General features: G+C 44.9%; 4 protein-coding genes across 5 annotated transcripts in view; 2 read left to right on the top strand and 2 right to left on the bottom strand.

Annotated features, from left to right (window-relative positions):
- Positions 1–3,879, bottom strand: part of LOC134448209 (serum amyloid P-component-like) — a 5,270-nt gene extending 1,391 nt beyond the window's left edge. Inside the window, exons 1-4 of the mRNA XM_063197921.1 lie at positions 3,775–3,879; positions 1,839–1,905; positions 1,411–1,522; positions 1–483 (exon numbers count right to left, since the gene is read on the bottom strand). The exon at positions 1–483 is cut by the window's left edge and continues 1,391 nt beyond it. Coding sequence (XP_063053991.1) covers positions 1–483; positions 1,411–1,522; positions 1,839–1,893 — 650 coding nt within the window. The 5' untranslated portion in view covers positions 1,894–1,905; positions 3,775–3,879. The remainder of the gene's footprint in view (positions 484–1,410; positions 1,523–1,838; positions 1,906–3,774) is intronic.
- Positions 3,880–14,634: 10,755 nt separating this feature from the next.
- On the top strand, positions 14,635–20,172 carry LOC134450915 (C-reactive protein-like). 2 transcript variants are annotated; one of them, XM_063201083.1, is made up of 4 exons: positions 14,635–14,692; positions 16,585–16,654; positions 18,019–18,292; positions 19,346–20,172. In XM_063201083.1, the coding sequence occupies exons 2-4, from the start codon at positions 16,597–16,599 to the stop codon at positions 19,746–19,748; spliced, it is 735 nt and encodes a 244-aa protein (XP_063057153.1). In that variant the 5' UTR covers positions 14,635–14,692; positions 16,585–16,596; the 3' UTR covers positions 19,749–20,172. The 2 variants fall into 2 exon arrangements, with proteins under 2 accessions (XP_063057153.1, XP_063057076.1); XM_063201006.1 differs by lacking the exon at positions 14,635–14,692 and adding an exon at positions 14,843–15,686.
- A 1,832-nt stretch (positions 20,173–22,004) lies between these two features.
- On the bottom strand, positions 22,005–27,870 carry LOC134451041 (uncharacterized). The gene is made up of 5 exons (XM_063201215.1): positions 27,766–27,870; positions 27,245–27,310; positions 26,800–26,933; positions 25,042–25,220; positions 22,005–22,562 (listed from the first exon to the last, which is right to left on the bottom strand). The coding sequence occupies exons 2-5, from the start codon at positions 27,300–27,302 to the stop codon at positions 22,217–22,219; spliced, it is 717 nt and encodes a 238-aa protein (XP_063057285.1). The 5' UTR covers positions 27,303–27,310; positions 27,766–27,870; the 3' UTR covers positions 22,005–22,216.
- A 6,231-nt stretch (positions 27,871–34,101) lies between these two features.
- On the top strand, positions 34,102–46,883 carry LOC134451116 (uncharacterized). The gene is made up of 7 exons (XM_063201340.1): positions 34,102–34,274; positions 36,914–37,152; positions 38,367–38,471; positions 39,929–40,253; positions 44,508–44,637; positions 44,996–45,212; positions 46,221–46,883. The coding sequence occupies exons 1-7, from the start codon at positions 34,211–34,213 to the stop codon at positions 46,566–46,568; spliced, it is 1,428 nt and encodes a 475-aa protein (XP_063057410.1). The 5' UTR covers positions 34,102–34,210; the 3' UTR covers positions 46,569–46,883.
- Positions 46,884–71,611: the final 24,728 nt, after the last annotated feature.

The following is a 71,611-nucleotide window of genomic DNA, read 5'->3' on the forward strand; positions in this document are numbered from 1 at the left end:
GTCGCACTCCCTGTCTTATCGTCGATATACTTCTGGATCTCAGCGGAGGACAAGACAGAGTCCCAAACGTGCACGTCTTTGAGCTCTACATCAAAGTCATCGTCCCGCCACAAAGCGTTCTCCGCGTCGTAACGTCTGCCCAACGTGACCCTCGGCGAAGCTCCATCGCCGGGAGGACCTGACAGCGGCTCGGCCGGCGTTTCCTTCAGGGACCCTTTCTCAACGCCGTTCAGGTACAGTGCGGCGCTGCCCTTCTGCGCATCCCACGATACACACAGCGAGTTCCACTCTGTGCGTTTCTCCTGCGGCCCTGGGAAGGAGAATCTGGCCTGGCTGGTGCCGTTCACGAAGAGCTGGAAGACCGCCAGCTCTCGCTCGCGCTCATCCTCGTCGTAGCTTTTCTCCAGGTACACGCCGGAGTGGGAGGGGTCCGAGTGGGAGATGGAGAACATCAACGACTCCCTTATGCGGTCCATGAGGTACCTTGAAAGGTCAAAGTTCAATTTTCAAAGTCAAAGTCAGCTTTATTGGGAATTTTTAGACAAACGAATCAAAATTATAAATATTATCAGCCCTACCAAGGTTTAGTTGGGGTTAATTGTCTCGTGTCCAGGGAGGGGGGGGGGTATTGGGGGCAGAATTGGGATCTTATTACATTGTAGCCTATCTTTGAGAAGGGGTCTCTTTCAAATTGTTTTTGTCCTGAAAAAATGGTCAAAGTTGTCAGCAGCCCTGCGTGTTATAAAGAATAAAACCAAAGTCTGTTTTAAATACATCGTCCAACGATAATTGTATGGCTGCCTTCAATATAAGCATAAAGTGCAGTACAGGGGAAAGTCCTGGTTTGGGTTCATAGCAGGGCCCTTGGAGGACTTGCACAGGCCTGGAAGGAATTTTAAGTGGCCCCTCGAATGAAAAAAGTTCCCCACTCCTGGTTTCAGAGATTGGTCTCTCAGGGTAAAATCTTCATGATGGTTTTTGCACAAGCATTAACTTTGACACTCTTGGCCCTGGGAATGTTAAAATGGGTGTGGTCATCTCCACAAGTCAGTCATTCATTTATTCAATCAATCCACCAATCAATCAATCAATCAATCAATCAAATCGATTAATTCAGTGTTTCTCAACTGGTGGGTCGTTGAGCCTTGGTGTAAAAAAAACGTAATTCTAAAAAAAGAAACAAATCCAACTTTTCCTGCAACAATCATCTGTTGTCTTAGATACAATCTGAATGTTTATGCGAGTTAGATAGCGTGCAACCAGTCATTCGAGTCTTGGTTACATTTTGAGAATTGCATTGAAATGACTTGAACGCTAAAAAAATTGGGTCGCGACCGAACGAGAGTGGAAAATGGTGGGTCCCAAGACTGTTCCAGTTGAGAACCACTGGATTAATTAACCAATCGCTACCTCAGGCACAGTGTGGCAGAATCGACCCTCTTGGCCATGGGAAGGATGACGTGGGTGTGGTCATCCTCAGCTCTGTTGAGATCCAAGAAGGTCATGGACTTCCCAGAAAGATCTGAAAGTGGATGAAATACAGTAAATCTCACATTGTAGGCCGGCTCGAAAATCTACTCAACAGCATGCACGCACACACACACACACACACACACACACACACACACACACACACACACACACACACACACACACACACACACACACACACACACACACACACACACACACACACAGGGAAGCTGGTGGGGGTGTGCCCATTACATTATATGTATAGTGGTGGGTTTTTTTTTTGTACGACCAATGCTGTCAGGGGCCTTGTATACGCACACACACGCACACACACACACACGCACACGCACACACACAACACACACCTTCTGGCTTGGCACTGGTGCTGCAGAGCAGGCACAACAAAATCAGGCTCCGCATGGCTCTGGTAGCCTATAAAAGCAACATGTAGAGGACAAAAACAGGAAACATATGGCATGATAAATTATATTGTTTAAAGGTACACTGTGCAGGAAATGGTCAAAAAAGGTACTGCAACTATGCTGCTCATTGAAACTGGGCTGCCAATTGCCAAATTTGATCTTTACATGAAAGTTTACTAAGTAATAGACAATTATTTTCTAGTATGGTCCAAGTAGAGTCCTTTTTGCAGCTAAAAATAGCTATTTTTGGAAATTCAAAATGGCGGACCATGGAGTAGATCCCGCTTTTCATGTATGAAAAGTGTGATTTTTCCAGTCATAGTGAATACTTAGAATTTGATGGTGGTCGTAAGTATTCATGAAAAAGGTAACATCGTACATCGACATAGTCGGGCAATTCAAGTGAATAGGCAGCGTGAAAATTAATCTATTATTTTCGTGAAGACTTTACGAAAGGCAGGCAATAACGTGAATGCACCACGAAAATTAATCTATTTTTTTCGTGAATAATTCACGAAATGAGTGAGATACGGTTGCCCTTTAACACATAGTATCACTACTGTGGCCTAACGGTAGGGCAATGGTCTACTATTTTGATTTTTGATTTGAACCTTTATTTTCCTTCTCGGAAATACATTGAGGGTGGCCCTCTTTTTCGATGCAGCCGAGAATTTACAAGTATAAATGAATTAAATAATTAAGTTATCCAGGCATTAACGACATATAAGTTGCATTTAAAAGTATAAAAACACATTAAAAGAATATATGAATAAAAAAAGAATAAAGAAAATAAAATAAATACTCGGACATCACAAATATCACAACACAAACATAGACAGAAAGAGTGTATATAAACATAAAAGAAAATGTTATAGACATAAATAAGCATACTATGCGGCTGACCCGGGTCCTTTGCTGGCCCTTCCCTTTCTCTCTCTCCCAGCTCGCTTCCTGTCACCATCTTCACTATACTATAATAAATAAAGTCAGAAAGACCAAATATATATTTATATACATGCAGAGTATCATTTATTAATCCCAGGAGGAAATTAAGGTGTCAAGTAGCATTTCAGCAGAGCCTCTATTACAAGCTTGTTGTTGGCAAAGTGGTAATAATATATGAAATGATTGTCAGCATGGCCGTAACTACCATTGAGGACACAGAGGTCATGACCACTGCATTTTTTTTTCAATAATGTAAAATGTATCCATGATGAAAATCGATCTATGATCAACAATGATAAATTCAGTCTGTATACAGTACGCCACCCCCATTTATCCTCAAGGCAGTGATTCATGAAAACAAACTTAAGAGTGTGACTGAAGTGTTTGAAGCATTCTAAATGTAGAGTATGCTAAATTGAATGCAGTATTTGACCCCGGTGTTTGAAAATGTCTGGTTATGGCCCTGATTGTCATCATCAATGGTATGATTTAGTGGTAGCTTGGACAGAGAACTGCGTAAACTGCTTAAGCACAAGCAGTTGAGGGTTGGGTCAACCAGTGCCAAGTACAGCGTAGCTTAACAAAACGGACTAATACTGCAGAGTGTATTGGACAGAATGCCACGTTTTCTCATGTTTGTTTTTATTTATATTTTTGCAAACACATGTAAAATTAGAAATTAACTGTGGACAATCAGATTGAACAATCTGCCCCATACAAGATGACATGAGTAATAGATCATATAACATATGTAACATATACATGTTGCTTGCAATGCAAACTGCGATGAACTGATTGAAAGTATTAACTGGCAATTGTCCTTGTAATTAATTGATCATAGTTAATACAATTGTTATCCTATTACATGATATACATACATAATAACATAATATAACATAACATAGTATGTTGTGCGCAACATGTTGGTGCTTACCTCAAAGAGAGCAAGAATTAGCCCACTGCAAACTCATGAGTGTGAAAATGAAAACCTTTGAGTCAGACACATGTGAAGTGGAAAAAAAATCAGCACTGGCAGTGGAACCCCTGAGAGTCGGATTGGAGATGAATCCTGGCCAATAGAGACTGACCCAAATAAACTAGCCAATGAAAACTGGCTCTGCCTCCATCAGTGACAGTGCCAGGGGCAGTGTTGCCAGATTGGGCGGTTACCCGCCCAATTGGGCTGCTTGGGATGGCCGTCTGTGGGTAAAAACGGGAAAAATCTGCCATTTGGCGTTTTTTTTCCCCCTGCAGTTTTATGCCCATAGAGATCAATGCAATTTGTTGAAATTGGGCGGAATTTAGCGCTTCTTGGCAGTTTCTGAGCACCTTTTGGGCGGGATTTGATCAGGCACATCTGGCAACACTGGCCAGGGGTACAAATCATTCTTGCGTCCTCTGTCCTCCAGCCTTCTGCCTACTTGCCTACTTGGCAAGTCAAATCAGTCAGGTTTTTATTGGACAATAATTTAACATTAGAAATACAAATGTGACATATGTCTTATTGTTAAATAATTTTCGGAACATTAATAAATGTCCCATGTCATGTGCCACAAGGACTGTTCTTTCTACAGCAGATATAGGCCTACAGTTTCTTTTCTCGGACAAGGGGCCTCATGTACGAAGCTCACTTACGGACAAAAAAGTTACTTAAGTTGTTTTCCACGGCCACGGTCAGATGTACTAAAACAGACTAGACGTGGAAAACTGCGGATCTCCACGCGAATTTCAGGGCTGCTGTGGAAGTTTCCGTAAGCGTGGAAGTTGCCGTAAGTGGTGCATTGCGTCTTTTTGGCGGCACACAGAGGCATGCAGCGCAACTACATGTGCTGTAGCCTACGCGGTCGGAAATATTGCAGAGATGCAGCCAGTTAAACGTGGATTTTAATGTTGAGGCGCGTGATTTAAAAAAGATGAAGAAAACCACCTCAACCATATTATTGTTGAGGCAGCTGGTTAAAATGAAGCGGACTCATGAAACTATCCTGGAATTACAACGAAATTGGATGCCCATCAACAGTATTATTTGACAACTATTAAACATTGAATAGCCTATTTCCTGGATCTGCGATGCGTCTTCTCGCATTTGTTGGGAACGTCCTCACCGCAGTGATTGTCTTTCTCTTTAAGGCAACTGTAAAATTAGTCAATTGACAGGTGATTTTTATTGGCTAACTGAGTTGGCTGTAAGTTATTCATACATGTGGCGTAGCCTATGTGTACATGTGTCATCTTTCAGAGGTATAACTGACATAAATGTTTATTTCTCGGAAGCCTTGGCGACTGCCTCATCGCAATGTGTTTTGATGTAATGCCTTTTAAATATCAATTGTTGGGAAACCTGCATTGTGGGCCTACTGCAGTATAACATGACAGTTTGTTTTTTTCTGCAGTCCTCACATTAAGTATTACCAATGCCTGATTTTATACACGCCAAAGTAATTTTGTTAGGCTATTGCGCGCAACCTTTTTCCTTTTAAATTGGCCACCTCCGAAACAGCGCCTTCACCTCGCATCATGATTTCCCGCGTTCCCCTTCCCGCGTTCCCCTTCCAGTTCTTCCAACCAATGAATGCACATGAGTGGGTCTGTTCATACTAATTAGAATATTCATATGGAATATTTAAGGGAGGAGGCAAGGCGGAGACTTGGGCCCGCTTGTGCTCGTGCATGTGCGCAAGATTTCACGGCAAAACCTGGTTACGCACTTATTGATACATCCGGATATTTTTGTCCGTAAGTAACTTTCAAGATTTTTGCGCCCGCACTTTCTTGGTAGGAAATCCACGCACTTCTTTGTACATGAGGCCCCAGGAAATGATCGGTTTGAGGATATCTCACCCCAGCTCTATTATAACTCTAGGGTCTAAACACCACTAAGTTCAGCCATTAAGACTCAGAGAGAGGAATTCGTATTTAACGATTTAATGTTAACGTAGTTGACAATGGAATTGGCATGAGTAGACAGAGAGAGGAATTTGTTATTTAACGATTTAATGTTAACGTAGTTGACAATAGAATTGGCATAAGTAGACAGTATTTGGCGGAGGTCCAATCATCAGCCCGGGTCTTGCGCTGGCGGATCCAGTAGAGCCTGCCGTAGCCGTGCAGCAGGAACTGGACCTTTAACCCCCCGGACAGGAAGACTGGACCCAACTGGTGGCGGTGGGGATGGAGGAGGAGATTTCGGACCGGCCATGCCTAAAGCCAGCAAGAAGGGAGAGTTAGACACGTCGCTATAAAGGGGATGGCAGCCGCTGATTGGCTCTGCGAAATGCACAGGTGATCTGAGTCTTCCTGGCAGAACTAACGCAGGCTACATTTCAGCCATTAAGACTCAGAGAGAGGAATTCGTATTTAACGATTTAATGTTAACGTAGTTGACAATGGAATTGGCATAAGTAGACAGAGAGAGGAATTCGTATTTAACGATTTAATGTTAACGTAGTTGACAATGGAATTGGCATAAGTAGACAGTATTTGGCGGAGGTCCAATCATCAGCCCGGGTCTTGCGCTGGCGGATCCAGTAGAGCCTGCCGTAGCCGTGCAGCAGGAACTGGACCTTTAACCCCCAAAACTAAAGAGGGCATGCCGGATTTCAATACTGCCGATGGAGATTGAAATCCTGAGAAAATAACGCAACTTACCCCCAAAAGAGAGAACAAGGAGAAGAGGAGACGCATGACCCACCGTAGGCGACGACTGGAACCCACCTACAGCATATGAGGAGGACAAATAAATGAGACAAACATGAAACACTGCAAAACCATGGGCAGGAACAGGCAGGACCCTGCGGCCACGTGAAGAAGTGGACATGGAGATCCCCGACACCACCACCAGTGGTTGCAGCTTGGGCACTTATGCAGGGCACTTATGCACTTTTATAGGGCGCCCTCACGGAGGGCAGTACATGAGACGCGAAGCAAGAGCCCTCACAGAGAGTGGCACGCTTGTAATAACCAATAGCATGGGCCATTCGATTAGAATTTGCATGGGCCACATTTCGAAACCGTGAAGTAAGATAACTGATGGCCGTAACTAATGTGTGGTAAAGACCGCTTGAGTACTTGTGAGTTGTAAAGCAGCACCCGATTGCAGTGTATAATGCTACAGCTGGGGCCACTTGAGCATGAGTGGGTAACGCACCAGCGAGGCGCGGGCTCCATTATGAGGAGCAATTACACGAATGCGCCACGCGGGGGCAGGGAAAGACTAAACGCACAGACGAACGGAGCAGTTTGTTTGTTTGTATACATTTATGGCCAAATATGCAACTGTGCCGAACGGAGCAGAGAGAAATTGACGGACAAGGCAGACAGACGCTCTCACAAAGAGCAGTGCGTGATACTCTTAATCAGCCCAGCGTGCGCGTGCCTACGAAGGAAGCAGTGATTGTGCCTCGCGGGAGCAGTGAAATAGTAGGTAAACATACGTACGAAACAGAAGGAAAATAATGGACAAAGGGAGACAGACGTTCTCGCGGAGAGCTGTGCGTGATGAGCGCTAATCGGCGCAGCGTGCGCGTGCCTAGGAATGAGCAGTGACTGTGCCTCACGTGGGCAGTGAAATAGTAGGTAAACATGCATACGAAACAGAAGGAAAATAACGGACGAAGGCGGACAGACGCCCTCGCGGAGAGCAGAGCGTGATGAGCACTAATCGGCGCAGCGTGCGCTTGCCTACGAAGGAAGCAGTGATTGCGCCTCACGGGGGCAGGACGAGGCAGACAGACGTTCTCATGGAGAGCAGTGTGTGACGAGCACTAATCGGCGCAGCGTGCGCGTGTGAATGGTTACCGGGATGAGAGCCAACACCAACGCGTGTGAGGGAGGTTACCTTATCGACTGACCTAGCATATGCATCACGAGCGCCCTCTCGCAGAAGGTGACGGAATTGCACAGAGGCCCTCCCGGGGGCAGCCAACGAGGCAGAGAGCAGCACGATAGCAGTGAGAGAGCTGCACGATAGCAATGAGCGCGAGATATTATAAATTATAATATAAAACGGTTAACAGATAAGAACCAACAGGCAGACGGAACAGACTAGTGATGGGCAAGTGAAGCCTTGTTGAAGCTCCGAACCATTTAGGCACATTGCTTCAAAATTGGGTTAGTACTTAAAGCTTGAGTAACAGGGCCCCCTCCTGGTGAAAAGCCATGTTTGCAAATAAACGGCTCAAGTCGATAAGTTGAGATGTTGTGCCCTCATCATCTGCGACATGACCCCCATTATTGGACTGAGCTCATACTTTTGCATGCTAACTTTCAGACGTTTGACATTTAGGCTACTGATGAGGCAGTTGAGGTAGACGACGTTGCAAAGGCTACGATGCCTCATTTATTTATTTATTCATTTAATTAGGCTATTTTGGACGATCAGAATAAAGCGTTGCTGAACATAAATGTCTTCTTGTTGTGTTCATAACTTATGATGATGATGTCAAGGCCTACTTGTCTTATCGAGTGGGACTTACAGGCCTAATGACAGTCATTAAAATATCTATTCTCTCCACTGCAACCTGGCAGACGGCTCTGCAACAGGCCAAACACTTTTGTGCGCCTGCTGGTTCGTGTGGCAGCGCGAAACGCTGCGGCTGCTTTCGGAAAACTGAACCAGTTTACTGATTCATACGAAATATATCGCGTGGTTTTTCTGTACTGAAGCAAACTTCGTAACAGTGGATTAATGGTTTTCGCTGTTGATGGTTTGAAACGCGTTCCGGCGCGCTTGAGCTGGACTGCCATCACTAGGACAGACGGACGGACGGACAGACAGACAGATAAACAAGAGGAGACGGACAGACATGAGCAAGCAGACGCTCACACGGGGAGCAGTACGAGAGAGGCGTGAAATGACGAAACGTGCGAGTGAACAGTTAACGGGGTGGGGACCAATGCCAATGTTTACGTGTGAGGAAGATTACCTTATTGACCGTCACGGAGTGAAGCTTAAGCTTTGGGACATCAGCAGGGTGAAAACGGGCCACCGCAGAGCGTTACGATGAGCGTGTGCAAGATGTCGAGGGTGATTCGTGAGGGTATCGTGAGTCAGGAGCGTTGGGCATGGATTTGGCTATGTCTTTTAAGATGAGTTGAATGGAGGTGCAGAGACCAAACTATGGGAGACCTTGATCCCAGCCGCGTGCATGAAATTGAAAGCCAAACGTCGTACGAATTGGAGGCGTATTGAAATTTCAGGTCTTGGAGTTAAATACCGGAAACATGCACCTGCCGATGGGTGGTGAGGACTGAGAAGTGTTGGGTCGAGGAGAAAGGTAGTGCAGTATAAAGCATGAGGGCCGAAAGAGGCGTAGTGATGTGCAATAGTAACCATGACGCCAGTCCCGAGAGTATCGGACTTAGATGTTCGAGAAATGTACGGAGAGGCCTAGTAGGGAGGGCCATTCAGAATAGCCAGACGAAGAAGGGAATTCACTGAAGTGCAGGAACTGTAAAGTGCTAAAAGGAAGACGAGTTCGAAGAGAAAGCCGAGAGAACAATGGATAAACGGGACGCCTGGGTATGGACTTCGCAGTAGGTGTTCCCTATGGGAGGAGAATAGAGATGAGTGAAAATTAGTTAGGGTAACCAGGGTCACTGTGCATGAAACCGGATCCCAAATGACGTCCTGTAGGCCTTCTGAGGACATATTAAGGGAGCACCAGGCCTTTGAACCTGTGATAAATAAAGGAAATACATGACGGTAGGAAACGCACATGGGCAGCTATGGGCCCCGACGTGTGGACAGCATGACCATCTGAGCACCTGGGACGGAAAGATAGAGTTTACGGTCAGCAACAATGACAGTTTGCCATAGCTAGGCAAGCATTCTTTTTCCTTGCCACGGCTAGGCAGGCGTTGTGGTTTGCTAACAGAACTGGCATGCAGCATATACACGGAAAGGAGAACGAGACAGCCATGAGATAACGAAGAACGGGTGAAATTAGCAGTGAGAACAAATTGCAACGGTTGATTCATGGTGCGGTAGAGGGCCTGGCGTGCCTACGAGAGCAGAGAGGTTAACGGGAACTTGTGCATGGTTTGAGGGTTGGATACTCGTATCGAAGTTCGTCAATTTGTAGCGAGGCCTCCTACTTCAGCGAGTAGTAACGGTCCTGCTTTGCACGTGAAAGAAAAAGCGATCATAAGTTATGCAATTGTAGTAATTTGAAATGAAATGCACTTAGATAGGTGCGCCCTTAAAATGTAGACGAGCGTGTAGCTAGTTAAAACTTTGTACAGCATCTTGATCCCCCCAAAAGAATCCCGGGTCAATTTGCGTGACAACAACTAAAAGTGAGACACGGAAAACCATGCACGGAGCAGTGAAAAGCCGAGTCACACAGGTCTCCAGGCAGCGGCACAGTGTTGATTGAAGTAACCTATGAGACGGCGGAAAGAGAGGGACAAATACTATACTATGCATCGGAGGTGGAAAGGGCTCCAGCTGCGAACGTGGATGCGATAATCCCGACAGCCGTGTACTCGGAACATGCAGCGTGCATTCGCCAGTTAACCTAGAACGAAAGAACATGGCAATTATCAACGCATCGTTTTGATGTGTGGTTATTCACACTGAGTCCCGGCAATGGACAAAGCTAATTAGCATGCCAAACAGAGTGAGAGAAACGTTGGTGCTAGCATGCTGAAACACGGCACAAAGTCTCTGAATCATGAGCGAAAAGCAGTGCGTGCTACATTCACGACTACGAATATTTTAAGTCATTTACCTAGAAGCCAGAATACCCACATCAATAACCGCATAAATCTAGACCTCAATTTATGCAGAAGTATTTTCGAGCATGAAACAACGAAGGCAGTTGACCAAGGCGGCAACGGCAAGGCCTAAATAGAAGGACTGAGGGTCATGTAGGCCTAACAACCGCGGTACAAAAGCAACAGTTAACACGAAAGCACAAAATTAATATGAAATACGGTATAGCCAAACTAAAAGGTCAATAAATCAAAGTCAAGACAATAAATAGCCTAGAAATAACAAAGATATAGCCGGTTGGTTCACATCATCAATCAGGTAGGCTTAAAGCCACTGCGCCAGCGAAGAACTCCACCAGCACTACTCCAAAAAACCCTGCACGTACGCGAGTGCAAAGCCAAATAAACGGATTGTGCAAAATGTAGCAGGTCGACAATTGAGCCACTCCCATAGAGATGACTAACCGATCCTTAGGAACGAGAACCTCGTGGGTGAATTGCATGACTAAAGTAGAGGCGAGAGCCGACTGTAGTAGGCTACACATAACACGCCGTAACGCACAACACATTGCCACCACGCCACGAAGGCTACAGACCAATGCACGAACGATCAGTCAATGGACAACCAAATGAACCAGTTAGGAATATTTTAAGTCGGCAAGGGTCGCAACGCGACCAGTAACTCATTACGGGGAGCACTCCACAAGTTAAACTAAGCGGTCAGAGAGGAGATAAAACAGCGACAACGGGAAACGAGACATGAGAAGAAAGTAAACTGCATGACGAAGTTATAAACTGAGAACCTATAGCAGCCTAGGTTGATGAAAGCAATACATTTTAAGCGACGATGAGAGGCAAGCCTCGCTGACTTACGGCACATGAGATCACAAAAAGCACTGCCAACCTTACTGTCCCTGCGGGCGTCCGAATTAGATGTCGAGGTGATAGTATGACTAGAGCACACGGTGAAAGAGAGAAAAACGTAGCACCAGAGAAACCCCGAAATGTAATGAAGACGCCGAAGCCAGCTTCCCAGACATGGCGAGATCCTAAAACTGACTTGAAATTAAAAAAAAAATAGCCTCGAGGACAAGCGAAACGGCACGACAGCCTTCGATTAATAGCGTGAATGGCGTGATGAGAGATAATAATCATTGATGCTCCTGAAACGACGATAAAGGAAACATTTAACTGCAATAAACAACGTTTTGGCGCGCGCAGATTTCGGACCGGCCATGCCTAAAGCCAGCAAGAAGGGAGAGTTAGACACGTCGCTATAAAGGGGATGGCAGCCGCTGATTGGCTCTGCGAAATGCACAGGTGATCTGAGTCTTCCTGGCAGAACTAACGCAGGCTACATATCTCCAAGGCTGGACTTGTCATCTGGCACACATGGCATTTTCCAGGTTGGCTGACAGTCCTTGGGGGGCCTATGCTGTTGTTTTTTGTTTTGTTTTGTTTTGGTTTTTGTCTCCTCTTAGAGACCTGCCCACCGTTTAGACATGGATTCCCATTGGTCCATCTTTACCATAGACCATGGACTGAGTCAGTCATAATAATGTAGAAAAACAGAGGGGGCTGTCTTAGGGGCTGGTACTGTGTATGCTGAAAATGCCCAGGCTCATTTTTGATCACAGAACAGTCCCGAAGGTCACGAAACGATATGGCACAGACCTACATTTTGTTTGAGCAGATTTTGCATTTGTCATGTTTGTTTTCTTTTTTGTTATCTAGGTGTTTGTGTAACCTCCGCTGTTTGCTGGCCAAGGAATAGTATTTTGAGGACATGTCACCAGCAGGCAAAATCAAGTTGGCAATAGGGAGACAGATAACCCTCGAGTTCAGCGCTCCTCTTGGAGCTGCTGAGAATTTCTCTGTACTGTATTTCATTTCATTGACAATTTCTGTTAATGTCTTCTGAACCTGAACGTATTTGTTTGTGTTTTGGATATGACGAGTATTGGACTTAAGATTAGATTAGATTCGCTACATTTTATTGGTACCCAAGGGTAGATTTGGCTGTTTAAAAATATATACAGTATATGCAAGCTGTCATTTGGTGAAATCAAGAGAGTTCAGGGTTCCAAAACATATCACACAGATGGATATTTTTTGTGTGTGTTCACCTTGCTTTTGCCCTGTTATCTACCTTTGTTGTTTGCAGGCCCGGGGACTGTTTTTTTTTTACATGTCAGGGTGACGGGGTCAGCAGAGGTCAACATGTGCAGCCCTCAATCAGTGGCGGACTTAGCAATTTGGGGGCCTAAGGCGAAGTTAGCTAGGGGGCCCATCGGCCCACCGGCCCACCGGCCCACCCAAGTGTGTACCCCCCCCTTGAAAAATAATAATAATAGCCTAATAGGCTTGCTTAGAGATGCTTAGCTCACAGCATCTTCTGTATCACAGATACACAATTCAAAAACTAAGCTCTCTACAACAGTCAGAAGACCTCCTGAACATAATGTGCTTGGGCCAAGTTTTGCTTTAGACATTTAGACAGCATTCAATGTTGACATATTCAACATTGCAATCTTCACATGCACATCAATCAATTACACATGGGCATCAAAGGCTTATCTCTCTCTCTCTCTCTCTCTCTCTCTCTCTCTCTCTCTCTCTCTCTCTCTCTCTCTCTCTACCCAGACCATTGCAGTGGCAAACACAGATCAAAGTTCAACGACACAAATAAAAAATAGACAGTAAGATTGTAGTGTATCATTTTGCCCAAATGCCACCACCGCCACACCACCAACTGCGTGTGCACATGAGGTATTGGACGGCGAGCAGCAAGCATCTCAAACTGAATTGGCTACAAAACAAAACATCACGGCGGGTGAATTCCAAACCAACCAACCGAGGCATAGTAGTAGCAATAGTTCCAATTGCCATCACACACACAAGCGCGCGCGCGCACACACACAATCAATGTGACTTACTATGAGTAGAGTGCCCTGTCTTTTGTCAATCACGTCGGCGTTTCTCCAGGCTGAACTTCCACATCACCTCCTGTTAGCATCCAGAACTAACCAGCAATATCGCCACGTAACGCAGTTCATTATTAAAAACTCCAGCATATCTACTGGAGCTATGGCTGACATGTCAGCTAATTCTGTGATGTTCTAAATCTCGCCACATCGCATCAAGTTACAGAATGTTCCTTGAAAGCTGCATGCTTGTTTAAGCCTTTCAAAATTTCGACAGCATGTTTCTGAAATCATTTCAGAGAGATTGAGAAGGTTGTCTGATGATACAGTAACCGATGCACCGTCTGCAAGCACTTAAAGGCTGCGTCCTTTTCAATGGAATAACTTACTCGAGCCAATTCCAGTTCAGATCTAGAGGAATAGTAACGCCTTTTTGAAACAAAATATCTCACGAGGTATTCATTCAACAAAACTTGGGGTTATCAGTGCCGCGGCCATTCACAGATCCATCAGTGGGGATAGCCACAGTAGTTGACCTGCTAGTGCTACAGTGTAGGGCACCGTTTCCTTGTCGCTGTCCGATCCACGGAGATAGTCCAGGCTTCTAACATGTCATGTCGTGGGTTATCCAAAGTTACCGATGTTGGAGTTGGATGTCTGTTCACCACCTAGAAATGTCAGTCACCTCGTTTGAGTCGCTTCCGTCTTCAGCACGTTCGCGGAGGGACCCGCTGCGCATATATGGGCAGCAATGCGCACTCACAGTGAGTTCCGAATGCGCCGTAATTACGCATTGTGCGCATTTGAGCGGTGCAGATATGCGCAGGCATGTTGTGTGGGAACGTAGCGAATGTTTTGGAACTCGTCTCGCGCACATGGCATGCATGGATGGAATATTCCATTTTAACACGAAAGAGAGGGGTGTGCACGGGATCTGTATTTGTTTGTAATGTATTGTGTTGCTCTTATTTCCAATTTAAACATACAAAATTCATTATTTATGAAAATTACCATTTATTTGTGAATTACTGTCCAAAGGGGCCCCAATTACTATGTGAAATGTTCCGCTCCCAGTCAGAGGGGCCCCTAAATTTGGGGGGCTAAGGCGGGGCCTAAGGCGGTTGCCTAGCAACGCCTATATGCAAGAACCGCGCCTGCCCTCAATGTCAATACTCCTTCTGCAGGAACCGCTCTCATTACACAGTGGAATCACGGGTAACACTTAAGAATAGTGGAAAGAGTAGAAGTCCGCAGACACTGTATCTCCGCTTTGAAAATGTATTCAGGTCATACAACGTTGTTGGGTTGAAACATTTTATGACCTGAATATATTTTCAAAGCGGAGCTACAGTGTGCAGACTTCTACTCTTTCCACTACCAGACGCGCCTTTGTCCTGCACCTGGCCTCTTACTTTTATGAAGATAACACTTTAGAATAGTCAGTCCCGTATTCACGTTGTAACTTTAGAATAGGATACACATGTTAGCCACTTTGTGTTGTATTGTAGATATGACTCGAACATTAGAGTTTTTTATGGAAGACATAAACATGCCAGGCACTGTGGGCCGCTGACAGTTTTGATGAGGCCTAGAACGAAGTCTTATGGAAGAGCCCTCCACCCAATACATGCAATGTACCGTAATAAGGGCCCAAATCTGCCCGTCTTACCCGATAACCCAGTGGTTCCAAAACTTTTTCTGCTTGGACACCCTTTTAGACTTTTTTTTTTTAGATTGTTTTTTTTGTTGGTCTTTTTCGACTTTATTTGATAGGACAGTGTGAGAAATGGACAGGAAGTGAATTGGGTGAAAAACGGGAGAGGTCTGCAAAGAACCCGGGTCGAGAATCGAACCCCGGTCAGCCGCATGGCAGGCGAGTGCCCTACGGGTTGGCCACAGCAGGACCCTTCAGGATTCATTTTTAGCATATTTGTTTTTGCGGTTCAACGTATAATCTACTTTTGCTTACAAACAGTATGAGTAGGCAATATCTGTTTGCCCTCACAAGGCAAGTAGGCCAATGACCCCTAAACTCTAGAGGTCATTCCAAAGGACGCCTTTTGCAATACGATGTATCGATGTGTGTAACTAAGTCAACCTGCCAAAAAAAAAACCTGGCCCACCGTTCATGCTTTCCGTTAGCAGGCAAAACCGCACAACTTTGAATAGACACACCGTACCATTGTCCTTTCAGCACAAAGCAGAGCAAGGTAGGAAACTAGTTTCTCACCTAAACATACCGTATTATTTGTTAGAGGGTTATGTGTTTTACCATCTTAAATGTTATGCCTTGAATAGTCTTCTGGACTAAAAAACTTGTGTATGTGTGCATCACAGATCTGCTGTACCACTTCAGAGTGTCTCAACAGAGAAAGTTAGGACAGTAATGCTTTGTCATATAAATATACTATATGAGGGCCTTGAATTAATTTTAAATCAAAGTGAGCAAGATTTATTTTTTTGCATAATTATGTCCAAACAGATAACTTGTTGTAAATGCTTTGGTTTAATCTAGATGTGTTTGCAGGTAGATGCAGATGTTTGGCTATGTTAAATAATATTATAAATAATAATAATAATAATAATAATAATAATAATAATAATAATAATAGAGTAGTGTAGAGTAGAGAGAGTGGCATTTATTGATCCCAGGGTGAAATTAAGGTGTCCAGTTGCATACATACCAACATAAATACAGAAGACATTACACACAAGTCATCAACAGATCCTTACATATTATAATAATAGGCCTATAATAATGATAATAGCTCCTTTTTTCATCAATTATTATTTGAACTGTATTCTGTATGTTTGATCGGTCTAGACACAGTTGCATGCAATATGTTTAGTCTGTCATGTGTGTATTATATGTAATGCGTGTGTGTGTGTCTTTGTGTGTGTGTGTGTGTGTGTGTGTGTGTGTGTGTGTGTGTGTGTGTGTGTGTGTGTGTGTGTGTGTGTGTGTGTGTGTCTCTTTCTCTCTCTCTCTCTCTCTCTCTCTCTCTCTGTGTGTGTGTGTGTGTGTGTGTGTGTGTGTGTGTGTGTGTGTGTGTGTGTGTGTGTGTGTGTGTGTGTGTGTGTGTGTGTGTGTGCGCGCGCGCGCGAAGGCCTAACAGGACATGATGAGATTCCTTCTCGTGTTCCTGTTTATGCAGTGCAGTCATGCCACACCTAGAGGTAATGTAGGCTACTCTATGCATGTCTACACTCTGTACAGTAATAGGCACTAACACTTAAAGGGACACTGTGTGAGATTTTTAGTTGTTTATTTCTAGAATTCATGCTGCCCATTCACTAATGTTACCTTTTTCATGAATACTTACCACCAGCATCAAATTCTAAGTATTCATTATGACTGGAAAAATTGCACTTTTCATACATGAAAAGGGGGATCTTCTCCATGGTCCGCCATTTTGAATTTCCAAAAATAGCCATTTTTAGCTGCAAAAATGACTCTACTTGGACCATACTAGAAAATATTTGTTTATTAATTAGTAAACTTTCATGTAAAGATCAAATTTGGCAATAGGCAGCCCAGTTTCAATGAGCAGCATAGTTGCAGTACCTTTTTTGACCATTTCCTGCACAGTGTCCCTTAAAGTTTTTCTTAAACATCAGAAAGTTTTTCATCTTTTACCTGACATGTTTCGACGGTATAGCTTTCGTCTTCATCAGAGGGTAAAAGATGAAAAACTTAACTTATGAACAACTTAAGTGTTACTGTAACAGTTAGACATAATGAGTGTTATACAGGCAATGTACCTATTGCTCAAAAAAGGACAAATTTGCACACCTCTGTAGTTGGACAGGTGCGTAGGATATTAACCCAGTGATGTGTCATTCAAGTGTAAGAAAGCTCTGGCACACTCCCGCCCACACGCCCCCGTCCATTCCAACGCTAAGAGAATTTGAATTCAACATTAAAGGGGTATGCCACTGTTTTGGGGCTTAATACAGTTAAAATCGTTGGTCGGGGTTTATAAAGGTGGTTAAGTGTCTTATTTTTCATGTTGAGCGTTGTCTTGCTTTAAGACACGTTGAAAGAGGGAGTCTGTCTCTAAGCTAGTGAAAGTCAATGGATCCGTGTAGCATGTAGCATGCTACACGGATCCATTGACTTTCACTAGCTTAGCGACATGCTCCCTCTTTTAACTTGTCTTAAAGCAAGACAACGGCATACCCCTTTAACTTTACCTGAAAAAGCTCAGATGACTGAAACGTTGTATGAAAGCTAACTTGCTGGTGGAGCGGACAGTGTGTTGGAGCCTTCTTACACTTGGCTGTATCTACTGTGAAAAGAAAAACTATCCATGAAGAAGCTCCGGTATGGGGGAGTGCAGTGACTCAGTAAGCTAAGATGAAAGCTTATGCTAAGATAGCTAAGATAACGTTAGCTATAGCTAAGATAACGTTATGCCAGCGACCCGGATTCGATTCCGACCCGAGGTCCAGTGGTGTGTAGAGACATTTTGAGGGGCAGGGGGGCATGTAGAACTTCCAGCTGCCAATGTATTTTATTCTATTCTATTGTATGTGTACAGATCTGACAGGCCATCTGATGGAATTCCCCATGTGGGCTGCATCGGATCCGTACGTCGACGTTCACATGCCGCGAAGCGTGGACTCGGCCACCGTGTGCCAGCGTTACTTCAGCAGTGTGGAGTCCTTCGAGATCACCCTCTTCTCCTTGGCGACCCTGGAAGTTTCCGAGGCCGTGCTGCTGTCTCAGACGAGGAACAACATCTTCAACCTTTACATCGGGGGCGGCCGTCCCGTCCAATTCCGTCCACCCTCAGGGATTCGCAGCACACCCAGGTCTTTGTCTTTTTATTACTGTGCTTTTTATTATTATGTTTTTCTCATATTATATTATATTATATTATATTATATTATATTATATTATATTATATTATATTATATTATATTATATTATATTATATTATATTATATTATATTATATTATATTTGTTTTGTTATATTAGTAGGTTTCCTGTTTTTTTTAAATACTGAGTAATTAACTTATATTTACTGGTTCGACCACAGTAAATATAGTTAGTACAGTTAGTTTTGCGGCGAAAAGATGTCTCTGAATGGGCCGGATAAATGCTGGAAATTATCTGCTAAAGAAATGACATACTCCACTTTTAACTTACATTTTGTTTTATTTATTATACTATACATAGGCTACTTATACATTACATAGCCTAGCAGGGCACTAATTGTACGTTTTTGATCACCAGTCAAAATGGCTACTAGATGTTGATCTTACTAACCAAACACACACTCACTAATGGTTCAAAATGGCTAGTAAGTTGGTCTTTTCTACCAGCCAAACTGGAATTTCATCGGCATTCGGCCGGTTGGTGGTGTTTTTTAGAACCATGTAGCCTATAGGCTATATTCCCCCCCATTAATCCAACCATAGCCTAATCAGAATTGGAAAGCATTTTGTGACTGTCATCTATGTGAAAAGAACTGTAAAAAAAAAATTATTTTACTTACTTACTTCCTTACGTAGTAGTAGAGCAGAGTAAAGGCCTTTTTTAGGAGAATCGTTCACTTTGGTATAAAAGCATTACAATTTGGCACAGATACTCTCTAAGGGACTCTCTTAGGGACGAGCATTGGAAATTAGCTTTTGGCTATAAATGCTATGATGCTTGCTGTTTGGTTGTTATGCAACCTACATGTTATGTATCTGTCCCTATCAAATAAAATAAACTAAACTAAACTAAGGGTCACTTTTTGAAAAAAAAGGGCTGGCCAGCGCTTTGTCCCCCAAAAAGTGGCCCTTAGAGAGTATCTGTGCCAAATGTCATGCTTTTATACCAACGTGAACGATTATGTCAGTAATCTGCTTTACTATAGGTCCATTTGCCTCACCTACGACCACGTGACGGGCCAGGTGCAGATGTGGTACGACCAGGGGCGGAGCCCGCTCAAGCGTTCTTTCAAGGGCCCTGGCTCGCTCCTGCCCGTGTCAAAACCCGGCTCACCGCCTCCTCGCCTGATGCTGGGCGCGGTGCGGCGACGCTTCGACGTGACGGGCAAGCAAGACCTGATGATCAAGTCGTTTTACAAGGGGGAGATGGAAGATTTCCACATGTGGGACCGTGTCCTCCAGCCGTGCGAGATCAAGACATTCCTGGGCGGCAAAGAGGCGTATGCCCCTGGTAACGTCGTTAGCTGGGCGTCTTTGGATTACAAGGCCTCCGCCAATGTTAACGTCATGAATGCAGACGTTTACAAATGCCCAGCGTCAAATTGTTGAAATCGTGTTGGGTAGGTGTGTGCAAGTGGATAAGAGGACCTCGCTTCTCAAACGTGTTGTTGCTAACCAGTTAGCAACTTACAAGATTACCAATTGGATAATTGCAGAGCAACCAACTACATTGCTGATGTATTAGCAGTTAGCAACAATGCTTTCAAAAAACACAACCCAAGGTGCGAGATGTACTGCACTGTATGTACAATGAGATTAAAAAGCAACATTGAGGATGAAAAGATATTTTAATGATATTAATTTGGGTTTACTACTATAGCGTTCTTAATACAGCCATGCTTTATCTGTCATGATGTGTGCAAAAATATGCATGTGTGCGTTTACCCACTCTGTTATCCATGTGTACTGCATACTGAAAAAAGTTAAAAGTTTTTCTCTATAAAAATCTAAATGTATTGGTAAATAAACAAATGTATTCTATTTGTGTGTCTGTTGGTTATGCATCTATTTAACAAAAGAAAATATTCCAGATATGTAGATGCTAGGCTTCTAGATGAAGGACCATGTTCTCGAGTAGTGCGAGATAAAGAGGTTCCTGGTCGCCAAAGAAGCATGCACTGCTGGAAATGTGATTAGCTGGGTGTCTGTCATTAGCTTAGTCTTGTGAAGGCCTCTGCCAATGTTTACTTTACGTCATGAACACAGACGTGTATGATTGCCCATCTTCAAATTGTTGAAATCTTGGCCCCATATTTTGCAGCTCAAATCTGTGCAGTGCACATGCACGCTATGCAATCTCAATGCATTCTCGTTAGAATTGGATTGGAAATCACTTAGCTACACTACATAAGAGCAGACATCCCAAGTCTCCCTATTGACCTTTGAAATATGTTTTTGCAAGATATTGAATAAAAATGCCACAAAACCATAGGACACAGCAAAGAATGGGGGAATGAAATGGACTTTTAGCCCGTATATGCTGAAACACTAGTGTCATGTTGAAATCTGATTGAATGGGAACCTGGAGCCCTATGTCCACCCACTCACTCTTTTGATCCAGCCAATCAGAAGGCCAGTTAAGATTGACAGTTGAGATGAGGAAGAGTAACGTGTTGGGCTAAGCCCAACCATGTTTTTTTATAACCTGGGCTGCTGACAGCTTTGTCCAGGGTTGGACTGGGAGCAAAATACGGCCCAGTTTTAAGTAGACCACCCCTCTCGCGGCCCATCTGGATTTCTACGATATTATTTCCACAATCTTTTTTTACGACATTATCACTCAGTCTATTGGCTGTATTAAATTGGACCCTTGATTCGCCCCTTTTAAATGGTGGGCCAGCCTCTAAGGGAAAATAAACAAACTACAACAACGAAAGCAACAGTATCGGCCTCTGAGGACTGTTGGCCCACCGTGAAAATGCCCTGTATGGCAGATGACCAGTCCAGCCCTGGCTTTAACAAGCCCAGGACAAAGTCATCTAAATGTATCAAGATAGGTGAGCAATGTATGAAGAGTGCATTTGCAAAACGGTGTATATCCATTTTGTAGAATGATGGGAAATTGACATTTTTGTATTGAGCTTTTCCATTGCATTGCATTGCAAAGGACATTTTATATAGGTTGAAAAAGTATGTTCTCAAAATATTTGAATGGCAAGAATTCCCTCATAGGTGTCAGGACCTCTAAACAGTCATTTTCAATAATGGAATGCAAAAATAAAAAGTCAGAAATGGTTTTGCAAGTAAACTCTTCATGAATATTTTTTCGCTGCATGTTATGCATAATGCCTTGATGCATGTACAGTACATCTACAGAATGTATAATATGGTACTGGAATAACTGCAAGAGAAGACAGGCATTCCAAAGGCCTCCCTTATATAGGATTGGTCCCAGAAGTTTGGGACTAAGTATATGAAATATGGAGGTATAACTCAGGTCATCTGCGCTAGTTTGCAATTCGGGGCTCGAACCAACGACCTACCAGTCAACGCTTCAGTTTGGTAATGGGAGGGACAGTGCGATATTGATGAGCTAATGGGCCTATCTATCTATCTATCTATCTATCTATCTATCTATCTATCTATCTATCTCTATTGTTGCTTGATGCTGACTGCCCCCTTCGCTGGTGAACTTTTTCACCTCGCATAGAAACGGATGGTAGTCTAGCGCGTCATGGCTCTCACGCTCTTGCTCGGCACCTTACATAACTGAGAGTTTTACATGCAATAAGTACGTAGTGTGTAATATCATCTCATGGTATAAAATGTATAGAGGAATACAAAAGGATGAAAAATATAAACCAATTTTTATTGTTTTAAGACAGGAATTAAAAGAAAACAAAAATGTGTCATCATCAATCTCAAATCAGCTTCAAATCACAAAGCAGATTTCCAATAGGCCTAACAAATTTTTTTGCGTTGCTGGCTTGAATCAATCAATCTATCTATCTATCTATCTATCTATCTATCTATCTATCTATCTATCTATCTATCTATCTATCTATCTGAATCCTCCGCTATGCTTGCTTGATGCTGACTGTGCCCTGGGTGAACTCCAAGGCCTTCCAGTTGACGGCGTTTCCCGGCGTGAACGCGTCGCTGCAGCCCTCCTTGTAGTCGATGAACCTCTTGATTTCGCACGGGGAGAGGATGAGGTCCCACACGTGCACGTCCTTCACCTCGCCCAGGAACGGGTGGTAGTCCGTGGTGTCGGGGGTCTCGCCCTCCTGAAATGGCCTGCTCTTGCCCAGCGAGAGTTTCGGGGCGAGGTCGCCCGGCGTACGCCTCCACACCGTGTTGATGAGCCCCCTCAGCGTTCGCATGTCGTTCACCCACAGCTGCACGCGCTCCAATGTTGTGACTCTAAAATAAAAACAACAAACAAAAATGGGGTGTCACTATTTCAGGGTACACTCATCCACCCACAGCTGCACGCGCTCCAATGTTGAGACTCTAAAATAAAAACAACAAACAAAAATGGGGTGTCACTATTTCAGGGTACACTCATCCACCTTATTACCCCGCCCATTTCAAAATGTTTCCTACAGTATTTCCTATCTGTTTCTTCCTGTTATGGTGCTTACACAACGCATCCGGTATCAGTCTGAAACGGTTAGAAAACATGAAAACCGATCATGCCTTGCACAGAGGAGTGTGGTGTAAGCGTGGCACATGTCCAGCCCTTCGAGCCCTTCGAACGGCAGACCGGACATGTACGTGATGCTCCTTGAAAATAGAGCTCGAGTCTATTTTCCTGCGCGGACGTCCGCGTTCAATGAGCGGCTTCCATTGAAAATGAATGGCTGCTGCCCGCAGATAGAATGTGGACGCTGACTGTGCAGTGTGAAAGGCAGCCCGCGAACATTTCGGACTCGTGATGCTCCCGGACATGTTTAGCGCACGCGAATATCTCGGTGTGTATCCTATCCACCGGTAGGCTGCCCACATGAATGACTAAGCACAAGCAACTGCTACCCAAATAGTAATGATGCCATTGTTGTAACTGTGAACCATATGGTGGGAGTATTTTCAACACTGTGTAGAGTGAAATTGTGAATTCAACAGGTGGTGAGTGTAATTTCAACGTTGTTACTTGTATTTTCACATTGAGGAAAATGAACTCTTACCAAAGAGTAAAATTATCACTATTTTTTGTGGGAGTGGGATCAAATCTGGAACTGAAATAAGAAATCCGTTATCCCCTCTGTTGTGGTCTTACTCAACATCCCAAGATGATGTGGTTTCACATTTGTAATATCATACCACTATCCAGAGAAATCCCATGATGCTTTGCACAATCGTTCCGATGTGAAAGACTGTAATGAAATTGAGTAGGCCTAAGTAAATCAAGGGGGTCAGCTCTATGTTCCCACCAGGGCTTGACACTGGCACCTGCCAACCAGCCAAATGCTGGTAAAACTTGGCTGTGGCTAGTAATACTTTCAGTGCCATTTGGCTGGCAGCTTATTCACTGGTATGACACAGGCCTATGTATCATAGTAACCTATATTCTGTTGTTTGCCCCTTGTGTGTCAATTGTTTGTATTTAAGTTCAAGAAAAAGCTCAGCAACTCAGTTTGCATTTGCTTGAAATACTGCCATGTAGGAAGTTATCTTCTGAAAGCTCATCTTCGTAGGTTAGACATAAACAATCATGATAATAATAATAATTAAAAAAAAACAATACAAAATCTGTGGCTAGTGGAATACCTGAATGGCTAGTGATACGGGAAAACCACTAGCCACAGTGACTGGTGGGTGAAAAAGTTAATGTCAAGCCCTGGTTCCCACAGCCCGTTGGTCCCACAGCTTATTCTTGCTGCGCCATGTTCCCACATTTTTAAGAAATTATTCAAATATAGGCCCTATGTTCCACAACTCCATGTTCCCACATTTCCAAGTTAAATAGAGAGCATGCCTTTCTCCCCTCCATGGGACAAAGGGTCTGAATTTTAATACATTCTTGCAAATGTGGGAACATGGACCAGCAGGTATAAGCTGTGGGATCAATGGGTCTAAAAATGAATGTTAAAAGTCTAGTGATGAGGGACCAATGGGCTGTGGGAACATAGACACGCTCCCAAATCAAGTACTTTCATTTATGGTGGGCGGTGTAGTACTGCTCTTGTGTCTTTTGTGTGTGGAAGCTGAGCCAAAGATGAAGTTTAACTCTTTACTTCTATTGCCAGCCTTGCTTGCTTTGACACAAATCTCACTTGTGATTAGGTCAGGTGGTAACCAGGCAATCATTACCACAAGTGTTGCAACTACATCTGTGAGAGCGTTGTTACTTCTACTTTACTTCACTCTATACCAGTGGTTCTCAACTGGGGTGCCAGGGCACCCTGGGGTGCCGTGGGTCCCCCTCAGGGGTGCCGTGGAAACGTGGCTGATGAATAAATTATGTAATATAATACATATTTGTCTAAATTGGTAAGTTAATGCTAGTCAGTGGAATCTTTCATCTGCCATTTACGCACAATAAAGTAAATATAGGTCGCCCCAGTCAGCTGCAACTTCGAACGTAGGTCGTGTGACGTCTCCAAATGTGTTACTTTTCTAAGCTGGTGTGGTATGGGATGCGATGCCATGTTACGGCTTGTTGGTTTGGGGGGTGCCTTGACATTTTTCATGAATTGAAAGGGTGCCTCGCCTAAAAACAGGTTGAGAAACACTGCTCTATACAACACTGACAAACATTACCAGCTCCCCAACCACCCACATACACAATATCTTGTCATGTTTAATGTCTGTGTGAATGCCTGGAGCCACACCCAAAAGACAATTTTCTGTGGAACGTGTGTAACCGAAAATGAAAGTTTATCTTAATTTCAACTCTTACCGTGCAGTCTCTGAGTCCCGGGTCACGCACACAGAGTTCCACTCGCCGGCCCCCTTCCTCTGTCTAAACATGTTGCGGTAGCGTATCAGGTCATGCCTGTTCTTGACCGTGAAGTCATCGTCCGACCTTCTCACCTGCAGGCCGAGTGGCACCGACCGTGTTTGCAAGGTGAACAGGACCTGTGGAGTTTTGAAAGAGAGGAGTAGAAGTTGAACTTCACATTTTTCACATTTTTCTAAACACGAGCCTCGGTTGGTCGAGATCCGTGGTCGAACGCGTTTGCCTCGTTCAACGTCCTGGCCTGTACTAGCCAGGCGGGAGTCAGCAACGTCATAACTGGCACGGTTAATCTCGAGCTGGCACTCCTAAAAATAAATGTCAGGAATTACTTTGAGAAGCCTGTAATCTGGCAGGCTATATTCCAGTGGGCCGACAGCCCTCAGGGCCCATGCTGCTGTTTTTGTTTCCGTAGAGACCCACCCAAAATCTAGAGAGTGTGGCCCATTGGTCCATCTGTCATGTAGAGTAGACAGGGGACTGAATCTAAACCCTGTTATTTGAAAGCGTCACTGCTATCTACCTAGCAACTTCATACGTTGCCAATAGGAAACTGCATTGCAACCAAGTAGCTTGGTTAGCAATGACACTGTAGGAAAACGCACCCCAGAATCAAGGTTCAATTCAAGAGCTTTTTATTGTCATTGACAAGTACATTTGACAACGAAATTACGTTTAAGAATACACTGTGCAAGTATTCTAGTATCAAAATATGATAACGAAGCAGCCCCATAATCACATTGGCCTTATACTGTATAGTGGGGCCATCTCAATGTCAAGTGTTCTAGCCTTGCTAGGACGTGAAACGCCTGATGATTGGATACTCCGCGGAGTTGATCAAAGAGTATCCAATGACTGGCCATTTAGCAAGGCTAGAATACTGGGCATTGGGAAAGAGTCAGTGTTTCTCAACTGGGGCTCTACATCACCAGGGAAGGCACTGGAGAGCCCCAGGGAGGTGTTGAGGAGGTCAAGGGGGCATTAGTCTAGCCAGGCCGCACCCTCCTAGTGATGCAACACCTAGTCAGGCCAGGAGCAATACAAATATCGTTTCTGATCTCCGGAAAAATCGGGAACTCTTCCCAAATTGTTGTGAAGCAAGCAACCACAGTAGCATACCAAGGGAGGCGGGTCAACCATGCCATTTGGGAAATGTTAATTGTTATGCTCTTGGTCAGACCAAGTCTCGAAGAGATTTGAAAGTCGATGACAATCAGGCTAGCATTAGCCGGCTTTGTAAGCCACTGGCCTAAAACATTCCTATACAGTAGGGTTTCTCAACGGGGGAGCTACAGCCCCCAGGGGATGTTGGGGAGCCCTAGTGGGAGCGTTGAGACGGATACAATTGAGAGGGGGCGGTGCTTAGTTGCCACTGAGGTGCATTAGCTCATTTTATTTAGTAATACTAAGGGGAGGCGTTGGTGAGCTTATGATGAGGTCCAGAGGTGCATCTTGTCACCAGGCTAGGCAGGCAGCCACTTGGGGCCCCCAAGCCCATAAATGCTGAATAACAGCTAAGACTTTAGACTATAATAGTGGTGATTTGTTGCCAATATTCCTTTTTTGAGTTTTCGCTTGGGGCCCCAAGTTACCCTAGAATCGCCTCTGATGAGGTCAAGGGGGCGTTGGGAGACTTATGATGAGGTCAAGGGTGTGCTTGCTCAATAAAGGTTGAGAACCAGGATGAGTTAGGGGCCTAACCTGTTTAGTGTCGTTGTTGTGTTCTGTACGACGGTATCGGAGGCACACGGTGACTGTGTTGTCGATGTCCCTCGAGACGGGAATCTCCACGTGGGCCACGTCTCCCGAGAAGAACATCACCTTCCCCGTCAGGTCTATGGAAGCAGAGGGAATATAGAGCAAACGCACACATGCAGGCACAAACACACGCATGCACACACACACACACAAACACACATGCACGAACACACACATGCACGAACACGCACACACACACACACACACACACACACACACACACAGACACACACACACACAGTAAAACACATTGTTGAATAGACCCCACCAGAGAGGTGAAAATGTATCCATAACATTAACAAGGCATGTGTCACAAGCGTTTTGCATCATTTGCATGTAAAAGGATCACATATAACTAGCAGGACATACTGGGCCTGAGGCACTTTACCTTGGACATCAGCACTGCAGGTAGACACCAGCAGAAGAGTAAAGACGAGCGGATTCATTGTCAAATCTACAACAAATGGAAATCGATGCTTAGAAATTGCACACTTCACAAAACACTTAAGGCGTTGAAATGCACATAGGTTATTGGCTGTTTTTTTTTTTTTATTGCAGACAGCATGGTGGTGATACAACCACAGGTAATGCAACCGTTGTATGAATTAAATTATTTTTTTTTGTTTGTTTCTACTGGATTATGTGAAAAGCATTTTCGTTGCATGCAAAAACTGAAGACCCGTACATGTGCATTGTACTTTAGCGTAAAAAAATGAATTTTGCATTTAACAGTACTTAAGCTTCATGTAATTGAATAAAAAAACAACACAGAGTCAACTCATTGTCTGTAATGTAAACTGACTGCTACAATGAAGAATTATAACAAATCTTTGTATCCATCTGCATACAGAACGCAGATTAGAAAATCAAAATGGCTCATTTGCACAAACTCAGAGAAATTGTCATTACCTTTGCAGGCTCAGGTTTCTGAACTACAAAAAACTGGTGTGTTTCAACCCTCTCTCTCCCTCGCAGATATTGGATATTTCAACATCTCTCTCCTCCAATACGCAAAACCCTCCACTCGTGTCACTAACAACAATACACACACGCACACACGCGTGCACACACACACACATGCAGATACATTTTCTGTCTGTCTCTCTCTCTCTCTCTCACACACACACACACACACACACACACACACACACACACACACACACACACACACACACACACACACACACACACACACACACACACACACACACACACACACAAAGGAGTGTGTAAACAGACAGCAGCCTCTGGGTAAGCTTAGGGTAGCTGATCAATAATCAGCAAATATTTCTTCACAGTTCGAAGTGAGGCAACGACAAACTCAGATGCAGCTGGCAGGGAGGGACATATAGGTGTGTGTGTGTGTGTGTGTGTGTGTGTGTGTGTGTGTGTGTGTGCAAGAATCATTACATTATACTGTATGTATTGAGTGGGGCGCCCTCAGATGACTTAGATAATCGATCAACTTTGACTTGTTGTTCTGATTTCAGGATTAGGAGATTATCATGTCGTTACTAATTTGCAAATATGATTCGCTGTGCCTTAACCAAAACCATCCCTAAACCTAACCTGTCCATAAGGCAATGTTTCTGCTGCTTTGCTTTTGCCAAGAACAGCGTAATTTGGCGAATTTCTAGCTAAATTGTGCCCAAACCTAAACCATCTCTAAATCAAACCTGTCACAGGGCGTTGTGGAGCACGCCTTAACTTGCAAATGAGTATTTAACACACATGCGATAGTCGGTTCAAATCAGCGTGTCATCTACGTATACGCAATGCACGATGACATATTGACTGGAGAGCCCTCAGGAGGTGTTGAGAAAGAGGCAACTTATAATTAGGTACTCTGTTGCAAATAATGGTTCATTTTATTTTGTAATACTAAGGTGGCCGTTGATGAGGTCAAGAGGGCATGTGTAATAGTGATTCCAAATGCAAATTTCACATAACACTTCAGTTTGGGGATATAGTAGAGTAGAGTAGTAGAGTAACTTTATTGATCCCCAGGGGGGAATTCAGGTATCCAGTAGCTTACATAAATACACAAATACACAAATGTCCACATGGACACTTCAAGACACAAATAACACAGGAATAGTCAGGGAGGGGAAAATAAAATAAAATAGTAGAATTAACTAGATTGCATTTCCCGACAGAAAATGCTGGAGTATGCTTGCCCGTCTTGCATTCGTTGCCCTTCATGCACGCCTTGCCTTTCATGTATGACTTGCTCTTAATGCACATGCTGCCCTTCATGCATACACAACATACAGAGTTAACCATCTAGACATGAGCTAACTTCCTGTTTGGTATGTATCATATTGAAAAACACATTTTCACTAACTGTAGCGCCCCCCAGTGGCTGTATTGCACTGAATTCGGTACGTACCCTCTGGGTGTACTGAAGATCATGTGTGAGAAATTTCGTTAAGATCTGTCAAGGCGTTGCTGAGATATGAGCTAACTTCCTGTTTCGTTGGTAAGTTTGCCTTTGTTGTCAATTTTGATTGGCTGCTGTGTGCCGATGCTTTCAGCTATTGCTCTGTAAATTTCAGCATAGGTGCGGAATAGTCCAATGGTGGATTGATAAAAATTGTAGGACAAACAGACAAAAATTGTGGGCGGAGCTTCATTTTTATTGATTTTTGAATATGTCAAAATGGCGGGAAATTCATGATGATAAATATGACATCATGATATGCGACGGATTCGGCTTGACCCAAGGATTTCAATGATACCAAGCGTTTGATGATTTGAGGTCAATACGGGCCAATATCGCCAAAAACACGTTTTTGCTTATTGTAGCGCCCCCTAGTGGCGTATTTACACGAAAATTGTTTTGTCTCCTCTGGGGTAAGTCGTGATGATGTATATAAAGTTGGGTTCTGATACAAGTAGCCGTTGCCGAGATATAAGCTCACTTCCTGTTTGGCGTCTTCGCCGCCAAATTTGATTGGCTCCTGTTTGGAGACGTTTGAATCAATTGTTCCAGGATTTTTAGGGTAGATGTATCTCAGTCCAAAGATGCCCTCATAAAATTTTCGTGATGATCGGTCAAAAATTGTGGCCGTGGCATCATTTTTATTGATTTTTACAAAATTCAAAATGGCGGACAAACTTTCCCAGGCGGAAAATGACGTCATAGGGTGCATTGGATTCGGCTTGGTCCAAGGATTCCAGGGATACCAAGTTTGTGAAATTCCGACCAACGGTTCAAAAGTTACAGCATGTAATGTACTTGTGCCTTTTTCCTGCTGGTGGCGCTAGAGAGTTTGAGGTACCTCTGTGAAAAATACAAATCCTGGTCGTATTATCGAGCCGAACATTTCGGTCTTTGAACGGACTTTCTATCTTGAGCGGTTCTTCAAAACGAACCGTTCGTAGACGGAAGGAGAAAATTAACTAGATTGCATTTCCTCACAGAAAATGCTGGAGTATGCTTGCCCGTCTTGCATTCGTTGCCCTTCATGCATGCCTTGCCTTTCATGCATGACTTGCCCTTCATGCATGCCTTGCCTTTCATGCATTCGTTGCCCTTCATGCATAACCTGCGCTTCATGCATACACATCATACAGTTAACCATCTGTACATGAGCTAACTTCCTATTTGGTATGTATCATATTGGCAAAAACACATTTTCAATAACTGTAGCGCCCCCCAGTGACCGTATTGCACTAAATTCGGTACGTACCCCCGGGGTGTACTGGAGACCATGTGTGAGAAATTTCGTTAAGATCTGTCAAGGCGTTGCTGAGATATGAGCTAACTTCCTGTTTCGACGGTAAGTTTGCCTTTGTTGTCAATTTTGATTGGCTGCTGTGCGCCGATGCTTTCGGCTATTGCTCTGTAAACTTCAGCATAGGTGCAAAATAGTCCAATGGTGGTCTGATAAAAATTGTAGGATGAACAGACAAAAATTGTGGGCGGAGCTTCATTTTTATTGATTTTTGAAAATGTCAAAATGGCGGGAAATTCATGATTGTAAATATGACATCATAGTATGCGTTGGATTCGGCTTGACCCAAGGATTTCAGCGATACCAAGCATTTGATGATTTGAAGTCAATACGGGCCAATATCGGCAAAAACACGTTTTTGCTTATTGTAGCGCCCCCTAGTGGTGTATTTACATGAAAAATGATTTTGTCTCCTCTGGGGAAAGTCCTGATGATGTATATAAAGTTGGGTTCTGATACAAGTAGCCGTTGCCGAGATATAAGCTCACTTCCTGTTTGGCGGCTTCGCCGCCAAATTTGATTGGCTCCTGTTTGGAGACGGTTGAATCAATTGTTCCAGAATTTTTAGGGTAGATGTATCTCAGTCCAAAGATGCCCTCATAAAATTTTCGTGATGATCGGTCAAAAATTGTGGCCGTGGCATCATTTTTATTGATTTTTACAAAATTCAAAATGGCGGCAAAACTTTCCCAGGCGGAAAATGACGTCATAGGGTGCATTGGATTCGGCTTGGCCCAAGGATTCCAGGGATACCAAGTTTTTGAAATTCTGACCAACGGTTCAAAAGTTACAGCATGTAATGTACTTGCAACTTTGACCTGCTGGTGGCGCTACAGAGTTTGAGGTACCCCTGTGAAAAATACAAGACCTGGTCGTCTTATCAAGCCGAACGTTTCGGTATTTGAACGGATTTTCTACCTTGAGCGGTTCTTCAAAACGAATGGTTCGTAGACGGAAGGAGAAAATTAACTAGATTGCATTTCCTCACAGAAAATGCTGGAGTATGCTTGCCCGTCTTGCATTCGTTGCCCTTCATGCATGCCTTGCCTTTCATGCATGAATTGCCCTTCATGCATATGCTGCCTTTCATGCATATGCTGCCCTTCATGCGTGCACTGCATACAGTTAACCATCTATACATGAGCTAACTTCCTGTTTGGTATGTATCATATTGGCAAAAACACATTTTCACTAACGTTAACGCCCCCCATTGACCGTATTGCACTGAATTTGGTAGGTACCCTCTGGGTGTCCTGGAGATCATGTGTGAGAAATTTCGTTAAGATCTGTCAAGGTGTTGCCGAGATATAAGCTAACTTCCTGTTTGGACGGTGCGTTTGTCTTTGTTGTCAATTTTGATTGGCTGCTGTGCGCCGATGCTTTCAGCTATTGCTCTGTAAATTTCAGCATAGGTGCAAAATAGTCCAATGGTGGTGTGATAACAATTGTAGGACAACCAGACAAAAATTGTGGGCGGAGCATCATTTTTATTGATTTTTGAATATGTCAAAATGGCGGGAAATTCATAATGGTAAATATGACATCATAGTATGCGTTGGATTCGGCTTCACCCAAGGATTTCAGCGATACCAAGCGTTTGATGAATTGAAGTAAATACGGGCTAATATCGTCAAAAACACATTTTTGCTTATTGTAGCGCCCCCTAGTGGCGCATTTACAAGAAAATCGTTACGTGTCCTTTGAAGATAGTGCTGATTATGTGTATGAAATTGGGTTGTGATACAAGTAGCCGTTGCCGAGATATGAGCTCACTTCCTGTTTGGCGTCTTCGCCGCCAACTTTGATTGGCTCCTGTTTGAAGACGGTTTGATCAATTGTTCCAGGACTTTTAGGGCAGATGTATCTCAGTCTGAAGATGCCCTCCTGGAATTTTCGTGACGATCGGTCAAAAATTGTGGGCGGGGCATCATTTTTAGTGATTTTCACAAAATTCAAAATGGCGGAAAAACTTTCCAGGCGGAAAATGACGTCATAGGGTGCATTGGATTCGGCTTGGCCCAAGGATTCCAGGGATACCAAGTTTATGAAATTCTGACCAACGGTTCAAAAGTTACAGCGTGTTACAATTTGAAACTTTGACCTGCTGGTGGCGCTACAGAGTTCGAGGTACCCCCGTGAAAAATACAAAACCTGTTCGTCTTATCGAGCCGAACGTTTCGGTATTTGAACGGATTTTCTATCTTGAGCGGTTCTTCAAAACGAATGGTTTCGTAGAATAAAGGAGAAAATTAATAAGCTGGAAACGGGGGAATAACAATAGTATGCTTGCCGCATGGCAAGCATACTAATAATAACCCGGAAACGGGTCGAATAACAATAGTATGCTTGCCGCTGGCAAGCATACTAAAAATGTAAAAAAGGTAATTTTGCAAAAAGACATTTTGTGAGTTGGGATAGACCAATGCAGAAAACATACTCTGTCAATTAAGGTAGACAACCTTCACATGACCTGGAACAAGTGTTGATGGATACATCTATCGCTCCTCTGCATTCTCATATCTTATCTACTCAGTGTGTGTGTGTGTGTGTGTGTGTGTTATATATGTTTGCCCCCCTGACTGCATGGCCAAACATGAGAATGTGCAGTGTAGCACGTAACACATTTGATGTGATTGCCATCTTGTGGTGCTTTTTTGCGTTACAGTATTGTCAAATAGGCAGACACAGGTTCGCGAACAGACAGGGCCATTACAAAACCTGGCCAGACCCCCTCCTCCAGGAGGCTTGGTAATGATGGTAAAAAGGTATCAAATGCAAAGTTCAGAGAGAAGACGGGTATGAGTTACAGTGAGAGTGCTCTCCTTGTGATAGTAACAGGTTTGGGTTCTGTTTGCGAGTATCAAAGATCTAGTTAATCGTCAGTTCACAATGTCAAATCAAAACCACTTCAAACTGACTATTTAGGGTTAGCCCCTTTGATTCTGCACGACACAGCATGTCAGTCAGTCCATCTGTCAGAGACTTCACCTTTGAGTTTGCATGTGATGCAATTTTGTTGGGGTTTTTCTTTCTTAGGAGAGGGCCTTGCTCAGACAAGCCTTTGCTCACACACACACAAACACACACACACACACACACACACACACACACACACACACACACACACACACACACAAACAATCTCTCTCTATCAGGCCCGTTTCAAGGTATTTGGGGGCCCTAGCCAAAGCGAGACTTGGGGGCCTTCTCTTCTAGTGAGGTTTCGCCTCAATCACAAAGTTGTCATTGCTACCATTTGAATACAAGTGAATAATCAGTCCTTACCATGGGGCCCCTTTACACATGGGGGCCCTAGGCAATTACTTAGTTGGCCTGTGTGGTTGTGACAGGCCTGCTCTCTATCTATATGCATCTCTCTCTCTCTCTCCCTCTCTCTCTCTCTTTCTCTCTCTCTCTCTCTCCCTCTCTCTCTTTCTTTCTCTCCCTCTCTCTCTCTGATGATATAACTGCTCATCAGTACCTCAGCCATTAGTTGTTTTCACAGCTGGTCCTGTGAGCTTGTTGGAACCCAGGGAAGGGCATACATCTAGAACTACACCAAAAGAACAGTATACTTCCACCAGAAGAGGATTAGCAGTACAATATCATTAGAGACCATGAGGTTTCTTCTGCTCCTCCCGTTCCTTTGCCTGTTTCTTCAAGGATGCTCTGCAGGTCAAGGTGGGTGGATATTTTTTGTTGTTGGGCTTTTTTACTTTATTTATGGTAGGACAGTGAAGGTGGTGACAGGAAGCGAGTGGGGAGAGAGAGAGAGAGATGAGGAAGGGCCGGCAAAGGACCCGGGTCGGGAATCGAACCCGGGTCAGCCGCATGGTAGACGAGTGCCCTACCGTTTGGCCACGTGGATATTTATCATCATTCATCTCCAAGAAAAATATAAATTCAGAAAATATTTGTGTGTTGAGGTCAGGAGTGATTGTAGAGACGTGGTCTGTTTTGGAATTTGGTAGCCCATGGTGGGTTGTGCTTTGATATTTACAGCTACTCTCATATCTGAGGTCTTTGCTACAATCTGTGGTAGTTTGCTAAACACAGAATCAAATGACTACTGCAAAAGTCTGAAACATGAATCAAATGATAAGTAAATATGCATGCAAAAGTGACAGAGAACGCTTGTACAGGCCAAGAGAAATTGTCTTTGCTTCAACATTTTGAGATAATTTGTCCATTCAACTCACTCTCACAAACACACACACACACACAGACAGACACACGCACACACACAGTGTATACTGTATCGTAAATCTTTGTGTTGCTCGTTCACATAGTCCTCTGTGGAAGGTGACGGTCTGAGTCTGAGACTTCCTCATTGCTGGAACCATTCCCTGCTGTTCACCTGCAAGTGTAACCTGCAGCACACAGAGTGGCCGGTTTAATTCCTACCCTGACCCTTACCAATCCCTTCCTCCCTCCAAGGCCGAAGTGCCCTTGAGCAGGCATTTATCCCCACATTGCTAAAAGGATTGTAACCAATACCCTGTAAGATCTGGAAGCCGCTTTGTATAAAAGTGTCAGCCAAGTGTAATGTAATGTAATGCGTGCTGATGTCAAAGAAAAAACCTTTACCATCCCGGCAGAAATGGGACATACTGTAGCTAAGTTCCACCCACCCAAAACCATGTCATGGCTTGAGTCATTGACAATTTTGAAATGACAATTTTGACGCAACCGTATCTCACTCATTTCGTGAAGTATTCACGAAAAAAATAGATACATTTTCGTGGTGCATTCACGTTATTGCCCGCCTTTCGTAAAGTCTTCACGAAAATAATAGATTAATTTTCACGCTGCCTATTCACTTGAATTGCCCGACTGTTGCCTAGCGACCCACTAGTTTGATGCCCTTTCGGTAGCCTACCGTCACATGGTAATCAAACATTTCAAACAAGCAATTTAGGGTTAGGTTTAGGGTCAAGGTTAGGGTCAAGGTTAGGGTTAAGGTTAGGGTTAGGTTTAGGGTTAAGTAGGGTTAAGGTTAGGGTTAGGTTTAGGTTTAGGGGACATAAGGCGTAAGTACAGAAAGGGCGTTGAATTAGTGAGTCCCGAGTGTATCAGCAGTGTTCTGTCAGCACCCCCTCCCCGCCCCTGCAGACGTTTGGATAACCATAGCAGCAGTGGAGCAATTCAAGTGAATAGGCAGCGTGAAAATTAATCTATTATTTTCGTGAAGACTTTACGAAAGGCGGGCAATAACGTGAATGCACCACGAAAATTAATCTATTATTTTCGTGAATACTTTAGGAAAGGCATGAGATAGGATTCTTTGACGGTAATTGCCTGGGATTTCCCCCCTTTTTTTCAACCCTTTGTTGTCTGATGTTGCGTTGCGCAACATTGGCCCTGGCGCCTGGAGCTGCATTACGCAACATTCAGACTCATGAGATTTGAGACAACTTTATTAAAAATCTCTGTTTGTTTAAGATGAATGAACACATTCTAATGAAAGATGAGGGTCTTAGCATTTAAATACAACTAAGTGCATATTGTATGTGCTTCAGAGGCTGAGATATAGGTTTTTATAGGCTGAGGGCAGTTTTTCTTAAAAAGGGCTCAGGCATTCAGCACCCTTTTTTGCAGGTGCCTTAGGCGTAGAGTAGAGTAGAGTAACTTTCGTCGTCAATGGGTTAACGCACTGGTTCTCAAACTCTTTTCTCTGAGCACCCCCTTGTTCATTTCAATGAGGTTTGCGTACCCCCAAAGCAAATATTTTGGTGTGCTGATGTCCATGCAAGTACAATTGTTTTGGAGAATCCTCTTTTCCAAAAGTCTAGGAGTTAAACTACTGTACAATTCACATGGACCCTTCAGCATACAATTAACCATACAATTAAAAACTACTTAATGTTCATTAATGCTGGAGAAAAACTCACATATCCACCATTTCTCTACTCAGCTCGTGCACCCCTCCAGGGCTTTAGTTAGTTAGTTAGTTAGTTAGTTAGATAGAAAGATAGATAGATAGATAGATAGATAGATAGATAGATAGATAGATAGATAGATAGATAGATAGATAGATAGATAGATAGATAGATAGATAGATAGATAGATAGATAGATAGATAGACGGACGGACAGACAGGTAGGCAGACAGACAGACAGACAGACAGACAGACAGATGCTTTTTTTTAATCTCCAAAGGCAAATTTGTGTTCCATGTTGCTCTGTCGATAAAATAGATAAAAAAGAGAATAAAATAAAAATAGATTAAAAAATAAAGATGGGTGATCGCTATGCAGAAAAGTAACATTTTGACAGTTGCATTCAGTATTTTGTGTGTGATTGATTTCGATTTCGATTCAGATCTCAAAGGAAAAGCGTTCACCTTCCCGGCCGAAACGGCCCACAGCTATGTGAAGCTGCAGCCGTCCAAGACTGAATCGTGGCTGGAAGTGTCGAAGGGCATCCAGGCCATCAGCGTCTGCCTGCGCTACTTCAGCGACCTGCCGCAGAAGGGCAAGGAGCAGACCTTCTTCTCCCTCGCCACGTTCACCATGGACAACGCCTTCCTGCTCGGCACGCTGGGACGGAAACGCCACCAGGTGAGCTGAAAGCCAATACAATACAATACACTGCAGTACCATTCCATAGTACAGTGCAATAGAAAACAATAGAAAAGACGACTTCCTGGTCAGAAGATTTGGACAAGGTGCCTCTACCATCAAGTGCATCGGAATAGAATAAAATACAATACAATAACAATAGAATTGTGTTAATTGCCACATATAAAGAACGTCTTGGTTGGGATGCAAGTACCACCAGGTAGCCTAGGCAGAGAAGAGAAGATAATTGATTGTATTGCCACACATGAACCTCCCTGAGCATGGGACACATGAACCCTCCTTCCTTCCTGATGCATTGGAATAGAAAATAATGGATTTCATTGGCAGTGTATACAAGAACAATGCCATTGGGATGCTGCACCGTAACCACCTCCAGGTGGTTCATCAACATCAAAAACATCTCTCTATCTAATCTAATCTAATCTAATCTAATCTAATCTAATTTTATATAATATAACATAACATAACATAATTTAATATAACATAATATAAGAGCCCAGTCTCTGGGAAAATCAACAGTATGCTTCGTGGTGCCGGACATAGCCTCATTTTTCGTAGTTGGCCAACGCGCGCTGTCGTCGAGAGTGGGTGAGAGAGAGGGCGAGAGAGAGCGAGTGAGAGAGGCCACCTGAGCAGCGTGCATTCCGGGAGGGGAGCGCTGTCGTTGTGTCAGCTTCATGCCATGTCTCCCTTCCTCCAACATTGTCCCTAACCTTAACCCTAAACCTAAACCTAAACCTAAACCTAAACTTAACCTTAAACTTAACCGTAAATCACTTGTTTGAAATGTTTGATTACCGTCGTTTCCAGTTAGCCTTCACTCACGCTCGATTGTTGACGTCCGTCCGCATTATTCTTCCCCCCAGAACCAAACTACCCCAATTGTCAGTTCCCCCTTTCGTCACCTCACCACGAGAAACGAGGCTATTCGTAATGGCACCACAAGACTTGAAGTTGATTTTTTCTGTTTTTCTCGGAAAAGACTTCAGGCCCGAGTTACGGTTGACTAGAAATAGAATACATTGTTTTTATTGCCAGTATACAAATGCACAATGCCTTTCTGGTTGGGAGCCCCCACCTAGTCTCCTAAGGGGCCATGACAGTTCATATTGTAGCTATGACAGCTTGTGAACCATCTCCTGCTCATCCACCATCTCTGTTAATACGTAATCTGTATACATGTCACCACACAGGTGTACGTTGGAGGCGGCGCGCTGGATTTCTGGGACCTCCCGGATGAGTTGAACGACTGGAACTCATTCTGTGCGACGTGGGACTCAAAGACGGGCGTAACACAGGTGTGGACGTGGTGCCAAAAGTACACTAGATGTGGAAGCAGGACTGGGCACTTTCCTGATGGGTCATCAGGGGACAAAACTTTTGTTTTTTTCTTGTTGTAGTTTCCAATTTTTCTACCATTTCCCTCCTATACAGGCAACTTCAAAATCAGCTGATCGTAAGACAGGGGCTGTAGTGAAGCTGAGTGGATCACCATCTTATACTTTTTTAAGTGGGTTACTGTAATAGTAGGCTATTAGGTACAACGGAATAACTGGTGTGGGCATTAGGTGCTGTTTCCACGTAGCTGGATATTTTTAGCAGGGTATTTTTTTCTCCTGGTTAGGTGTAAACGCAACATGTGGATAAAAATAAATCCTCCATTGTAACAAATGCGTTTCAGCCCCCTACACAGGATATTTTTTTCTCCTGCTTTTTTCTCTGGATTTTTAAATATCTGCTACGTGGAAACGGAAGGCCAAAACCAATGCAAAACCAATGCAACCAGGAGAAAAAAATATCCACATATAAAAATATCCAGCTACGTGGAAACGGCACCTTAGTGAGCCCTTGGGGTGGGTGGGTGGTAGTGATGTCAACAATGATCGATTCGGCGATCCGAATCGATCCGGGGCATGGACGATCCAGATCCAGATCCAGATCCGGCAAGTTCCAGAATCAATCCGGCAATTTTTTTAAGTTTCAATTACTTCCATGGATATTTCGGGAGCAAATGAATGTTAAATTAAATAAAAACACTTCAAAACATTGCAAGACTGATACAGACTGATACAGAAAACAGCCAATAAATTGTTGCTCAGTATCTGACTACTTGTATTTCCCCATCATGGCTGAACATTTGCTTTGCGTTCAGTAGAAATGTAATGCATTGCAATGCATTGTAGAATCGAATCGAATCGGATTGGATCTAATAGAATCGAATCGAATCGGATCTACTACCTCCCGAATCGTGATCGAATCGGATCGTGAGGGCAGTGCCGATCCACACCACTAGTGGGTGGGGCTTTAAGACAGCTAAATGGGAGGGTGCTCAGTTACAAGTGGGGAGCAATAGTTTGTTATTTCATAATACTATTTTTTTAATGATGAGGTCAAGGGGGCATTGGGAAGCTTCTCATGACATTAAGGGGGCATCTGTTCCAAAAAAATACTTAGAACCACTGGTATAACCTGATTCTCACCAGGTATGTTTCCCCTTCATTTTCACGATACCATCTGGAAACCTCCCACGATCGATACATTTTCGAATGATGCTCCTTATGAAAAAAGCTTGCATGTAATTGGATAATCAATTTGTCTGTCAGCTTTACTGACATGTTACTTCAGCCACTCGCATGAACTTGATGGAGGAAGAGGTATAAATGAGTGTCAAATGCTTACAAATAGTCCTACTTTGTGTCTTTGAATAACCAACAATATATTCACCGTTGACCCACTATTTTTTTTTACACTACAGGTGTGGCTCAATGGCATTCCCAGCTCACGGAAGACCCGTTTCCAAGGCGGAACGTTGGCCGGACCCCCAATCGTCGTCCTCGGACAAGACCAGGACTCGTACGGCGGCGGTTTCCACCAGAACGACGCCATGGTCGGCCAGCTGACGGATGTCCACATGTGGAGCCGAGTCATCTCCCAGTGTGACATCTGGAATTTCTCCAAAAACAGGAAGTTCACACCGGGCGACGTGATCGACTGGCAAGACCTGGTCTTCACCACTCATGGCGATGTGGTCTTGGAACAACAGATCGAAACCACCTCGCAAATTGGAAATTGCTCTATTGGTAGGTACACTTTTTTTAAGCATCTCTAGGGTATGTCCGTCCGTCTGAAACACATTTGTCCGTCTGAAACTCATTCTTTGAATTGTCATTCCATCCTGAGTCCACAAGGCGGCAGTGCACAGACGGACACATCTTTGTCCGCTTGTCAGACTTGTTTTAGCCATTTTCATTGATTTATTTATTTTTATTTTTTATAGCAAGACAATCAGAGGAGACAAGAAGACGGGGTAGGGTTGAGAAATGACCCAGATCAGACTCAATTCTGGGTCCCCATGTGCATGCAAGCCAATGTAGGAGATTCCTTCTCTGACATCATTAGCCCCATACGACTTTGTTGCTGTCGATCAACATTGACGAAGGGCGTGAGCAAGAACTTGTTGTCACGATGTGGGTGTTATTAAATACAGCGCATTTACAGTCGGCCACAAATATGAACGAGACGATGAGCTCGCACCGGTTTGCTCTACTAACACACCACGTGTGAGGAGTAGGGGGACAGGCAGTGAGGAGGAGCTGAAGTGGGGACCTGCGCAAACTTGTGTAGGGGTGTGAGACAAGACCCATATACACACGTGAGTGAGTTGTTGACCAACCAGTTCATGGGCGCGTGACCTCGGAGGCAGTCCGCAGACGAGCGTTGAAGGGGATAAGCAACTGCAGAGGTTGCAAGATCTGACTGCAGTCGCATTCATCCCACGATAGTTTGACACCATGTGACATGTCACCTCGTCAACACAACATCGACGAAATTTCGAAGTTTGACAGGAAATCTAACCATCATGCAGCATTTTCATCCAGGGTGCATTGCTGTCTAAACGAAAAGGTGAAGTGTGTATGTGTGCTGCGCAACAGTGCGCCGTCACAAACGCCTAGGTTACAGAGGATAGGTAGGGCGGAACCAGGCAAGGTAGCACGCGGAATAGCGCGTCGTTTCACTTGTCCCTGAACGTGTGGACCTACGTCATAGCGACATGCAATTCCAATTTCCAGGGGGTCTTTTTTTTACTGAAAAATTTTGTCACTTATATTGTTAATTATATTCGTTTCTCATTTCCCGTTGACAACACCTAAATACTGTGTGCCACCTGCAGTGCTGGGAATAATAGCGTTAGAGTATCACGGCTTTACTAATGGAGCCGCATTTTGGGTAACGGAATAATTACTTAATTACTCCTTATTACTCCAATTATCCATAACTGTTTCGCCGTTACCGTTACTCGAGCCAAACCTGATTCTTCAGGACAGACACTTGTGAGCTCAACAAAATGATCGTCAGGTGTGTGGCTTGATTCAGTACCCTATTCATGCAGATGGGCCAGCTGCCTGACAAAAAAACTCAAAAAAGCCAGGCCCTCCAAAACACCCTCAACTGTGCCCGATGTCTCTGTTGTCTGTGCCTTCAAAGTCAATAAAATCAAGTCATCAATCTGGGCATGTCAGGACAGAGCTAAGGCAGTGCACAGTAACAGGGCTGGACTGGTAATCTGTCATACAGGGCACTTTCTCGGTGGGACGACAGCCCTCAGGGGCTGATGCTTTTATGTTTTATTAGTTTGTTTGTTTGTTTCAAAATTTCCCTTAGAGACCAGCCCACAATTTAGATGGGGTGGCCCATCAGTGCATCTTTAAATATGCAGTGGACTGACCCCATCATAGTTGAAGTATAGGGGTGGTGGGGGGGGAGGGCTGGTCTAATGTATGCCCAAAATGCCCAGTCTGGTTTGCGGTCCCAGTCTAGCCTAGTCTAGTTTGGAATGTGTTGTGCAACAATTTTGTTTAAGATAAATGGGAGGTGTGCTATGGGGCTTGAGGATGTTTACAAAAGAGATAACCTTTAAGAAAAAGCGGTTGAGAAATTGATCTCAAATTGCAGCCAGTTTGTCTGTGCCTGTGGGTCTACTCTGTTCCTTTCACGCCAGTGTATTAACCCCTTAGCGCAGAGCCTATGTTATAACCTTACTGTCACCAAAATTGTAATGGCTTAATGTCTTAATCTGGTACTTAAGGCTCTCTGTACTGGGGGAGGGGGTTGGCACGACAAGTACAATAATTAATGTACACCAAAATAAACAAAGCTAAACAATATTCCCATTAGTTAAGTTAATAATATGTTACATCTCTGATCTTTATTACAATTAATAATGTATATATCTGAATGGGGGCCTTACACACATACAGACTATGATTGTGAAAGGGAGTTCACAGACAAAACAGTGTGGCCCAACCAATGTACAGTACTGTAACTGGGCAAATACACTGGCCATGACAAGATCAAGCGACCGCTAGAAGCGGCCGAGTATGTCCATCAAAGCAATACTCTGCAACTTTTTCATAGTCATGAAATGGCTTGGAACTCAAGGTTTTGCTTGACTGACCCGTTATGGCGAAAATGGCAATATTTCCATCTCCATCTGGTGGCCCTAGCCCGAAACAGCACTTGCAGTTTTGCCTGTTGGCGCCGTGTGCTTGTTGATCTGGAAGTTTCGGCCACTAGGGGTGTCTAGATTTCTAGGCTACAGCAGAACGAGACACATTTCCTTTCGTTGGCTAGCAGCAGCTATTAGTTTATGACTTTGTAAATATTCATGAAAAGATTGCATTTGGGAATAGGCAGCACAGTTGCAATTAACAGTATAGTTGCAATTCCTACTCTGGCCACAGTCCATACTGTACCTTTTACATAAAAAGGGCTTGTTAGACATGACCAATGAACAGTTAAAGGGACACTGTGCAGGAAATGGTCAAAAAAGGTACTGCAACTATGCTGCTCGTTGAAACTGGGCTGCCTGTTGCCAAATTTTAAAAAGTTTACTAAATAATAAACAAATATTTTCTAGTATGGTCCAAGTAGAGTCATTTTTGCAGCTAAAAATGGCTATTTTTGGAAATTCAAAATGGCGGACCATGGAGAAGATCCCCCTTTTCATGTATGAAAAGTGCAATTTTTCCAGTCATAATGAATACTTGGTGATGGTAAGTATTCATGAAAAAGGTAACATTAGTGAATGGGCAGCATGAATTCTGGAAATAAACAACTAAAAATCTCACACAGTGTCCCTTTAAAGGATAACCTGCCAATTTCGAGAGACCTGAGAATATGTATATTTTTTCTTCAGCCTTTTCAGAGATCCTGGTCATTGTAATGGGGGCAGATCGTTTACATTTAAAAAAAAACATCTTGATTTATTCCCAATAACATTCAAAATGTTATGCAACATCTGCAGACATCTAGCAAACATCGATACCTTTTGGGGTAATATTTGGAGTAGGCCTATGTTCAGTGTTGCCAGATTTTCTACGACAAATAAGAGACTGACGTCCTAAAAACAAGCCCAAAAGAAGCGACTGACGGGTGTCGTGAAAACAAGCCCAAAAGAAGCGACCGAAGGGTCACTTGTAAGGATGAGTGAGAAAAAAACGACTTGCCATTGAGAAACACATCGAAACACATTCAAATCACTGCCAAAGCAGGATAAAACAGCACGCCCAACACTGAAAAAAGCCCAAAAAAACGCAACCCGCAACTTTACAAAAGTTAATAAGCGGACTTGGCAACACTGCCTTTTAGAGATGCACCGGATCCTGCCGGATACCGGATCCACTGCTTAAGATCCTGCCGGATCCGGAACCGGATACCAGATCCTACAAAAGGGTTGAAACATATAGTCTACTCGCACACGTGGGCCCTTTTTATTACGTTGGTTCAAACTATTTTTTAGACTCATTGGCTTATTGCCACACTGCCTGCAACGGCCGCTTCCAAAGGGCTTTCACTCCATGCAGTGATTGGGGTTGTGAAAGACTGACTGAAAAGCCTAGGCTAGAGATGCACCAGACCCTGATATTTAGGTAACATGCCGGATACCAGATCCACTGCTTTCTGTAAGATCCTGCCGGACCCGGATCCTGTGAAAAACCCTATTATCCTGCCGGAACCGGAACCGGATCCGGAATCCGGTGCATCTCTACTGCCTTTGTTAAGAAGGTTTTGTAATGTAAACTAAGTCTGCCCCCATTAGAATAGCTCAGATCTCAGAAAGGGCTGAGCCGAAAAATGCAGCATCACCGGGTACTGACAAGTCAAGGGTAGCGTGAGCAATGCAACAGCATATTGACATTGGCATAAGTGCTTCTTTAAACAGCAATAAAAGGTAGGACTACTTTACGTAAGGTAATTGTGTGGGTTTTGGCGTGGGTGTTCCGTGTGGGTTTTGAGGGAAATCAGCCCACTGATGGGTTGTGCTCTATTCACAGATTACAAACAAGGCTCGACCCTGGGTGAGACGGTTGCGTTCCTTTTCGGCGAAGAGACGTCCATCAGCTACATCAAGGTGGTCCCACAGATGAAGGGCAACTCCATCAAAGCAGCCACAGTGTGCCTCAGGTATTTCTTTTACACATCGCAGAGAGTGATGGGGTGTGTGTGTGTGCGTGTGTTTATGTGTGGTGTTGTGGTGTGTGTGTGTGTGTGTTGAGCATGTGAAAATGAATATTTCAGAACTCAAGCTCTGCTTGTGCATGCTTGCAAGTGTGTGTGTGCGTGTGCGTGCGGGGAAAGGTTCATGCTCACATGTGTGTTTGTGGATGTAGGATTTTTGTGTGAGTGTGTGTTTGTGTCTAGAGGCAAATTGATGTGTGTGTGTGTTTATGTATTTGTGTGTGTTTATGTATCTGCGTGTGTGTATCTGTGTCTGTGTGCGTGTGTGTGTGTGTTTGTGTGTGTTTACGTGCACCGGCCTCAGGTACTTCACCGACTTGCCCGGCAAGGACAGAGAGCAGACCTTCTTCTCCCTGGCGACCCCCGCCCATAACAACGGCTTCCTGGTCTGCAAGGAGGGCCGCAGCCGCCACCAGCTCTATGTGGCCGGTGAACGTGCCGACTTCTGGGGTCTACCGGACGATCTCAACACCTGGGTGTCCTTCTGTGCTACGTGGGACTCTGCCACCGGCATAGCACAGGTGTGATTTTACTTACCTACGCCAAGGACGGTTTTCTGTAGAGATGTACAGGATCCAAGATCCGGTTCCGGATCCGGCAGGATAATAGGGTTTTTCAGACTATCCGGATCCGGCAGGATCTTAAGCAGTGCATCGGGTATCCGGCAGTTACCTAAAAATCAGGATCTGGGGCATCTCTACTTCTTACGTAGCCTTCTTTCAGTCAGTCTTTCACAACCCCAATCGCTGCATGGAGTGAAAGCCCTTCGGAAGCGGCCGTTGAAGGCAGTGTGGCAGTAAGCCAATGAGTCTTAAAAATAGTTTGCGCCAACGTAATAAAAAATGCCCACGTGTGCGAGTTGGCTGTGTGTTTCAACCCTTTCGTAGGATCCGGTATCCGGTTCCGGATCCGGCAGGATCCTAAAAATCAGGATCCGGTGCATCTCTAGTTTTCTGTCAAGTTGGTCTGTCTTATTCCTACAATCGCTTTAGAGCAAACAAATGTCAGACCATAAATATGAAATTAAATGGTAGTATTATGGGATGGTCAGGACCAGGCTAGTTTATCCTAACAACAGGGTGTCTTTCTGTGCTACGTTAGACTCTGCCACTGGCCTAGCACAGGTATGATTATAATGATAGAGTAGTATACTTAAAATTATGTAGCTGACACCAGCTATGATTTTAATGAGCGTCCTAGCCATTATGGAGTAATTTAGTAATTAGTAATAATAATATATATGATAGTTAGTACGTAGTTTGAATTTTTACCTTTTTTGGCCATGCCGGTGTGGGTGAATGGGTGCCTCGGTTTTGTTATACTTCAAGGACACTTTGTTATATGATATGATGGATATAATAATATGTATGTATTTATTTATTTATTTAATATATTTCTTTGGGGGGGGTGCAGAAGATGTGGGTGAACGGGCATCTAAGTTCCAGGAAGATGCTATGCTTTGGGGGTGCCTTGATCAGTGCTGCACTTATGAATATATAATAGTTATTATCATTTTTTGGGGGGTTCAGGTGTGGGTGAACGGGCGCCCCAGTTCCCGCAAGACGCTCTTCAAGGGTGGCACCCTGGAGGGCACGCCGTTTGTGGTGCTCGGCCAGGACCAGGACGCCTACGGAGGCGGTTTCCACGTCAACGATGCGATGGTTGGCCAGCTGAGCGGCCTGCACATGTGGGACCACGTGATATCCGCCTGCAAGCTGCAGCAGTACGCTCTTAACCAGCTGGACGACGTAGCCGACGGTGGCAACCTGATCAACTGGGGGGGTAAGGTGCTGGACATCTCCCTGCACGGGAACGCGCTGGACGACGACGATCGGATACGTAACAAGGTGGAATTGGAGGAGTGCTCTCTCGAATGATGAAAATGATGCAGTACATACGCATTGCATACAGTGCAATGTCTCTGTCTGTCTCTCTCTCTCTCTCTCTCTCTCTCTCTCTGCCATGGAGGAATATCCACTCACTGAGTGATGAAAATAATGCATATGCATGCAGTGAACTTTTTTTTCCTCTCTCTCTCTCTGTCTCTCCCTCTCTCTCTCTCTCTCTCTCTCTCTCTCTCTCTCTCTATCTCTGTCTGTCAATGCCCACTCACTGAGTGAAAAGAATAAAAGGTCAAGTGTGTCATTTTTAAGCAGTTTCTCCAATGTCTGTCACTGTATTTCCTAATAAAAGCAGCACTATGCATCATGCGTGTCTGTCTTTACTATGGGGTCCTTTCCTTTCTAACACATTGACTACCAGGCGTTTTTTTTTTTTTATGTTAGCCCAAGACTCCCAGACAGTTTCATAATTTTTTGTCATTTTCAGACATCCACCGAATATTTTGTCTTAGACCTACAGACACATGTTAGGGATTGTTCGAAAGCTGAGAATCAGCTTTAGCGAAAAATGGCACTTTAACCCATTTGAACGGACAAAAAGGCCTAAAGCTGATAGGCATGTCAGTCATTCAATAGCATGAAGTAGATGTGCCGAAGTACACTCACCAACGTTACTTTCTGCTGCTGTGTTGTGCTGTTTTTTCATTAGAAACGTCCATTTCCATACCTAATTTGATGACAGCAAACCTTATCCTTCTGTAGGCCTGTGTTTACGATAAGCTTGCAAAGCACTGACAGGAAGCTAAGTATGTTTTGATTACCCAGGAAGTGAAGAGGAAGTGTGCATGATTTCATTCGCTGTAATAACACTCAAAAATACTGCATTGTGATAAGTTGCACAGATTAAATATCCAGATAATGACTTTGTAGGAGTTTTGACTGTAGGTGTTTTCATGATCTATGTGAGTTCTGTTCATCACATAATTACGAAAATCACACGGAATGTGCATTAGATTGTGTAGATTCAGAATCCACTAAAAAACCCTCAAAAACGCCCGTGTTGGGAGCCAACGCATGGGAAGTAAAAACGGGTTTTCAGGTGGTTTGGTAGTCAATGTGTTAACAAAGATGACCGGCCGCATTTTTTTTAACATGTGGAAAATATAACTGAGGAGGGAAAATGTTCTTGATGGTGCTGCTTTGGAACACACACACACACCAGGCTTGTACGAAATTCCGAATTAAATGAATTTGAATTCAAAGTAATGCCATAATACGAACACTAGGTGGTGTCTTTACCTTGAATTTCTTTGAATTTAAGCTACACCACCCATTGAGAGTACATAGAACACCACCACCTAGTGTTCATATTATGGCATTACTTTGAATTCACTCAATTCTGAATTTCGTACAAGCCTGACACACACACACACACACACACGCTGCAGAGCAAGTTGGCCGCTAAGCGCAACCTGGTCGACTTGAGGGAGGTAAAGTGCTCTGCACACGTGAACATGTTTGAGGAGAGTCTAGAGTACATCATCCCAACTCGTCACTTTCTGACTGCCTTTGGACAGTCGGCAATTTCTTATGTTTAAGGTATGCCCTTGACACCAATAAATGACGTGTGCCTCAAAGGCGCCCACTTGTGGCAGCATAACTTCACTGACGGTTAGGCTTAGGGAAAGGTCTAGGTTTAGGCAACCTTGTCAAAAAGCGACGTGGCAGGTATGCCCGCAACATCAAAGATTGCCTCCTGGTTAACAGTAGCCAGAAATTGACGAGTTGGGCTGAGACTGTTGTGAGAGCAGCATCTCGAACAACCTAACATCCTAGGAGCAATGGCCACCCACTGATTGATGAACATAAAAACATTTGTACACACAGCGCATATAGGCCTATCCACACGCACACACACGCACCCAAACACACCAGAATGACACAGAAAGTCATCTAACCAACCAGTAACACCAACCACCCACATCACTGCACTTACAGCGCCACCAGTTAGTATTGGCACCGCTTAATTTTCTTTACAAAAGGTGCAATATATCCAGAAATAAATGGAAATATAAACAACTTTTACCAACAGGATCTTTTAATTGAAGGTCCAAAGATATTTAGAATAGCAAAGTATTTTTTTCCAAATGCATTTTGTAATTTCTAGCAAAAACATGAAAAAGGGCATGTCCATGAATATTGGCACCCCTCCTTAACGGGTTGGTTTCACACCATTAGACAGCAATAGCAGCCTCCAAAGGTTTTGGTAGTCTCCAAGTTTCTTGCACTTCTCTGGTGGCATTTTGATGTGTGCATTTGGACGTGGTTTGGGTTTTTCTCTCACTGGAGTGAACATGATCTTTACCTCAAACAAGTGTTCTTGCACATGGTTACACATTTTCCTGTAAATGATGATACCTGTGATGCCTGTCATGATACCTGTGATGGTCAAAGCCTCTGATAACTAATGCATCAATGGGATGACATAATATTATGGATCTGACACCATGCTTGATTTTTAGTAGAGTGTCCTTTTCCTGAAAGACTTTCTTACAGAATATGCAAACATGTTGTTTGTGTGCATCACTGAAAAGCTGTACTATTGCTTCATCTGACCTTAAGCTATTCTTAAAACGGCTCTGCTTTCCCTGTATTCTCTTATACAGACTTCAGGTGTTCCCTTTTATGAAGCAATGTGATCTGCCTTGGCCTCCAACAACAAAAAAACAAATACTTTGTGTAGTGTTTAAGTTGGGGTGCTTATTGAAAAAAATACCCAAAACAGTTCAAAGTTGACCTTCGGGTCTGTATATGTTAGACCCTGTGTTTTGTCATTATTTGGACCGACTTCCACAGACTTCTATAATAATTACTTACCTTACCCCCATATTAAAAGGATGTTCTTTACAGCTCCCCGGTTGGCAGATTTCTGAATAACACAACACAGTGTTGAAAATGGTATACCAGGGTCTTTTGAGATGACCATTTATTATTTGGAGATCTTATTTTTGCACATAATAGTATTTCTGGTGTCCTCAGGCAGCTACTCTGTTTTCACATTTGTCAAGGACCCACAAGATGTAACAGGTGGCTTTTAAAAACACAAATATAAAAATTCCTTGCCTAATCCATATCCTATGGTCAAAAGCAATTGGTCAAAGGTGATTCCCATTTGTTATCTACCATATTTGAGTCAAATTAGGTTTCCACAACGGTATCTACAAACCCCAACTCCGATGAAGTTGGGACGTTTGGTAAACAGTGAATAAAATCAAAATGCTATCATTTTCAAAACATTCAATCTATTCATTAGATGGAGAATAGTGAAAAGACAACATATTAAGTGTTAAAACCGAGAAAAAATATTGTTTTGGGGGACATATGTACTCATTTCTAATTTAATAAATCCAACACGTCTCAAAAGAGTTGGGACGGGGACAATAAATGGCAGCAAATGTCGAGGAAGACTAAAAACAAAACAAAAGACAACACTTAACAGTTAAATACATTAACCGATGAGATGATTTTATATAAAAAAACAGTGTTAATTCCTATCTTGGACATGATTTCACCAGCTTAAATGGTGGGTGTATTCCTTGTCATGTTTTGCAATGTTTTCCTTTCTGTAGTGCTTACAGTGTGACAGGTCTTGACCAAAAACCCACCATTTTATCACCTGCTGGTCCTTATGATGGAGCCAAACTGTTAAAACATAGTAGAGAATGCAATTTGACCTTACTATGTGGCAGTAATCGAAGATCTACCTTCAAAATATAATGCATGAGTGGCTTTTCATGCTGTTTAAAACCCATTTATACCATTCAGCACTGTATTTAACTCTACAGATGAATGAGAACATCATAACCAATGCACTACTGCACCCGCATGCCATCATGGAGGCTGACTTTTGAAGTTAGCACTAACACAAGTTGGATGGTCCATTTTCACTGTAGCACAGAGTAGAGTAGAGTAGAGTAACTTTATTGATCCCCAGGGGGAAATTCAGGTATCCAGTAGCTTACATAAATACACAAAATACACAAAAGCCCACATGGACATTTCAAGACAAAAATAAACACAGGAATAGTCATCAGGGTGGGGAAAATAAAATAAAATAATAGAGATAAATGTAGAAAAGGTAATTGTGCAAAAAGACATTCTGTGAGTTGGGATAGACCAAAGCAGAAAAAAACAAAAAAAAAACAAAAAAAAACCATACTCTGTCAGTTAAGGTAGACAACAAGTGTTGATGGATACATCTATGATATAGTATAGTATGTAGAAGTAGGCAGTGTACAGAGTATGATAGGGGTTGAACATTCTTACAATGTCACAGTAAAGTACAGGTAAGTGTTTTAGGCAAGCACACACACACACACACACACACACACATACACACACACACACACACACACACACACACACACACACACACACACACACACACACACACACACACACACACACACACACACACACACACACAAAGAGGTTCCCCAGTAACTGGGCCAGCTCCGACAGATCACAGTCTTTGCTTGTGGTAAGCAGGAAAAACAAGTATGTCCAGTGGTCAAGGGTCAAAAGTTCCTTAGTGCAGTTATTGGACTGCACACGTGCACACACACACACACACACACACACACACACACACACAGGATGTGCAATGCTCTATTATTGTCCAAAAGAATGGACTTCTACAACTTCTGCTGACTTCTGTAAGCAAAGGACAGTTTCCCATGTCTTCTGGGTCTATTTCAAGTGAGCTCAAGTGCTTAGGAGAATGTTACACCCCTGTAGCATATGCACGCATTAAGCATTCTTAATATGGTCAATTTTCAATAGCTCTAATTCCTGGAGTGCTAGAGTGAGACTACAGCCAATATATATTTCATGATGTCATGAACCTATACAATGATTTTATTAACAAAAATATGTCTTATATACACTCAATCGTGGTAAATCAAAGGGAATTCAAAAATGTATGTAATAACTATGGTAATTACTGAGTGACTCAGCCTCTCTGTGATGATCTTATACCTGGACACCTATATTGTCCATCAGCACAATTCATTTTGAAATGTTCTCCTTTGTTGTTTTATCTTATTTGGATGTTTACTAAATTTCACTGATCCCCATCCCAACTCTTTTGAGACATGTTGGATTTATCAAATTAGAAATGAGCACATATGTCCCCCAAAACAATATTTTTTCTCGGTTTTAACACTTAATATGTTGTCTTTTCACTATTCTCCATCTAATGAATAGATTGAATGTTTTGAAAATGATAGCATTTTGATTTTATTCACTGTTTACCAAACGTCCCAACTTCATCGGAGTTGGGGTTTGTAGAAAAGCGTGCCAATACCAGTGATCCTGGGAGCTTTACCTTCTTCATTTTTTTCCCTCTCGTAATTTAGTATTTAATGCTGTTGATCATTTTTACATTTAGTATCAACCACAAACTATCTATAGAAAAATCATGGTTGACCTTATGATGTATTGTCTGGACATATGTCCCATAATGTGCTTAAACTTCAAGGGTGCCAATACTAACTGGAAGCGCTGTATCTTTACGTAGGCCTACACTTCTCTGTGAAAAAATGTCAAGATATTTGCACACTCAGTGTATATACACATGCACACACTCACACGTGCACACACACACACACACACACACACACACACACACACACACACACACACACACACACACACACACACACACACACACACACACACACACCAGAATAACACACAGAAAGACATTGCAGATCGATCGCTGGCTCCCTGGGCCCACGGCAATGGACCCCTTTGTCTGTGTTCCCTGCTGATAAGTTTACTGTAATACTGTGGGCAGCCGTGCCTAGTGGTTAGAGAGTTGGTCTTTCAATCTTTGCCGGTTCGAAGCCCCCCTGATTTCTCTCTACACCACCATCCATGACTGAAGTGCCCCTGAGCAAGGCACCTAACCCCAAATTGCTCCAGGGACTGTAACCAATACCCTCAAAAATAATAGTTGTAGTCGCTTTGAACAAATGAGAGCGTCAGCTAAGTGAAATGAAATGTAATGTAATGATACGTTTACTGTAGTACCATAATTAAGGACACCAGCACGTTGTTTTGTTTTGAAATGTGATATGTTTGCGTAAGCTCCCCCAGAGAGCTAGCCAATCATTAGTCACCGTAGACATTCTGAGCATGAGTACACCAGAAGTTGTTTACAAAATATGCGGAGGCAGTGGCGGAAAAATTGCACACATGGTCCCAGGGCAAAACACTGATAGGGCCACCCATATGGCCATAATAGGGATCCCACCACCAATACCGGAGGGCCCTGTGCCCAGGGACAAATACTCTGCTTCTGCCGGGGTCAGCTCTATGTTCCCACAGCCCATTGGTCCCACAGCCCATTGGTCCCACAGCCTAAATGGTCCCAGCTTATTCCTGCTGCTCCATGTTCCCACAGTTTTAAGAAATTATTCAAATATAAGCCCTATGCTCTACAACTCCATGTTCCCACATTTCCAAGTAAACTAAGAAAATCAATAGGCCTAAAAATAATGTTAAAAATCTTAGTGAGGTGGGACCAATGGGCTGTGGGACCAATGGGCTGTGGGAGCATAGACACGCTCCCCTTCTGCCCACGACCCACCTCCACCCTTGTGCCGAAATGTACTATTGTGTCAGAGGTGATAGGCTTACGGACAAGGAAGTGTTTTTGTTTTCGAGGTCTTGCAGGTTGTTTTGGATGAAACTGATGATTGGTTTATGATGAAATGAGCCCAATAAAATGGTCAAGGTCTTCCTTTATTCAGTGTTTTATGTTTTTTTTTATTATTATAGTTGGCCACATAGACATTTTCTGTGGCATATGTAGGACAATGTTGACAGGCTGTTTGTGATTTGATGAATTGCAAAACAAAACAAAGGTCAGAGATCTGAAGCCTATAATGCTGTACAAAACAACAACGCAGTAACTCCGATTCCTGGCAAACTGAGAAAAAAATGTCTTTAAGGTTTCCTTTCGGGCTAGACAACCGTGTTGTCCGTGAAGTGGTGGTGACACTTCCATGTAATACTTTTTTAGGACAGAAATTTATTCACACAAAAAAACTGAAAAAACAACATGCGAGTGTCTTTTAGCCACAAAAATTGAGTTACTGCGTTCTTGGTGTGTATTACTGTCTATTCCCAAACCACGCTTCAATGGAAAGTGCAGTAACTACACACGACTTACTGCGTTTTTGGCTTGTAAGATGTAACCTCTTCAAACCAAAACACAACAGTAACTTCCTTTTTTGTAGTTTTGTACTTTCAACATGAATTTTCTCTGAAACGGGACAATGTTGGACCACAGTTTTTTTGACACAAGACAAAGGAGGTATTTTAAAGCCAATTTCCGATCTAAACTCAATTTCGGGCAGTCATGGGTGATCGGTTAGGGCGTCAGACTTGCATCCCAGAGGTTGCCGGTTCGACTCCTGACCCGCCAGGTTGGTGGGGGGAGTGATCAACCAGTGCTATCCCCCATCCTCCTCCATGACTGAGGTACCCTGAGCATGGTACCGTCCCACCGCACTGCTCCCCATGGGGCGCCACTGAGGGCTGCCCCCTTGCACGGGTGAGGCATAAATGCAATTTTGTTGTGTGCAGTGTGCAGTGTTCACTTGTGTGCTGTGGAGTGCTGTGTCACAATGACAATGGGAGTTGGAGTTTCCCAATGGGCTTTCAATTTCGACCAGATGAGCAGTTACTGCGTTCTTGTTGTGTACAGCAGTATACCTCTTGATGATTTACCTCTGAATTTAACCTGGTTTACTCCTGAACCAGCTTTGTAGTATAGGCCCCTGCTGTGGTAAGCACATGCACAGGAAGTTTAGTTTTTGTTTCCTAGCTCTTGTAAGTTGTTTTGGGTGAAAAACTGAAAAATGGAAAGATGGATTTAAAAAATGGTTCATGAGGAAATAATGATAAAGTTACTCCCATGAAAATATACATTAGAGCCTTCCTTTATTCAATGGTGGCATAAACAGAGAAACTGACATGGGGGAGACAAAGGGGTCCGTTGGGTATGGGTCATCTTTACATTATACTGAACTGTATGTATTGCGTGTGTGTGTGTGCGCGTGTTGGGGGGTTCCCCTTTCAGATTGCTTTGTCCCGGGCCTGGCGAAAGCTGTCAGCAGAACTGGGCACAAATAAGACAATGTTGGCAGCTTGATATGAGGAATTGCAAAAAACACAAAGGTCAAACAAGGACAAGGAAGAGTATTTCATGTTTAATTTCCCGTAAGCTGTTTTGGTTGAAACTGAAGGGGTAATAACACACGTGATTCTACTTCGACGTGCATGCCGTCAGTTTTTCGTTTTTATTGCGTTTTATTGAGATTAAGGGCAGAGTTGAAGTTGCTGCCAGCACTGCCAGGTTGTTCATTTGCCATTAATCAGAGGTTCCCTGAATTGTGTTACAGTTTGTGAATGGGTTGGTGTATTGTTTAACATTTATGATCTTAAAGGACCAGTTAAGTCAATTTCAACATGCAGTTGTAATGCTCACACTACCCTGGACTTGTCAGTACCTGAGTTTTTTTTTTTTCATCTTCAGCCTTTTCCAAGATCTTTGTCATTGCAATGGGGGCAGCGCTTTGTTTACATTTCAAAAAAACATTTTTATTCAGTCCCAAAAACATTCGAAAGGTTATACAACATCAGCAGTGTTTGAGGTAGGGTGCGCACATCCACAGGTAGTTGTCCAGGTGCCAGACAAAAAAGTAGTAGGTAGTGTGATGAAGCGGTCTGCACACTGTGTATTAACTCCAAGAATACTTTATTTCATTTAACATATGGCAACGTTTCGATCCAAAAGAGGGATCTTCCCTCTGTTGGATCGAAACGTTGCCATATGTTTAAATGAAATAAAGTATTCTTGGAGTTAATACACAGTGTGCAGACCGCTTCATCACACTACCATATACAACATCAGCAGACAACTAGCAAACAGAGGTACCTTTTGGGAAAATATTTGGAGAAGGCCTATGTTAATTCTTTTTAAAATGTAAAGAAACGCTGCCCCCATTACAATAGCTCGTATCTCGGAAAGGGCTTAGCCGAAAAATGTGGCATCACCGGGTACTGACAAGTAGGGTGACCAGCTGTCCGGACTTCGGCCGGACAACCCCGCCCCTTAACTTTCTAACCTAGCGTCCTCGCGCAGTACCCATTGCCTCCTCACCGCCTCCGTGGAGAACAGTGAAGTCGGCATTCTAAACTGTAGGCAGAAATCAGGGAGCAGCGCCATCTTACCTCAGACTAACGCAGCTGCCAACAACAGTTTTACTTGTAAAACTTGGGAAGGATTTTCGCATGTCATCTCACTCCAATAAAGAAGTCATCAGTAGGCTACCACTATTAATGTTGTATCGGAGACGGCAGGTTACGACAGACAAATCCTTCCGTTTTCTATTAGGCTATTTCATATAGGCCTATGCTTTCATGTATTTTGGGTTGTCATGCATGCGTGGGCCTATAATAGCCAACAAGTTATTTGATTTACTTTACTCAAAGTTGATCAGGAGTGTTTTTATCAGCAGCGTTTTAAAACGAGAGGCGAACGCTTCTGTCAACCTTTTTTTTTTCATGCAGACGGACGCTTGGATAACCATAGCAACAACACGAGCTCAAACTACAGACAGAGCGCACATGCAGAAATACTCTGTCTTTGCCCTGTTTGCAAAGTTGTAAGAGCCCTCGTTGTAAATGCATTCAGCGGACAAACTTAATTGCACCATGCGTTGCCAGTGCAGGGAAAAAATTGGGGGAAACAAACAGTAGGAGACAATAATATATCAACCTTATTTCACTTTCATACACTCAGTCAAAGCAAGTTATTTCACGTAGACTATGGACCGCAAATAACACAAATCGCGTGCAGATTTCCCCGACATTAGGCTAAAGCAATATAGTAAATTTTTTATTCAAAGTCTGGAGTAACTGGAGTAACATGGCGGCCGCAGATATCGGAAACACGAGCGACTGTCAGTCTAGTTTGTGTCAATGACGTTGCCTCGCATCTCGAGGCAAGTAAGCATAAGGCAAGTAGGAGAGGAAAGTCAAAGAGAGGGACACACGGACGTCGCAAACAGGTCGTAAAAACAGACCGATGGCCACCCTACTGACAAGTCAAGAGTAGCGTTAGCAATACAACAGCATATTGAAATTGACTGAACTGGTCCTTTAACAGGAAATGTAATGATTAAAAGGCCATGACAATCACCAGTATAAAGGGGAGTAGTGCCAGCCTTAGCCTACACTACACTACACTACATGCAGACCACCGATTGCAAGTTGTTTCCATTAGAGTCGGATCAGCGATGGAGAGACTCGTCACCATATGTCTCCTCTTGGCCTGCAGTTGCTCTGCCATTCCACAAGGTGAGGACACAACACAGAATAGTGTATAGTCAACACTGAATAATACAGGGAGGGGGGTGGGGGGGGGTGGGGGGGGGCAGTGTACAGTATTGTTGGGGCTAGTGTATGCTACACCAACGATTTTCTTAGTTCTTAGTCCCAATAGAACATGTTTGGCTACACCATTCTAAACTAAACATTCTAAAGAAAATAAATTGATACCCACAGCAGGCCTACTTTAAGCTCCCGGTTTTCTTCTTTTTTTTTCAGATCTCAGTAGTAAGGCGTTCACTTTCGGGGGTGCCACCAACAGTTACGTTAGACTCCACCCAAATTTAAATGGAAATATAAACGTGGCCAGTGTCTGTCTTCTCTCTGGCTACTCCCGCACATGACAACGGTTTATCACTTTCCAAATATGGAAGGAGTAAATTCTCATTCTTCATCGGTGGCCAAAGTATTGACTTTTGGGGGTTGCCAGATGAGCTGAGTGGCTGGAACTCGGTCTGTGCTACATGGGACTCTATCACAGGCCTGGCCCAGATGTGGGTTAAAGGATAGTTCCGGCGTAAAATGAAAGTTTCACCATCGCTTTCCCATGCCGCATAATATATCTAATGATGAGCCATTCTGGGCAATGCCGCGCCGTTATGGAGTTAGCGAATTTTAAGCTTTTTGGCGAAATACGCAGCCAATGCATCACGGCGGGGCCAATTATAGGCCTATTATTTTCTGATGTTTCCCCGCTATAAACAACTTCAAAAACGACACACTTCATCACAAAGGTCTCGTCAATCAAACCGAGGCACAGAGACGATCATCGGACCACACTGGACAGTGTTTTCAGAGGTGTCTCACTGTTGCAACTCTCTGACCCGGATGCAGGCTACTCAATCAGGGGGCTAGGTTGGCTAAACATGGTCCGCGGTACACCGGCTGCGACCGTAAAATGAAAAGCTGGAACCCCGACCGTTTTCACCGACGGCCACTGTCTAAACCAGCCATATTACGGGAATGGCTAATAGCATCAGAAGTGGACAAAACTGACATAAAAACCCGGAGGGATCGCGACTACCGTGTGTTCAGGCAGCAGATTTGAAGAGTTGTATGGAGAGTACCGGTGGCAGATGGACACACACTCCCAACTGAGATCACTCCCGGACGTGTAGCCCCAGGTGGTTTTATCACTCCCAGACGTTCGATCAGGTAGGCAGACTACTCTTACAAAGTAATTGCAACACGGTATAATATAACATGGATTCAACTTTGTAATAACACACCACTGGTGGTGTACTAGGCCTACATTCCAGCCCTCCTCCGTTGCGTAATGGTCCATCTGACCTCGCGCGCCCTGGTCAATTTAGTGTCTACTTCACTGAAACTACTCTAGCATGCTTGACATCAACCACATCGAATGCCTCAGGCCGAACAATTTCACAATTTCACTTGCCATCCCGCGCTAGTTTGTTTTGACAGTTTATTTATCTCCTGTAGTGGGCTACATTTACGGCACCTGCCTTCCCAAAACAGAGTGCTTGCTGGTGTAGTGGAGCGCTGCTCCTTTAAGGGAAAGTCTGACGCTGCGGCACACGTCACCACGCCGCTCGTAGAGGCTTATGGGAAGTCTCTTCATAAACACTGCCAGTGGCTAGTATTCGGTAAGACATCCGGTTTGAAGGAAGCGGAACAGGGTCGGAATGGCTGAACGAAGTGGAGGTGGTGAGGCGGTTGGCAACGACTGGACTGGGAATGGACTGGAGTTAGGTAGTGACGTACCAGGAAGGGAGTTTGAGCCTATGGAGGAGTCAGGTAGTAGCGGGAAATTTGATGGTATGTTATCGACGGATGAGGAAGGGATTGGTGTGCGGAATAACCAAATTAAGCGGAAAATAGCAGGGAAAGAACAAGATGGTAGTGGTGACATGGGGAAGAGAACTAGAAAGGAACAGCCAGTAAGGGAGTACAAGGTGCTGGTGAAGTTGCTAAAAGAAGGGACTAACTTCGATGACTGGAGCCCGGCGTTGCTAACAGTTGCGTTACAGAAGGCGTTCGGAGAGGTGAGTGCTAAAAAGATCAGAAGTGGATTGTTGATGGTTTGTAAGGATGAGGAACAGCAAAAACGCGCAATTAAGGTTGGCAAGCTAAATGGCTTTGAAATCAAGTGTACAGTGGCGTCTGACAGGAGACTGGTTAAGGGGGTGATATCTGGCATTCCACTGTCTGAATCGGTTGATGTTATTAAAGAAAGCATAACCAATGTTAAAGTGAGAGAAGCAAGGCGACTAAAAAACAAACGTGATGGGGCTTTGACTGATAGCCTTTCCATTGTCCTTACTTTTGACGAGCCAGAACTTCCTAGAAGAGTGTTGTTAGGATACATGAGCTATGATGTGAGGTTGTACATTCCACCACCTCTCCGGTGCTTCAAATGCCAAAGATTCGGACACATTGCTAATGACTGTAAAGGCAAGCAAAGATGCAGTAAGTGCGGTGGGGAGCATGATTATGGGAAGTGTGATGCGAATGCTACAATGAAGTGCTGTAATTGTGGCGGTGAGCACAGCGCGGCGTATAGAGGTTGTGAAGTCAGTAAGAGAATGCAAGAAGTACAGCGGGTTAAAGTTACTCAAGGTGTATCGTACGCAGAAGCGGTTAGGTCGGTGGAGAAGGTTAAGGTTGTAGCAAACTCAAGTGTGCCAAATGAAGGAGGGGAGGAACAGAAGAAGAGTGTGCCGCCGGTGGATGATGGCACTATGGTTGTTTCAGAGACGAACTTTGTTTTGTTTATGGCTACGGTCGTCAACTGCACTGCGCAGGCTGGTGGCCGTACTGAAAAACTGCAAATCATAGTCAGTGCAGCTAAGAAGTATTTAAACTTTAAAAACATGCGGTGGGAAGCAGTCAGGGACGCCCTGGCGGAAAGCATGAACCAATCTCAAGAATGTGTTGCTGGTACTGGATAATGGTGTTGACTGTCTTGCAATGGAACGCTAGGAGCTTAATAGCGAATGGGCAGGACTTAAAAAACTATGTTGACTGTATGAGTACGAAACCTGGAGTCATGTGTATCCAAGAAACCTGGCTAATTCCTAAACTGGATTTTAGTATAAAAGGGTATTCATCGGTCAGGAGAGATAGAGAAACTGGTAGGGGTGGGGGAATCATGACATTTGTGCAGAATGGTATCCAGTATAAGGAAGTTAAAAGGGGGAGAGAGTTGGAGTATTTGACTATAGAGGTCTGGACAGAAAAGGAGCATATAGAGATAATAAACTTCTACAATCCCTGTAGGCAGTTGGATCTAAACATGTTGGGTGAAATATGGGAAGGCACAAAGGGGAGAGTAATGTGGTGCGGAGACTTTAACGCCCATAGTACATTGTGGGGGGAAAGGAATGATTGCAATGGGGATGTATTATTGGAATTTATGGATGGGGAGGATCTTGTATGTTTGAATGATGGGTCAGGTACCAGATATGATATGGGAAGAGGAACAGAGTCTTCAATTGACCTTACACTAGTTACAGATACATTAGCAGAAAAATGTGAGTGGGAGGTGATGGGGGCTAGCACTGTTGGTAGTGATCATTATCCAATACAAATTCAGGTTGGAGTTGAATTGTCAGTTGAACATGAAGCTATAACTGAAAGATGGATCCTACAGAAAGCTGAGTGGGAAAAATTTAGAGACGCTAGTGATATGATGTTGTCATACATAGACACAAACGAAGATGTGGAATCACTGAGCCTGGCGGTGACTGCTGGGATATATAGTGCAGCAGTAGCCGCCATTCCTAGGACTAAGCCTAGGAAACTAGGAAAAATAGTGCCATGGTGGAATAGTGACTGTAGGCAAGCAGTAAAAGACAGAAATAAATCATTTAAGGTGCTGAGAAAAACACATAATTTTCAGGACCTAATTGTGTATAAGAAAGCGCAGGCAAATGTGAGGAGGGTTGTTAGGGCAGCCAAGAGAGAGTACTGGAGGCAATTTTGTAATACAGTGGGCCGTGACACTCCAGTGGAGAAAGTTTGGGGCATGATAAGGAAGATGAAGGGGAACGGGAAAGAATATGGCTACCCTGGATTGATAGATGGTCAGAATATAATCACTACTAGTAGTGGTAAAGCAGAGGTCATAGCTAAGACCCTGAGTAAGGTACATAGCTCAGATAATCTCAGCCCCAGGGAAAAGGCAGCACGAGATGAAACGGTGAGGGTGCATCAGAGTAACGATGTGAGTGCAGGGATATTTGAGGAGGATCTAAATATGTTATTTACAATGGCAGAACTCAATAATGCACTTTGAAGACTGGGTAACTCTTCTCCAGGGGATGACAGAATTTGTTATGCTATGCTGGAAAATCTATCTGACAAAGGGAAGGAAATACTCCTCTCCCTGTATAATAAGGTATGGGTAGAAGGAAGAATCCCAAGTGGATGGAAGAAATCTGTAATTGTCCCAATTAAAAAACCTGGTAAAGACGCACATATCCCTAGCAATTATAGACCCATAGCCCTTACCTCTCAAATGGGTAAAACTATGGAAAGGATGATTAATGACAGACTAACATACGTTGTTGAATCTGCAGGCTTACTTCAACACTATCAGAGTGGTTTTAGAAGAGCCAGAGGTACTATAGACCCTCTAATAATATTAGAAGATACTATAAGAAAGGCACAGGTGAACAAGGAGTCAGTAGTGGCTGTCTTTTTTGATATCGAAAAGGCATACGATATGTTGTGGAAGGAGGGCTTACTGATTAAGTTGCATCAAATGGGACTCAGGGGGAGAGTACTTGCATGGGTCAAGGAATTTCTGACTGACAGGACAATATCTGTGAGAATAAATGGGGTAATGAGCGAGCAGTATACTATCGAGAATGGAATTCCGCAAGGGAGCATCATTAGTCCTTTATTGTTCTCATTAATGATTGATGGTATTTTTAAAGATGTTGAGGGTACTGTGGAAGTTGCATTATTTGCAGATGATGGAGCATTATGGAGGAGGGGGAGGAATCTGGACTTTGTGACTAGCAAAGTCCAACAAGCAGTGCATACTGTTGATGAATGGGCCACCAGGTGGGGTTTTAGAATCTCTATTGACAAAACAAAGACCATGATTTTTACTAGAAAGAGAAGTGTAAAAGATAACTCTGTTGAACTTTGTGGTAATCAACTGGAAATAGTGAACTCATTCAAATACCTAGGTATTTGGTTTGACCAAAAACTTACATGGGCACATCATATTCAAACCATTGTGGACAGAAGCAAGAAAGTACTGAATGTAATGAGGTGCTTATGTGGAACGGAATGGGGAGCAAGCAGAGAAGCCCTTCGAACTATATATACTGGGTTAATTAGGTCTGTTTTTGACTATGGAAGCTCAATTTATGGGTCTGCGTCCAAAACGTTGCTGAAAAAGCTTGATGTGATACAACATCAAGCACTGAGAATCTGCTGTGGAGCAATTAGAACCACACCAGTTGCAGCCATCCAGGTGGAAATGGGGGAAATGCCTCTGTGTATCAGAAGAGAGCAGCTAGCTACCGTTTACTGGGCAAACTTGAAGGGACACTGTGCCAATCACAGGAGTCAGGCTGTGTTGCAAGAATGTCAGGAGCACCTCTGTGATAAGGTACGAAGCTTTGGCTGGACGATCCATGACTCAGTAAGAGACATGGGTCTCTCAGAATTTAAATTAAGTCCTGCAATACCACTACCAGATGTTCCGCCATGGACTTTTAAGGAACTCTGCGTTGATTTGAGTCTACTGGAAAGGAAAGCAAAGAGTGACATTGACAAATATGAGGTGCAGACTTACCTAATGGGGAGGTATGAAAATGTTCTGAAAATATACACAGATGCCTCAAAACAAACAGACAATAGAGTTGGGGTGGGATATGTCATCCCTATGCTGAAACATGGAGAGGGAAAAAGGCTGAATGATGATTTGGCAGTATATACAGCTGAATTGATGGCGATGTGGCTTGCGTTGAAATGGGTTGAGGAGAAAAGGCCATGCCAAGTAGTGGTGGCATCCGTTTCCAGTTTAGCGTTAACCAGCATCAGGACTGGTCAATCAGAATCCAGACAAGACATCATCTTTGAAATTATTATTCTGGCAAATAATCTATTGAAGTCAGGGGTTGAGATATCTTTTGTGTGGGTACCAGCTCACATAGGTGTTCAGGGCAATGAGCTGGCAGATAAATGTGCTAAAAACTCAGCCATGCATATGAATGTGGATCTACAAATTCCTATCAGTAAAGCTGAAGTGAAGAGCGTTGTTAAACGTAAAGTGAGGGGGAGGTGGCAAACCTTATGGGATTCAGGGCTGACAGGCAGACATTTTCACAATATCCAAAGCAAAGTTGGAACACAAAGAATGACATGCAGAAGTAGGAGAGAGGAGAATGTTTTTTCCAGAATTAGATTTGGCCATACAAGTTTAAACAGTACACTATTACTCATGAGGAAACATGTTGATGGCAATTGTCTTCATTGCAATTGCCATGAGACTGTAGAGCATGTTTTTCTACAATGTCCAAAGTACGAAGAAGAGAGGCAACATTTAATTTCACAGCTACAACAAGAAAAGATACAGTTCAACATGAAGGAAATTCTGCGAAGAAGCACTGGAGAAGTCAGCCAGAATTATGTTTTTAGATTCCTGAGAAGCACAGGACTTTTACAAAGAATCTAAACGACTGTTTTCTTTTTCTTTATTTCTTTCCTTTTTCTTTTTCTTTTTTCCCCTCTCTTTTCTTTCCTTTCTTTTCTTTTATTTACTCTCATTAGGAGAGATTTAGCATAGATACTGCAGTTCACAGCCCAGTCCAGATGGTGGCGGTAATGCACCATTTACGCTGGTTTGCCAACCGCCATTAAAACTCAAAAAGAAGAAGAAGAAGAAGTATTCGGTAAGCCTGCAAAGTCCCCCTTTGCGCGTTTCATCGCCACCGGCGAATGCTGTGGTTGCTTCTCCCCTCGCCGTCGAGAGGAGTGCGGTGTCCAGTTCAGATCTAGGAGATGTGGACCATTTCTTGTCCTCGTGAGTATGTGGACCATCTCTTGTCGCTGTTTATGTGCTAGCCAGCGGCTAGTGGCTAACTTCGCGTCTGCTGTTCTATAGGTTGTGATTCCAACTTGGCGTCTCTTACTTGGCTAGAGTGATCTCTTGCTTCTCCACTGGCAAGGACTTCGGTGGACAATGCAACGGTTACCTTGCGCTTTTCCCGTCTCCTGCACGCCGGTATGTATTATAGTGGGTTAGCTTGTGCCTTTACCCAGCTCTGACTGTTTGTTTTCTTACCATGGTTGCTAACGACGGCCATTATTATGGTTTCAGCGTGTGGTCGCTACCGGCGCCTCGGCCGTGTACCCCTGTATTGGCACTCCGACTGTGAGAATTGCGCACCGGTGCGCCCTCATCTTCGGGTAAGGTAACCTCTCGGCAGCAGAATCGTATGATAGTGGGTGTCCTGCTAGCTTGGCTAACGCTCTCCTCCTCCCTCGCAGGTTGTATCTGTGTGGCCGTGGTCAGACACACCACGCGTTTAGGTGCACGAGCGGCGACTTTTAGCCCCGGTTGTGTGGTGCCTCTGGACGCCGGGAACCCGTATCTCGGCTGCTGCTCCGGCCTCGGGAAATTGGACATTCGTGCGCGTGTGTACGTTGGCGCGCTTTAGTTCAGTGTGTGTGTGTGTGTGTGTGTGTGTGTGTGTGTGGGCGCTCGGCTCGGTGTGAGCTGGTGTGTGAGCCATTCCACAGTGTGTGTGTGCGTGTGCGTGCGTTGGTGCGTGCGAGTGTGTGTGTGTAGGTAGTGACGAGTGAGTGTGGGGATACCTAGGGGGCTGCACTGAGCTGAGCCTCTGGGGTGGTGTACCTCATGTTTTGATTTTCGTTTTCTTTTCGTTTGCTGTGCCTAATTTCCTTTTTTTTTTTTATTTCATTCAATTATCTAATTTCTTATTTTACTGCATGTGTTTACTGGATTTTGATTTATTTTGCATGGGTTGCTGTGATTTCTTGTTGTTTTCTGTTTGCCGTGGATTATTTCTGTTTGTTGTGAACTATTTCTTTACTTTTTCTTTTGTTAATCCTGAGGTGTGCCATTCGCCCTATTGTGTTAGCCGTGCCAGCCCCTAGTGGCAAAGTCTGACAACCTGAGTGTAGGTTCTAAGGCCTTAGGCCTACCAGGTGTGTTGTTTATTGTGAATTAAGGAACATACTTTGGGGCAGGTGTTTACAGATCCGCGGGTGTGGTGGCAGCACACCCACCCCTGCACTTTACTGTTAACGTGAACATACTTTGGGGCAAGTGTTTATCTATCTGCGGGTGATTGCGACAGCACACCCACCCCACTGCACTTTGTGAATTGTGAGTACCTCTTTATATTTATTGCAAAGAGTGAGAACAATATATTTTTATAACGCAAAGAATAATAAAGATTTGAATTATTAATGGTCACCACTGTCTCTGCCTCCATTGTGCACGAACCTGTGTTTGCCTGGTAATCTATTGTGCGGGTACATTGTGTGTTGGTCCGGGGTATCTGTAACTACCCCTAATTCATTTCCTCCGGGGGCTCCACCCCCGGGGGTGGCGTAGTCGAACTACTCCCTGTAACGGTCTCGCCCACTACATTTTGGCTTATAGTCGGGCAGGATTGGCATAGGAGCAGAGACACTGGTTTCATTTTTTTAGGTTTTTGTTTTGTCACTCTTTGTAATAGAAATTTGTCATATGGTCAATGGTTGAATGAGTGTATGTATGTGGTTGGTTGAAAGTAAGAGCACCACTGAATAAGCGCTGTGAGTTTGTGTTTTTCCTGTAGAAGCGGAGCAGCAGCCGAGGTTGGGAGACCGCCCCTCTCTCAGGATTTGGACCAGCCATCCCTGTGAGTTTTTGCATTTTCCAAATTTGTCTTGATCGGTTTCCGCAGCATGTCGCGGGACGCACAAGAGATTAGGGATGAGTTGGCTGAGGTAAGAGCCGAGAATGAGCGCTTAAAGGCCTCCCTCGCCCAGCGGGCCACAAGTACGAGCACACTAAATGGTAGCGCCCCGGCAGGGTCCGCTACAGAACGTTTGGTCTTTGTCCCAAGGTAAAAGAAGTGGCCATTGTTTAGGGGAAATGGGGCCATAAGTATCGAGGCGTGGAAGGAGGAGGCGGAGGCATGTATGCGGGCGCGCCATTTTTCTGCTGCCGAGAGAGCCTATTTTCTTTACGATCACTTGGATGGTGAGGCACGGGATGAGATCCGCTATAGGCCGAGAGAAGAAAAAGAAAACCCAGAGAAATTTTTTGAAATTTTACAGGAGCTTTACGGTTGCCCACAGTCATACGTAGCCTTGCAGGAGGCGTTCTTTTCGAGAAAACAGCAAGAGGGAGAGACACTGCTAGAGTTTTCAATCGCATTAATGACCCTTATTGATAAGGTTAGACGAAGTGCGCCTGAGGGAATTCTTAACGCTGACGTTCTTCTGCGTGATCAGTTTGTGGAGCATGTTAACGAGGGCGCCTTGCGTCGTCACTTGAAGAGTTTCATTCGGACCACGCCGTTAGCCACTTTGATCGCGGTGCGTAAGGAAGCCATGCGTTGGGAACGGGAGGGCGCCGCCGAACCGCAGCGGCCGCGTAGCTTTTCCTTGTCTTCACTCGATCGCTCCCTTGGGGTCCCTGGTACCTCTTGCGCCATAAGCATGGATCCCCGTGGTGGGGCGCCGACCAGATCTGATATGGAGAAGTTGCAGGCCGACATGGCGAAGCTCATGGAAATGGTGCAAAATCAACAGGCTCAGTTGCAGCATCTTTCTCGGGGTGCGGCCACACAGGGGGAGCCACGGAGGCGAGGTCGGTCTCCTCGGGAGGGACCCCTTGTCTGCTGGCGCTGTCGTGCGACAGGCCATATTGCTGCGGATTGTGACGGAGAACGAGTGGTGGGGCCCCCACAAGCACCCTCCCGTAGAGGCTCCGGGTTTTCGGAAGAACGGGCCCCTCCAACCGAACCAGCCCTCGGGAAACTGACGCCCACCGGACTGAGGAGTCACAGTCCGGGGGGGGGATCTCTTGGCTCACGTAATGCCCTTGACCCTCCCAATGCCGCCGAGGCGTTACTTTCTAACTGTCCACATCTGTTCGTCCGGATGGGCGGGGTTCAGGTCCCCTGTCTCATTGACACTGGGTCTATGGTGTCCACCGTCACTGAAAGTTTCTTCGCTGCCAACTTCGAATCTTTGGGGCAGGAGCGTTTACGCTCATGTCACTGGCTGCAGCTCCGAGCGGCCAACGGCCTAGAGATTCCTTACTTGGGCTACTTGGAGCTGAATATTGAGCTTTGCGGGAAGAGTATGCCTGATTGCGGTGTTCTGGTCGTTCGCGACCCCCCAGGGGGCACGGCTTCCGTGGTCCCTGGAGTTCTTGGTATGAATGTTATCGGCAAGTGTTATAAGGAACTTTTTGGGCGGCACGGTCCCACGCTTTTCGATCTCCCATCAGTGTCAACTGCCCCTCGACCGGTGCTGAAAGCGCTGCAACACTGTCATCAGGCTGAAATCCGGCCCACCCCCGAGACCAGCGGCGTGGTGAATGTCCGGGGCCGTGCGCCATGGCGGGTTCCGGGGGGGACCATGAAGTTGATTCCTGCCACCTGCCCTGAGCAACATTCAGGGCTTGGAACCCTCTTTGAGCCGACGGACCGGGGGTTGCCCGGGGGGTTGCTGGTGTCCCCTGCCTTGGTGCAGGTGACCCGTGGCTTGGTGCAGATCCCTGTAGTTAACGTCGGTTGTACGGACGTCCTGCTGTACCCTCGTACTAGACTCGGACAGGTGAATGCTGTGTCGATCATCAGCATCAGCTTGCCACGGGACGTGGTGGAGGTCCGTTCCGTGGCCGCCATTACTGACCCTCAGGCGCCTGCCCCGTCGCCTTTGGAGACACAAATCCGCGCAGTGGACTTGTTACCCCTGCCTGCCGAGGAACAGGCTGAGGTCCGGGCCCTGCTTCTGAGGTACTCTTCGGTCTTCTCCGCCCATGAGGGCGACTTGGGTTGCACTTCCCTAATCTCGCACGACATCCCGCTGTTGGACCCGACACCGGTCCGGCAGCGTTACAGGCGCATTGCCCCCTCCGACTACGAGGCCGTAAAAACCCATATCAACCAGCTCCTCCAGGCGAAGGTCATCAGAGAAAGCAGTAGTCCATTCGCTTCTCCCATTGTTCTAGTCCGGAAGAAGGATGGGAGCTTGCGACTCTGTGTCGACTATCGCCTGTTAAATGCCCGAACTCGGAAGGACGCCTTTCCGCTTCCTCGGATCGAGGAGACATTGGACATGTTGGCAGGTGCCCGCTGGTTTTCTACGATGGACTTAGCCAGTGGGTACAACCAAGTCCCCGTGACAGAAGGTGATCGGGCCAAAACGGCATTCTGTACCCCCTTCGGGTTGTTCGAATGGAACAGAATGCCTTTTGGCCTGTGCAATGCACCAGGTACATTTCAACGATTAATGCAACGTATGTTCGGCGACCAACAGTGTCATTCCGTTCTACTGTATCTTGACGACATCGTGATCTTCTCGTCCACCGTGGCGCAACATCTACAGCGCCTGGAGATGGTCTTGACCCGGTTGCAGTCGGAGGGGCTGAAGGCTAAATTAGGGAAGTGCGCGTTCTTTAAGCCGGAGGTTCAGTACTTGGGACATGTGATCTCTCAGCACGGTGTCTCTACCGACCCTGGCAAGGTGGAGGCCGTGTCCACATGGCGGCGACCTGCCAATGTGTCGGAGCTCCGATCATTCCTAGGCTTCGCCAGCTATTATCGACGATTCGTCGAAGGATTCGCAAAGCTGGCCGCGCCGTTGCATCGATTGGTGGCCACCTTGAACGGGAGCCGTTCCCGTCGGCCCTCGGGGCAGCAGTTTCTTGATGCATGGTCAGAGGATTGCGAAAGAAGTTTTGAGGAACTCAAGGGGGGCTCGTGTCGGCGCCGGTACTGGCGTACGCGGACTTTAGCCGCCCATTTATTCTTGAGGTCGACGCCAGCCATTGCGGACTGGGCGCGGTCCTCTCGCAGGAGGTGGACGGCAAAGTCCGACCGGTGGCATACGCCAGTAGAACGTTAAGACCTACAGAGCGGAATATGAACAATTACAGTTCTATGAAGCTCGAGTTCCTCGCCCTAAAATGGGCCGTCACCGAGAAGTTTCGCGAATATCTCTTGGGCCAGAAGTGTGTCGTGTACACTGATAATAACCCCCTGAGTCACCTCACTACTTCCAAACTCGGGGCGGTCGAACACCGGTGGGCCGCACAGCTTGCATCATTTGATTTTGAATTAAAGTACCGCTCGGGTAAATCTAACGGTAATGCGGACGGCCTGTCGCGGCAGAATCAGCCAGACCAAGAAGACGTGAGTGACCTGGTTCCGGGTACAGCGGTCCCTAGATTGCTGCAACAGGTAGCGGCTCAGGGAGATGGCGGCACAGCCTCTCAGTCCAGTGTCTCGGGGTCGTCCCCCCACGCTTTGCCGGCTCTGCGCACTCTGCAAGCAAGCGACCCGGTTGGTCAGCTGCAACCGGCCGCTGTCCCGGGGGGTAGCATCACCGCCTCTCAGTTGGTTGTTTCGGTGCTGCCCTCCCACCCTTTGCCGGACCTGTGCGCTCTGCAAGAAGGAGACCCTGTTATCCAGCCGATTCTGGCCTTCTGGAAAGCGCGTCGGCGGCCTACTCGTGAGGAACGGGAAGCTCTGTCACCCTTGGCCTTGATCCTGTTGCGGCAGTGGAAACGGTTTGTGGAGAACGATGGAGTCCTTTACCGGAGAGTGCTACACCCCAGTGGCCGTGATGAGTGCCTCCAGCTGGTTTTGCCGACTGCCCTGCAATCAGAGGTCCTAAACCAGCTCCACGAGCACCATGGCCACCAGGGGATTAATCGAACACTGGAGTTGGTTGGGCAACGGTGCTACTGGCCTCGCATGTTTGCGGAGGTGCGCCGATGGTGTGAAAAGTGCCTTAGGTGCCAAGAGTCCAAAGGGGAGCCTCCTCTAGCCGCCGCGCATATGGGCCACCTACTGGCATCGCGGCCCAACGAAGTGGTAGCTGTGGATTTCACGCTTTTGGAGCCCACGTCGGGGGGGGTGGAGAACGTTTTAGTCATCACGGACGTCTTCAGTAAGTATTCCATCGCCGTCCCCACCCGGGATCAGCGGGCCTCGACGGTCGCCCAGGTCTTGCTTGTGGAATGGTTCTACCGGTTCGGAATTCCTGGTCGGCTCCACTCCGACCAGGGGCGCTGTTTCGAGGGCACCCTGATTCAGCAGCTTTGCGGGCTGTACGGGGTCCAGAAGTCCCGAACCACCCCGTACCACCCGGCCGGGAACGGCCAATGTGAGCGATTTAACCGCACTCTACACAACCTCCTGCGTACCCTACCGGCCTCTCGGAAGCGCGACTGGGCAACTTGCCTGCCGCACGTAACCTTCTGTTATAATACCACCCCGCATCAAGCGACAGGAGAATCGCCACACTTCCTTATGTTCGGCCAAGAGCCACAGCTACCCGTAGACTTCCTCCTGGGCCGAGTTCGGCCACCGGTCCCTGGTCGAGTGTGCGACTGGATACAGGAGCATCAGGCCCGGCTTCAAGTGGCATTTGATGGGGCTCGGGAGCGTTTGGCCGCAGCGGCGGAATATCGCAAGGACAGACACGATGCACGGGTGAAGACTGCTGTTTTAGAAGTAGGGCAACGGGTATATGTACGCAACCTCGGCGTGCGAGGTCGAAATAAAATCCAAGATGTGTGGAACTCCCAGGTACACATGGTGGTGCGTACCCCTTCGGAGACCGGAGCCGTGTACACGATCGCCCCCGTCCACTATCCAACGAAGCTGAAGCACGTTCACCGCAGCATGCTGAAAGGAGTGGTGGGCCCCCTGGCCCCCGACACCCCCCCGGGGTCGGGCCGACCAGGCGAACCTACCCCTGTCGACTCAGGGGAGCTATCGAGCGAAGAAGATATCCTTCTTGGGGAGCAGGTGGGTGATGCTGGCTTGGGTGTCCCAGCAGAGCCCCATGCACCCCAGGGTGGCACCTCAGGAGGAAACGAAGGGCAGCGTCGGACTTCGCAGGCGTCCCCCAGCAGTTCGGCCGCTCAGCCACCCGGTCGTGGCACTAGCAGCAGCGAGGTGCCCCCACGCCGGACTTCCCGGTTTAACGCGGGACAACACTCTAATCCCCATCGGCTGCCTGGTGGGGCGACTCCAAACTTTTGATGGAATTTTGGATCTGGGAGTGGGGGGGAAGGCGTACCTGCATCGTCGGGCCGACGATTCAACATGTGGGGGGTAGATTGTAGTGGAGCGCTGCTCCTTTAAGGGAAAGTCTGACGCTGCGGCACACGTCACCACGCCGCTCGTAGAGGCTTATGGGAAGTCTCTTCATAAACACTGCCAGTGGCTAGTATTCGGTAAGCCTGCAAAGTCCCCCTTTGCGCGTTTCATCGCCACCGGCGAATGCTGTGGTTGCTTCTCCCCTCGCCGTCGAGAGGAGTGCGGTGTCCAGTTCAGATCTAGGAGATGTGGACCATTTCTTGTCCTCGTGAGTATGTGGACCATCTCTTGTCGCTGTTTATGTGCTAGCCAGCGGCTAGTGGCTAACTTCGCGTCTGC

The sequence above is a fragment of the Engraulis encrasicolus genome, chromosome 1 (genome assembly GCF_034702125.1).
Source record: "Engraulis encrasicolus isolate BLACKSEA-1 chromosome 1, IST_EnEncr_1.0, whole genome shotgun sequence".
NCBI classification, from domain to species: domain Eukaryota; kingdom Metazoa; phylum Chordata; class Actinopteri; order Clupeiformes; family Engraulidae; genus Engraulis; species Engraulis encrasicolus.

Coding starts and splice junctions, on each gene's coding strand:
- LOC134450915 (XM_063201083.1), top strand. CDS start 16,597: ATGATGAGATTCCTTCTCGTGTTCCTGTTTATGCAGTGCAGTCATGCC. Junction 16,655..18,018: donor CAGTCATGCCACACCTAGAG/GTAATGTAGGCT, acceptor GTATGTGTACAG/ATCTGACAGGCCATCTGATG. Junction 18,293..19,345: donor GGGATTCGCAGCACACCCAG/GTCTTTGTCTTT, acceptor GCTTTACTATAG/GTCCATTTGCCTCACCTACG.
- LOC134451041 (XM_063201215.1), bottom strand. CDS start 27,302: ATGAATCCGCTCGTCTTTACTCTTCTGCTGGTGTCTACCTGCAGTGCT. Junction 25,221..26,799: donor ACAACAACGACACTAAACAG/GTTAGGCCCCTA, acceptor AAAACTCCACAG/GTCCTGTTCACCTTGCAAAC. Junction 22,563..25,041: donor CGGGACTCAGAGACTGCACG/GTAAGAGTTGAA, acceptor TTTTTATTTTAG/AGTCACAACATTGGAGCGCG.
- LOC134451116 (XM_063201340.1), top strand. CDS start 34,211: ATGAGGTTTCTTCTGCTCCTCCCGTTCCTTTGCCTGTTTCTTCAAGGA. Junction 37,153..38,366: donor TGGGACGGAAACGCCACCAG/GTGAGCTGAAAG, acceptor GTCACCACACAG/GTGTACGTTGGAGGCGGCGC. Junction 44,638..44,995: donor GCAGCCACAGTGTGCCTCAG/GTATTTCTTTTA, acceptor CACCGGCCTCAG/GTACTTCACCGACTTGCCCG.